The sequence below is a fragment of the Lactuca saligna genome, chromosome 5, assembly GCF_052625555.1.
Source record: "Lactuca saligna cultivar CGN05327 chromosome 5, ASM5262555v1, whole genome shotgun sequence".
NCBI lineage: Eukaryota > Viridiplantae > Streptophyta > Magnoliopsida > Asterales > Asteraceae > Lactuca > Lactuca saligna.
In genome coordinates, this window is record NC_136421.1 from 73,264,266 (window position 1) to 73,336,354 (window position 72,089).

At 38.5% G+C, this 72,089-nt stretch overlaps 1 protein-coding gene and 1 pseudogene across 1 annotated transcript; both read right to left on the reverse strand.

Annotated features, from left to right (window-relative positions):
• Window positions 1–16,741: 16,741 nt before the first annotated feature.
• LOC145045428 (uncharacterized) lies at window positions 16,742–35,091 on the reverse strand (annotated as a pseudogene).
• Window positions 35,092–42,006: 6,915 nt separating this feature from the next.
• Window positions 42,007–45,490, reverse strand: LOC145047226 (actin-7). The gene is made up of 5 exons (XM_078995465.1): window positions 45,332–45,490; window positions 44,656–44,717; window positions 43,839–44,232; window positions 42,348–42,961; window positions 42,007–42,268 (listed from the first exon to the last, which is right to left on the reverse strand). Exons 2-5 carry the CDS (start codon window positions 44,713–44,715, stop codon window positions 42,203–42,205), a joined length of 1,134 nt encoding a protein of 377 aa, XP_078851591.1. The 5' UTR covers window positions 44,716–44,717; window positions 45,332–45,490; the 3' UTR covers window positions 42,007–42,202.
• Window positions 45,491–72,089: the final 26,599 nt, after the last annotated feature.

Consider the following 72,089-nt stretch of genomic DNA (forward strand, 5'->3'; position numbering starts at 1 on the left):
TTTTGGTGTTTTGAAATCATGTTTTCCTATATTGAAGAGGATGGCACCATTCCTGTTCGTGACACAAAGAAACATTGACATGGCATGTTTCCCGCTCATAATTTTATAAGGAGAGAAGGAATGAGTGATGAGTATTTTGCACGATACGATGAACCCAATGTCTCATTTCGAACTAACAATGTGGGCGTTGATGATGATGAAGACGAGATTCCAACACATGGTACTACAGCAGACCATGAATATATGACTCAGTTACGAGATGAAATTGCTGATCAGTTGATGCACAATATAGATTGAATTGTTTTAAATGAAATTGTTATTGTAAAACTAATTTTTTTTATTGTATGACTAATTTAGATGCATGAATTTTATTTTCAATGTTATAAGACTATTATTATTAAAATTTTGGAGTTGGAAAATCATTTTATGTTTGTAAAATCATTTTATTTAAAATTTCAATTTATTTCAGCAGCCTGCAGACGTTAAAAAACAAACAGTCTTCTTATTGCAGACTGCAGACATTTGGTCCACCTCTTCTGCTGCAGAGGCTTACAGATGTGGTCCGCAGACTGCAGACATTTTGGCTTCAGAAAAACAAACAGCACCTAAGACTCAAAGTCCGAGTACCGAATCCGAGATAGCTTAGATGAGTCGAGTACCTTACGCTTCCGCAGTTGGCTCGATCATGTATGCTATGACTTGTACTCACCCTGATGTGGCCTTTGCTTTGAGCATGGTCAGTAGATATCAAGGGAAACCTGGTAGAGCTCATTGAATTGTGGTCAAGAATATCCTTAAGTACCTTCGGAGGACCAAGGAATGGTTTTTAGTCCTTGGAGGGAGTGATGACTTAAAGGTGCGAGGGTATAGTGACGCCAGCTTCCAAACCGACAGAGACAACTACCGTTCGCAGTCGGGCTGGATCTTTACCCTTAATGGAGGAGCAGTAACCTGGAAAAGTTCCAAGCATGAAACTGTAGCTGATTCAACGTGCGAATCACAGTACATTGCAGCGAGTGAAGCGTCAAAGGAGGCGATATGGTTAAAGAACTTCATTGGTGACCTTGGAGTTGTGCCTACCATAAAGGAGCCTATGGAAATTTTCTGTGATAATGAAGGAGTGGTTGCCTTGACCAAGGAACCGAGGGATCATGGTAGATCCTGGCATATCGACAGGAAGTGTCACTTTATTAGAGATCAAGTAGAAGAAGGACACCTCGTGGTTAAGAGGATATCATCAGAAGATAACCCAGCAGATCCGCTTACAAAGGGACTGAGTAGGGTTAGGCACTTGCAGCACGCTAGGAGCATTGGGCTGAAGGATGATATTAGTTTAGATTAGATAGTTTGGAAACTCGTAATAGATAAATGTAGTTGACATTTGATGATTAAATAAAGTAGTATTATTTAAAAGTTTTGTCTTATGTTAATTGTTTAACTATTGTTTCACTTTGCATGTTTTGACTTCCAGAATAATTGAGTTTATTAAGAATAATCGAATTATTCAAACGATCCATAATTGTTCATATGTTGGAAGTAGGTATGAATGAAGATTGTCATGAATTGGTGTGTAGATTGTCTAAATGGTATTAGACATAGCAAAAGGATTTCTACGACGTTCATGAGTGCTTACGAACAAGTTTTGAGCATTCGAATAAACCTGCGCTTGCTAGAATCACTTCATGGAATGTACCGCAAGTGATCGCAAGACGATAATATCATATGGTCTTGAAACCAAGATATATGGTTTATTGTTTACTAATTGGCTATGCATTGATAATTCGAAACCGCATCAGTAAATTGATGTCATAAAATGCATTATTGTGTATAGTTGATTAGTGAATAAGTAAATGCGATATCACGGTCGCTCGATGATTTGATTTGACTTATGTGTTGGGCCCGGTCAAGACTGAATTGATGTGTTCAATTAAGTTCTATGTCAAGTAAATATGAGATCGAGAAACTAATTGCTAGACAATAAGTATGACAATGTTTCATGAGATTGTCTGCACGATATCAAAACAGAGGATTGTACGATCCCTTATCTAAAGGACAGGATACTAATAAGATCAGAGTTGACAGCATCTTTGAGAGCTACGATCGCTAATTGGATTGTATTTACATTTTATAGTTACTAGACTTATCCAAGTGGGAGACTGTTGGATTAGTGTCTAAGGCTGTAACTATATTTGGTAAGTACTTGACCCGGTTGTGCATGGTCCTTTTGGGTTGCCTTCACCATAGCAACTTGACAGGGTGATTTATATAGAGAGAAGAGATATTATTATTAAAGTATTATAAGAATAATATGTTAAAGGAATAATAATATTATTTTATTGATATAAGTCATAAATTAATTAGGAATTAATTTGGTGACTTAAAGAGATTAATTGAATAAACGGGCATAAACTGTCAAATGTGTGATAGTTGTGTTTTGGGCTATGAATCCTTATAGATAATAAGGGGGGGGGGATTTGTAAGATAAGGATATCTTAAAATCTTCCAAGGTTATCATCTAGAAGGATCTTTTGATTGTGTTGAGGCTAAGTTATCCAATTTGGGTTTAGGGTGAAACCCTAGGAGCTCATAGTATAAATAGATCCCTTGGGTGAGGGAAATCAGCCACTCTATGATTGAGGAAACCCTAGGACTGATTTCTCACCTCTCTCCTTCTCTCAAATCATCCTCTTTCTAGTAGGTGTTTGTAAGCCATTAGAGGAGTGACAATTGTGACTCTAAGCTCCAAGAACAAGAAGTTTAAAGCAAGGAACTCAAGGTATTCTTCTGGATCTAATTTCATATGTTATGAATTGTTTGTTTACACTAGATCTATGAATGAAAGTCTTGGATACATTGCATGTTCAATTAGAGAAACCTAGATCCAAGCATTATGGTTTGCATGTGCACATAGGAAAGTTCTTATGGCTCAAACCCATCACTTTCAACGATGCATGATGGTAATATTCCACGACATGGTGGAAACATTTATGGATGATTTTTCTATTTTTTGGCTCTTCTTTTAATGATTGTCATACTAACCTTGACTTGATATTTGCTAGGTGTGAAAAGACCCATTTGGTCTTCAATTGGGAAAAGTGTCATTTTATGGTGAAAGGAGGAATTGTTTTAGGCCATAAAGTATTCAAAGCGGGGATAGAGGTGGATCAGGAAAAATTGATACCATTGCTAAATTACCCCACCAACCAATGTAAAGGGCATTAGGAATTTTTTGGGTCACGCGGGTTTTTACCACCGTTTCATAAAAGATTTTTCCAAAATAACTAGACATTTAACTCAATTGCTTTTGAAAGATACACCTTTTAATTTTTCTAAAGAATGTTTAGCTGCTTTTGAAATTTTGAAAGAAAAATTAACTAATGCCCCGATCATTATCACCCCGAATTGGAACTTACCATTTGAAATAATGTGCGAAGCGAGTGACTTTACTTTAGGAGTTGTACTTGGCCAAAGGGTTGATAAGCACTTTCAACCCATTTATTATGCAAGCAAGACATGTGGCCCAAGAAAACTACAACACAACCGAGAATGAATTGTTAGTCGTGGTCTATGCCTTTGACAAATTTCATCCATATCTTATTTTGTCTAAAACTGCTCTTTTACTGACCATTGTGCTATCAAGTATTTGTTTGCCAAGCAGGATGCGAAGCCAAGATTGATCCAATGGGTGCTTTTACTTCAAGAATTTGACATAGAGATCAAGGACAAGAAAGGGATGGAAAATGTAGTTGCTGACCATCTATCTAGACTGAAAAATCCAGAAAAGGACAAGATGGATGACAAGGGTGTTGGTGATGGCTTCCCGGAAGAATACTTGATGGTGATTATGGGGGAAGAACCATGGTATGTAGACATTGCAAATTTCTTGGCTTACGACTTTCATCCAAAAAGACTCACTCACTAGCAGAAAAAGAAGCTCTTTTCAAAAATTAATTTTTTTTATGGGATAAGCCTTATCTTTTTAGCAGCTGTACTGATGGGAATATTAGAAGATGTGTTTTTGGCAATGAAATCTGTGACATTCTAGAGCATTGCCACAATGGGTCGGTAGGAGGACTTCATGGGGTGCAATACATAGCCAAGAAGGTGTTTGATGCGGGGTTTTATAGGCCCACCATCTTCAAAGATGTTGCCACCTGTGTTAGAGAGTGTGATGCTTTCCAGAGGATGGGTAATATTTATACAAAGAATGAAATGCCTCAAAAGAACATCCAAGTGTGTGAAATATTTGATGTGTGGGGTGTGGATTTCACGGGGCAGTAGATTATGTGTCAAAGTGGGCAGAAGCGCAAGCACTACCAACCAATGATGCGAGGGTCATGATGAAGTTTCTTAAAAGACTATTTTCTAGTTTTGGAGTACCCAAGGCATTGATAAGTGATAGGGGAACCCATTTTGCTAATGATCAACTAGCAAAATTATTGCATAAATATGGTGTACACCATAGATTTTCAACCCCATGCCATCCTCAAACAAATGGGAAAATTGAGATTACTAATAGAGCACTCAAGAGAATTTTGGAAAGATTGGTAGGGAGCAATAGGAAAGATTGGGCGGATAAATTGGATGATGCGCTTTGGGCATTCCGGACTGCATTCAAGACACCCATTGGAACCACACCCAATAGATTAGTATATGGTAAAAATTGTCATCTACCGGTGCAGCTTGAGCATAATGCTTATTGGGCTTTGAAAAGATGCAATTTTGAGCCAAGTGAGTTGCGTGCCAATCAACTTTTGCAAATGAACACTTTGGAAGAATTGAGGAACGATTCTTACACTAACTCATTGATTTATAAAGATAAGACAAAAAGGTGGCATGATGCAAGGTTAAAGGGTAATAAGGAATTTGAATCTAATCAAAAAGTTCTCTTTTATAATTCAAAAGTACAGCTATTTTCGGGAAAAAGTGCACTCGTTGGTCCAAGCCTTTTACAATCAAGCATGTTTATCCGTACGGGGTGATCGATTTATGGAGCAAGGATGGGTCGAGATTTAAAGTAAATGGGCATAGAGTTAAGAGATATGAAGATGGCATTCCAACCGAAGAAAGACGAGAAGAAGGGTTGGACTTGGAGAAAGCTGTTGCAACGGAGAGCGAGAAGGAGTCCAGCTAAAGACTCCTAAAAAGAAGCGCTTACGGGAAGCAACCCATTGTTTGAGTTTGCTTTCTTTTACCCTTTCATTTTTGTTTTTACTTTTAGTCTTTTATTTTTGTTTGTGTGTTTTATTGGGATTTTTCAATCTAAATTTTCTTATTAGCTTAAAATGATTGCTTGAGGACAAGCAAAGTTTAAGTGTGGGGTGTGGTGGAATTAAGTTAAAGAAAAGCAAAAAAATTCAAAATTTTTTGAACAGAGTCAGCAACTCGCCGACTCCGTACCCTCAAACTGATGGACAAAGTGAGAAGACGATCCAGACATTAGAAGACATGCTGCAAGCATGCGTGCTAGATTTTGGAGGAAGTTGGGATACATATCTCCCACTGGCAGAGTTCTCATACAATAAAAGTTATCATGCCAGTATCGATTGAGCTCCATTCAAGATGTTATATGGTCGGAGGTGTAGGACCCCCGTATGCTGGGATAAGGTCGGTCATCGGATCATGGGGAGCACGCAGGTGGTGCTCAAGACCACCGGGTTGATCCAACAGGTACACGACCGGCTGCGGGTCGTGCAGAGTCGACATAAGAGTTATGTCGACCGACGACGATCGGATCTTGAGTTTCAAGTGGGGGATTTTGTCTTATTGAAGGTGTCACCTTAGAAGGGGATTATCAGGTTCCGTAAGAAAGGCAAGTTGGGTCCTCGATTTATAGGTCCGTTCAGGATCCTAGCCAGAGTAGGCAAGGTGGCCTATCGATTAGAGCTACCCGAGGAGCTTAGTCAGATTCACAACACCTTCCACGTATCTCAGCTTCGGAAGTGTATTGCTGACGAGTCCACGGTTATATCTTTGGATGATATTCAAGTAGATGGGGGATTGAATTATGTCGAAAGGCCAATTTCCATACTAGACAGGATGATGAAGACGCTTCAGAATAAGTAACTAAAGATGGTAAAGGTGCAATGGCAACATCGAAAGGGCTCCGAGTGGACTTTGGAGCCCGAGGAGGAGATGCTGGAGCATTACCCTGATCTGTTTTCATCCACAGACTTCGAGGGCGAAGTCTAGTTCAAGTGGGGGAAAGTTGTAACATCCATAAATAAAAAGTATGTCATGAAACCCCCTTTAAATTAGAGTTGTTACATTATTATTCCCTTAGTACGCTGGGCGTACCTAGGAGTACGCTTAGTGTACTAGGACCTTTTATAGTCGTAGGTGTTTGGAGGTAAGTTCGGCGTACCAGGGTTTATGTGGGGCGTACGCGCCAGGGACTAGAAAACCCTAATTGCGGACTTGAGGCTTATATAAACGACTTTAAGCCCTGGGAACTAAACCCTGGAGAGCCTCCACTACTTTTGAACGTCATTTCACTGCTAGAAGCCTTGAGGAATCATTTGTGAGCTCTTAAAGTGTGCTTTTGTGATCTTTAGTGTTCATTTCAAAGAGAAGGGTTGGTCAAGCAAGCTTGGAACAGGAGGGAGCTTCAAAATCTTGCATCATAATCATATTTCAGAGCTTTTAGAGGTAAAAAGCTTGCACCTTTCCTCTTTCCTCTTTAGATCTAGCTAGGGTTTTTGTAGTTGGTCCTTTTGATGGATTTTGGGCCTCATTTGTTGGCTAGATCATCCCCATTCGATAATAAGGTCAGATCTAAGGTCCTTAATCCATTTAAGAGCATAAAAATAAGAGCTTGGTGGAGGTCTTAACCTTGTGCATGAATTATAGACTTGGGATAGGTCTTAATGATGACTTTGGTGGTTTAATGGACATGCAAAGGCATAAAGTTAGCAACTTTATGCCCTAGAAGGTGTTAATGGACTCAGATCTAGATTCTGGACGTAAAAGAATGTCATAATAAGCACTTAATAGATAAAGTGCTTAACTGAGACTTATGTCGGGTGTACTCCGACTACGCTATGTGTAACCTTTGAAAACCCGGTACGCTGCGCGTACCTGAAGCGTACGCGGGACAGTTTGGGCCGATCTTGTTTTGGGTTGTCGAACTTTTGGGCCTCTTTTGGGTTATTGGGTCTAATTGGATTCTAAGAGTAAAGGCCTTTTATCAGTTGGATCATGTACATATTAGGTGGGCCTTTTTTGGCCAAGGGGGGCCATTAATGATATTGGACTTAGAACTTGGGCCCATTTGCAATGCAAGGGTGATTGGCCTTTGGGGGTAGGGTTTAAAGGTTGGGCCCTCCCATGGGATAATTTATGGACCAATCATTGATGATATTATTATTGTTATTATCCAGTTTGGGAGGTTGCGGGTCATTAAGAGTGCAGTATACGTATTCATCGGGCGAAGGTGAGTCTTCTCACCATACCCATGGTTCTACGGCACCAAGGCCGACCCATTATGTGTTTATGATATATGGGCAATCGTTTTGTGTTTGATATGTAATGTGATCGTATGTTTTGCATGAAGACCCCAGGGGGAGCCCGTGTCATTGGATGTAAGACCATGTGGGGTAGCCCATAGCAGTCCTAGGTAAAGACCATGTGGGGTAGCCCATGGTGTAACACCGTAATTTTTCAAACAAATTTTTGAAAATTAAAATAGTTTATCTCTTTAACACTTTTCATAAAAATCCCATTTGTTTAGGTTGAAATACATAACTCTTTTGTTCAATCAATTAATAAACCAGGATCTTTAAAACAAACGATTCCCCTGGTGTGTCCAATCGAGTCGGTGCCGCCCGTGAACCTTAGAAACCTGAAACACATAACACAAAACACTGTAAGCACAAAGCTTAGTGAGTTCCTCAAAATACCACTCTAACACATATTAGCCACTCAAGGCTATAACTCTGCGGGCCCTTGGGCCATAACTCTGTGTGTCTCAGTGGGACCCTCCAGTCCCAACTCTCTGTGAACCCTCTGGTCCTAACTCTATGGACCCAAAGGTCCTAACTCTGATAACTCAGAATAGTGCATATCACATATCACAATAAATCTCAGAAAATAAATAGTTAACAATTACACTAGCACATAACTCTAGACCTAACTCTGTGGACCCTCTGGTCCTACCTCTGTGGACCTTCCGGTCCTAACTCTGATATACACACAGCATAAATCACATAGAAATAATGCAGTGCCACACATCCCATAGATAGCATACAATAACTCTGTCACGTAACTCTATTACCATTGTAGGTAAAGTATAGTGAGAAGACTCACCTGCTACTGCCGACTGAAGAACAATATCACGCTGCTCCGACCACCGATACGAACTCCACCAGTGAATCACCGAAACCAATAAGTACCAATAACAACCAAAATACCCCAAGAAGTCAACTGGTCAACTCTTGGTCAAAGCCAACCCTCCTGGCTGACTCTACTCGCCGAGTCAACCCGCTGACTCGTCGAGTCCCCATGCTCTAAAACTCCCATAACACAACTCAACTCGCCGAGTCGCCCCAAGACTCACCGAGCCCCACAACTCTGAGTCAAATCGTACTCAAATCACTGAGTCATCCCTTAACTCACCGATTCACAGCTTAACCAGAAAAGGTTAGGACCTCAAGACTAGACTCGCTGAGTCCAAGAACATACCCGTCGAGTCCAAGGCTATCTTCAACCAACTCGTCGAGTTGTTCTTCCAACTCGCCGAGTTTCTGCCTATCTTCATGCAACTCGCCGAGTGCACCCATGTGACTCGTCGAGTACCAGTAGCTCTTAACCCATATATAGGCTTTCCAAGCTATGCAGGGTCTCCAATCCATAGATCTACTCTTATAAAAGCCATCTATCACGTAAAGTGGCAAACTTTACGTGAATTCAAAGAGATCTAAGCATAATACACTCTTGGGCTAAGGCTTTGGGCTAAAAGACTTCATCAACAGCTCTTGAACAGGGACTTTATGCTCTTTTGGATCATCAATACTCTAGATCTGAGGTAGCAACCTCAGATCTAACGTCCAAACTCAAGATAGCACTAGATATACACCCAAAAATCCCACAAATGATAGATCTAGATGGATAACAGCTCAAGAAACGAATCATTACCTCAAAAGAAGGATCCAATAGAAGAATAAGTCAACACCTTGAAAAGCGCCTTGCTCCAAGCCTCTTAATCTTCAAAGATCTCTCCAACAAACACCCCTTCAAGATCCAAATGTTCTCTAATTCTCTCACAACGAATATTAGGGTTTCCGGACTTCAAGGGAGAGCAAAGAGGCTGGTCAGAGGGTATTATGATCTTTATATAGGCCCAAATCCTTGGGATTAGGATTTTCTCCACACAGCACCAACTCACCGAGTCCAGCCACCGACTCGTCGAGTTGGCCACTAGACACGCGACCAGAATCGCGACCCTACTCGCCTAGTCTCCCCATGGACTCTCCAAGTTGACCATCCACATTTTCACTTTGAACCCTGAACTTTTCACCCCTAAACTCGGGATGTTACACATGGCATTAGATGTAAGACCATGTGGGGTACCCCATTGCAGTCCTAGGTAAAGTCCATGTAGGGTAGCCCATGGCATTCTTGCTGGTTCTATGTATGCATGGCCTGTGTGATATGTTACTTGGATATGTGTATGTGTGGTGTGTGGTATGCTCTGGGGAACTCACTAAGCATTTTGCTTACAGGTTGTTGAATTGTTTTAGGTACATCGGAACCAAAAGGCAAGGGCAGGGCGTGATGGCGCGGCGTGCACTCTACCTATCTCTTTTTCATTAATATGTTTATGGACACACTCTGATAATCTATATAATGTAATGGATGGTGTTTTAAAACTAAATATGAGATTCAGGGTTTTATGTCAATGTGTTATTTAAATTAAATACAAATTTTCGTGGTAAAATTTGGGCTGTTACAAGTTGGTATCAGAGCCTTGGTTTGAGGAATTCAGGCACACTCTCTAGTGTTTCGAGACTCAAACTAAGGAATTGTAGAAATGTTTTCAAAATAATAACATAAAAATGAAAAGATGAGAGTGCAACGCACGTGATCAGCCGAGCCAAGTAAGTAGTTCCCCTATATGCTTTCTATGTTATACTAATTTTGAACCATGGTTGCTTATGTGGAATTTACTACATGTGTGCTTTTAAAATTGTATATGGTTAGGAGCTTATAGCCTCAGAATGATTGATTTGGCCTTATTTCCTATTCCTTGTTTGGTTGTGGTCTTAGGGTAGAATCTTTTATTCAAAAGCCTATTTGATCCCTTATCTGTGTATAATTTGCATGTATAAGAGCAACCTATTATGATGATGTAATTGCTATGAGTAGAGGAACCTTTAGGATGGTCAGAGATGGTAATTTGTGGTAAATGCGGGGTATGGTTCAGTCATCAGAAAAATTTGGAGTTTTCGGATTGAGCAGTGGAGAAAGGTACACGTAAGTGTGGAAGGTAGTATTGGGCCCGTACTACTGGAAGCACAGGATCTATGCCCAAAGCACTGATGGATCCAACAACCCCAAGGACGAAAGGTGTGGGATTATCCCTTACACGCAAACCCTAATCTTTGTTATTTATGAAATTTCGGTTATCATGGTGGTGACACGATTTGGAGCAGGAGGGTCAGGATCGGAATCGGGATCGGGATCCGGGGTAGGATCGGGAGACACTACTGATGTCATTGATGAGAGGCTGCGAGAACTCATTGCAGTTGAGGTTACCTGGGGCATCCTTGATGCAACCCCAGTCATTTTTGGGATGGTCAAGGAGGTATTATGGAGATTATGGAGGAGAGACTCAGATCTTTCAGGACGGAGTTGGCAGCAGGACAGATTGGGACCCGAACTCACTCCTTCCAGGAGTTCAAGGCGTGTGGAGTGCCGGAATTCTTCGGGGTCAGGGACCCCATTGTCATTTGTCGCTGGGTGGCAGATATTGAGAACACCCAGCACACGAGTTCCTGCCTGAAAGTGGCAAAGGTTAGGTTTGCTTCGTGTATGTTGAGAGACAGGGCTCGCGACTGGTGGGGCGAGGTTACCAGCCAGGTGGGGCCAGCTGGAGTGGCTGAGATGTCATGGGCCGAGTTCGGTCGATGGTTTGATTTGGAGTTTACACCACCGATTGAGGTGCAACGGTTAGTAAGGGATTTTCATGATTTGCAACAGACCACCGAGACTGTGGTGGAAATCATCGCCAAGTTTCGGGAGCGAGCCTTATTGATTCCGCAGTATGCTACCAATGAAGAAATGAGGCGGACCCGATATCATTCCATGTTGAGGGATGATATTCAAGAGTTTGTGAGATTTACAGGGTGCAAGACCCTAAACGAGATGGTGGAAAAGGCTCACGAGAGGGGAATAGAGTTGGATACTCGCACGAAGCGGAAGAATGATCAGGCACAGACGGAGGGGGGTCAGGCTAAGAATCCTAAGACCTCTGATTCTTCGGGTAAGGGCCAGGAAGGTCGCGGCTGGTGTGCCAAGTGTGGGAGATTCCATAGCGGGGCGTGTAGGACGACTGAGACGACAGGATGTTACTCTTGTGGCCAACAGGGCCACATGAGTAAGGATTGCCCCAAGAAGGGCTTGATATGTTTCAACTGCAATCAGACAGGCCATAAAAAGGCCAAATGCCCTAGGTTGCAAGGAAGAGGAGGTGCGGTGGCGGCGCCCACACCCGCCACCCTGAGGATCAGTGATGGCCGCCCTGTCAAGGCGGATATTCCGGCGGTGAAGAGGCGCACGTTCCAGCTGACTACTGAGGAGGCTCGGGTTGCACCAAACGTCGTGACTAGTATGTATCTATTACCTTACTGCTTATTGTAATTTTCTAGCTTATGTTTATATCATGGATGTTCAGGAACCTTTTTAGTCTATGGTATGACTGCTCTTGTTTTGTTTGACTCGGGTGCTACCCGATCATTTGTGTCTCTTGCGCTTAGCAAGAAATTTTGGGATACGGCGGGGATCTTGGACTCCCCACTCGAGGTTGAGATTGCGGCTGATCGCATCATTAGTGCTGCGAGGGTGTATCGGGATTGTGTCCTGAATGTACTTGGGGAGAGATTCCGAGTCGACCTAGTTCCGATACCGTTGCGAGGGCTGAAGGTGATTGTCGGGATGGACTGGCTGGGGGCCAATGGGACCATGATCGATTGCAAGCGACAGTTGGTTCGGGTTTGAACCTCTGGTGGGGGAGAGATGGTTATTCATGGTGAGGGGACCTCGCAGGGACCGACCCTCTGTTCGGCTGCGAGGGCATGGAGGTTTCTTCAGCAGGGTTGCATGGGTTTCTGGCTTATATCGCGAATACAAAGGTAGGGGCCGCGACGGATGTGGGCATTATGCTAGTTGTTCAGGACTTTCGGGACGTTTTCCCTAAAGAACTGTCGGGGTCCCTCCGGAGAGGTAGTGGAGTTTCGTATTGACTTGATGTCGGGTGCCGCCCCAATAGAAAAGGCACCATATCGGTTGGCACCACCCGAGATGCAAGAGATATCTACGCAGCTTCATGAACTGTTAGACCGTGGGTTTATTCGTCCAAGTAGTTCACCGTGGGGCGCATCGATCCTTTTCGTGAAAACGAAATACGGGACGCACCGGATGTGCATTGATTATAGGGTGCTGAACATGCTGACAGTGCAGAACCGCTATCCTTTGCCAAGGATCGATGATTTGTTTGACCAACTTCGAGGTGCATCTTGGTTCTCCAAGATTGATCTCAAGTTCGGGTATCATCAGATGAGGATTAGGGAAGAGGATATACTGAAGACATCTTTCAGAACTCGGTATGGGCATTATGAGTTTGTGGTGATGCCGTTCAGACTCACCAATGCTCCAGCAGCATTCATGGACCTCATGAATAGGGTATGCAGACCGATGCTGGATCGTTCAGTGATCGTTTTTATCGATGATATCCTGGTTTACTCCAAAACCAGAGAGCAGCACGAACAGCATTTGAGGGAGGTACTGGAGATTTTGAGGGCGGAGAAACTTTATGCAAAGTTCTCTGAATGTGATTTCTGGCTACGGGAAGTGCATTTTTATGGGGCATTTCATCAATCAAAAAGGCATTTCGGTTGATCCAGCAAAGGTGGAGGCGGTGATACGATGGGGGTACCGAGAAACGCCTTAGAAATTCGTAGCTTTTGGGTTTAGCGGGTTACTATCACAGATTCATCCAAGATTTCTCCAAGATTGCTATGCCATTGACGCATTTGACCAAGAAGAATGTGACTTTTCGGTGGGATGAGGGTCAACAGAAGGCTTTTGAGACTCTAAGGCAGATATTATGCGAGGCTCCAGTCCTCGTACTGCCTGAAGGATTGGACGATTTGGTGGTATATTGTGATGCATTGATTTCAGGATTGGGTGAAGTATTGATGCAGCGAGGGCATGTGATTGCTTATGCCTCGAGGCAGTTAAATCCTCATGAGGCAAATTACCCCACACATGACCTGGAACTGGGGGCAGTGGTGTTCGACCTCAATATTTGGAGGCACTATCTATATGGGGTGTGGTTTACCATCTATACCGATCACAAGAGTCTAAAGTATTTGATGGATCAGCAGAACCTTAATATGCAACGGAGGAGATGGTTGGATGTACTTAAAGATTATGATTATGAAATCCTGTATCACCCAGGGAAGGCCAATGTGGTGGCTAATGCCTTGAGTCGCAAAGCGGCAGGGTCCCCGGTTAGGGACATTTGTATGAGGATGGAGGTGATGTCACCTTTATTGGATATAATCAGAGGGGCTCAGGCTTATGGGGTAAAGAAGGAAAACTTGAAATCAGAGAAAATACGGGGTCAGTATCCATTGTTTGTTAAGGATAGCCGCGACCTTTTGACTCAATGTGGACAAGTGTGGGTAACTTTGGCATGGGGAGTGAGGCAAAGGCTGTTGGAGGAGGCTCATAAGTCTAAGTTCTCTATACACCCGCGGGCACCAAAAATGTATAGAGACTTGAGGCTTAGTTACTGGTGGCCCTGCATGAAGCGAGAAATCGCTTGGTTTGTGGAGCGATGCTTGACATGTAGGAAGGTCAAAGCCGAGCACCAACGGCCTCATGGAAAGGTTCAGCCGTTTCCCATTCCCAAGTGGAAGTGGGAAGAGATCACTATGGACTTCATTACGAAGCTATCGAGGACGGCGAGGGGATTCGATGCCATATGGGTCATTGTAGATAGACTGACAAAGAGTGCCCACTTCATTCCAATCACCGAGATTGTCACACCCCCAAACCAGAACGGCGGAAACGTTCGGGGGCGGAGGACGTCATATTCAGTATCATAACAGTTCATAGAAAGGAAAGTACACACCACCATACATATTAAAGTTTCCAAGATGTTTACATAATTGTATTCATTACATGTTCAAAAGATAAATACATAAACATCATCCAAAAGAAGTAATTAACGCCCGCGCGTTAATCCCAAAAGTTGATTCCCAAACCTGCTTAGCGGTTCCCTGAGAATACAAGTTATTTCAAAGAAAAAGTGTCAACAATTAAGTTGGTGAGTTCATAAGTAGTTTAGAAAAATTGGATGCCATTCCAAAATGGGTGTATATTTTCCAGAAAACGCAGCATTTCAAATGTAAAGGGTTGTGATTTGTTGTGTTGAAAGTGAATGTATTAGATCCAGAAAATCCCATATTTTCCCTAATGGTTGAGATACGAGTTGTGTTTTCCAAGAAAAACCCTTATTTTCTTATAAAAGTATGAAATGCATATAAATGTTCGTGTTATAAGTTGTAAATAATTGCACCAGGAAAATCCCTTATTTTCCTATTAGTTGTTTGGTTTGTATGCAGGAGAAACCCTTATTTTCCTAACATAAATGGCAGTCTCTAAGACCGAAAATCGCAAGAAACCGACGTTCTCAAAAGCTGTGTCATAGTTTTATATAGTAAAACTATACGAAGATCGCATTTATTAGATGAAGAATAGTTTTAATAGCTACTCGTTCATAAAAGCATAATACCATAATAATTGTATATCCGATGAGTTTTATAACCATACTAAACATAATATGCCTGTAACGACGTTCTTCAGGCGTCGCAGCATTATGACAACTGTCACCCCAAAAGACGGACTGTAGCTAACAGTCAGGGCGCGGGATCATGACTTCCCGTATAGATCTATACACATTTGACACGTTCTCCGAACGGGAGACTCTGGTTATAGACAGGACTGGCAGCATTACTTTCTAATAAAGAAAAGTAATGTTTGAAGATATACACGTCTCATGGATTCTCAACTAAGTCTGTATTAAAGTGATAGTTTTGTATGCAAAGTTTATCCTTTTTCACAATGTTTGACAAAGCAAAATCATAAGTTTTTAGAATGTATAAAACGACTTAACAATGAAAGGTACTTTGAAATCATTATATACTTTGTATAAGTCTATTGCACACAAAGTATGACAAGAGTTTTCCATAATAGAAATAAGTTCCAAGTGATTTATTCGATAAAACAAGTGAAGTGAAACTTTATAAAATACACGATAATAACCGTATGTTTACTTGTATTCCCCCCCTAAAAGAGTATAAAAGCATTTAAATGTATTTAAAGTGTGTTTGAAAGGGGTATGAACTCACTTGAAAGTTTGAAGATAGCAAGATGGAAAACCGGGCAGAGTTTCGTCTCGGGAAATGGATTTTCCTCGGAAATCTCGGGATTCCTCGGGAGAAAAATCAACCTTCGGGACTTGCACAAAATGACCAGGGCTTCGGGGTAGTGCGAGCACGGAAAACGAGGTAAAACGCAAGAAAAAGGAGAGAGAATTGGCCATTTTCCCGGGAACCCTCGCATGCTATTTATAGGGGGCCTGAGAGGCCTCGTACGCGGGGCGTACGCTCGTACGCAGCGCGTACGCGTACGTCATGCGTGACCGAAGCCTCGACTGCCTCGGCCTCGGATGGGACGGCTCAGGCAGTCGGGTCGGATGGGACAGCGGGTCGGATGCCTCGCATAGGGCGACGTGGACGGTTTGAGGCCAAGTTCCTCGGGTACGCGGGGCGTACAGGAGTACGCAGCGCGTACCTCGGATGAGGACGCTGACTCCCCTTCGGATAATACCGAAGTTTTAATAAAAAAATATATATAAATTATTTATCAAACTTCGAAAATTCATATCTCCTTCATACGAACTCCGTTTTTGACGTTCTTTATATCCCCGCGAAGGTGAGACTACGATCTACAACTTTCATTTAGATTCCGTTGGCAAATTCCGGAATTATTTTTATTATTTATTTATTAAAATGACGTGATTAAGGAATTTCTTTAAAAATTCATAACTTATTCATACGATGTCCGATTTGAGCGTTATTTTTATGAATGTTTGTAGTTTAACGATATCTACGACTTTCATTTAGACACCTAAGGTCGGAAAGTGTTTTATTGAAACTTTGCGTTTTTACGCAAATTCGTATTGCCGGTTTTTGTCGTAAAACTTAGAATGATCATAATTTCTTCGTTATAACTCGGATTTTTGTGTTATTTATATGTTTGGAAACCTTAAGACGATAACTACCACATAGTGTACTCCAAATAGAGTTTTTGAATACTTCATCTTTTGATGATATTCTAATTCCTTTCTCAAAGAGGTTACAGGACTCGATTTTTACTAACTTGAAATCGCGGGTTGTTACATCATCCCCCCGTTAGAGGGAATTTTGTCCCGAAATTTTAATACAAAAGAAGAGTCTTAGGGGCTGGGGAAGAGATGTGGATACTTCTGTTGCATTTGATCTTCTCGTTCCCACGTGAACTCAGGTCCCCTCTTATAATTCCATCGGACCTTTACTATTGGAATGTGACTCTGTTTAGTTCGTTTAACTTCCCTATCCATGATCTCGACGGGTTCTTCAACAAAGTTAAGATTTTCATTTAGTTCGATCTCATCGAGTGGAATTACAAGTGTTTCGTCGGACAAACACTTCTTCAGGTTTGATACCTGGAATACTGGATGCACTTTGTTAAGCTCTATTGGAAGTCGGAGTTTGTAGGCTACTGGACCAACCCTTGAAATGATTTCGAAGGGTCCAATGTACCTAGGATTTAGCTTCCCACGCTTTCCAAAGTGTATCATGCCCTTCCAGGGTGAGACCCTCAGTAGTACCCGATCGCCAATCTGAAATTCCAAGGGTTTACGTCTTTTGTCGGCATAGCTCTTTTGCCTATCCCTCGAGGATTTCAGTCGTTCTCGTATTTGCACGATCTTTTCAGTAGTTTCTCTGATGATCTCTGGACCAGTGAGGGTGCTCTCAGGGACTAGACCTTTTGCTAGTTGTGTGTCGCCCACTTCCGTCCAGCACAGAGGTGATCTGCACTTACGGCCGTAAAGGGCTTCAAATGGAGCAGTATTGATACTAGTATGATAACTATTATTATAAGAGAACTCAACCAAAGGTAAGTGAACATCCCATGCTTTACCAAAGTCGATTACACATGCTCGCAACATGTCTTCCAATGTTTGGATCGTTCTTTCGCTATGTCCGTCAGTTTGGGGGTGATAGGCTGTACTCATGTTCAATCTTGTTCCCATGAATTTTTGCAATGATTGCCAGAATCTAGACGTGAATTTGCTGTCTCTATCCGAGATGATAGACATTGGCACTCCATGGAGTCGTACGATCTCTCGGATGTAGATTCTCGATAGCTTTTCCATTTTATCAGTTTCCTTGATCGATAGGAAATGAGCGGACTTGGTTAATCTATCGACGATTACCCAAATAGTATCTTGGCCACCCTGAGTTTTGGGCAGTTTCGTTATGAAGTCCATGGAAATCTGCTCCCATTTCCACTCAGGAATTTCAGGTTGTTGGAGTAGTCCTGAGGGTTTCTGGTGTTCTATTTTGATCTTGGCGCAAGTCAAACACTTGCTCACATATGTAGTGATCTCTGCTTTCATGTTTGGCCACCAGTAGAGTTGTTTGAGATCTTGATACATCTTGTCTGACCCGGGGTGTACGGAGTATGGAGTCTTCTGTGCCTCGCTCATAACTACCTCTCTAAGTCCACCAAACTTGGGCGTCCAAATTCGGTTCATGAGGTAGCGTGCTCCGTCACTCTTGATTTCTAAATTCTTGTCCATTCCCCTAAGGGTCTCACCTGTCACGTTTTTGGGTTTCAGGGCCTCTATTTGAGCTTCCTTGACTTGTGTCGACAGGTGCGAATGGATTGACATGGCTAATGACTTCACTCTTCGGCCAGAGTACTCCTTACGACTAAGGGCATCTGCCACAACGTTAGCCTTTCCTGGATGATAGCGAATCTCACATTCGTAGTCGTTGAGCAATTCGACCCAACGTCGCTGTCTCATGTTCAACTCCTTCTGGTCGAAGATGTGTTGTAGGCTCTTGTGGTCTGTAAAGATAGTGCATTTGGTACCATATAGGTAGTGTCTCCAGATTTTAAGAGCGAAGACCACCGCCCCAAGTTCTAAATCATGAGTGGTGTAATTGACCTCATGCGTTTTCAGTTGTCGTGAGGCATATGCAATAACCTTTCCCCTCTGCATTAGTACACAGCCCAGCCCTTGCTTCGAAGCGTCGCAATACACCATAAAATCTTCGGTCCCTTCTGGGAGAGAAAGGATGGGCGCACTGCAAAGGGCCTGTTTCAAAGTCTGAAATGCAGCATCTTGCTTTTCTCCCCAATCGTAGGTCACACCTTTCTGGGTTAAGGCGGTAAGAGGCTTTGCGATGCTGGAGAAATTCTGGATGAACCTTCGGTAATAACCAGCAAGACCTAGAAATTGGCGAATTTCTGTTGGTGTAGTTGGCGCAGACCAGTTCTTGATAGCCTTGATTTTTTATGGATCCACGTGGATTCCTTCCTTGCTGACCACGTGACCGAGGAAGTCCAACTTTCTAATCCAAAATTCACATTTTGAGAATTTTGCATATAGTCTCTCAGTCCGTAACGTCTCTAAAACTTGCCTCAGATGTTGACCATGCTCTTCTTTATTCTTTGAATAAATGAGTATGTCGTCTATGAATACTATCACGAATTTATCCAAGAATGGACGACATGCCCGATTCATTAGATCCATGAACACGGCCGGGGCATTGGTTAGTCCGAACGGCATCACTACGAACTCGTAATGTCCGTATCATGTTCAGAAGGCCGTCTTGGGAATATCACTCTCCAGGACTCGCAGCTGGTGATATCCCGACCTCAGATCGATCTTGGAGAAGTAGCTGGCTCCTTAGAGTTGGTCGAATAAGTCATCGATTCGGGGTAGGGGGTATCGGTTCTTGATGGTAAGTTTGTTGAGTTCTCGGTAGTCGATGCACATTCTGAATGATCCATCCTTCTTTTTCACGAACAGTACGGGTGCTCCCCATGGCGAGAAGCTCGGCCTGATGAATCCTTTTCCAAGTAGTTCATTCAGTTGGCTGGATAGCTCTTGCATCTCTGCCGGGGATAATCGATAAGGTGCTTTGGCGACTGGGGTAGCTCTGGGAACTAGATCGATTCGGAACTCAACTTGTCTCGCGGGTGGTATTCCCGGAAGATCCTCAGGAAAAACATCGGGAAAATCGCGTACGTCGGGCACACTCTTGATGTCTTGGACTTCGCGTTTCACATCTACAACATGTGCCAAGAACGCGTGACACTCCTTGCGTAGGCATTTCCGAGCTTGGATACTTGAGATGATACGAAGAGTGGTATTTGGTTTGTCGCCCAAGACAATGAAAGTTTCGCCGGTTGGCAGATTAAGGCGAACGGCCTTATCGTAACATAGAATGTCCGCATGATGAGAACTCAGCCAATCCATGCCAATGATGACATCGAAACTCTTAATCGAGACTGGCATGAGGTTGATTGAAAAGGGATTATCGTTTAAAGTTAGGGTGCAGTTTAAGTATATCTCCTTAGTGCCTTCGGTTTTCCCGTTGGCCATTTCTACTATGAATGGTTCACTTAATGATTGTGGTATTGATTTTAGCAGGCCTTTAAAGTCGTGACTCACAAAACTCCTTTCCGCTCCACTATCAAACAAAATGCATGCATACGAGTTATCGAGAAGAAACGTACCCGTAACAACAGTAGGGTCCGCAATGGCTTCATCTTGTCCCATTGCGAAAACTCGTCCCCTTCCGCCGGTATTCCGGTTGTTTGCCTTTGGGCAGTCCCTGCGGTAGTGCCCCGTGTCTCCGCACTCAAAGCAGGCGCGGCTTACCCCGGTATTAGTAGTGGGGATGGATGGTTGGGTTTGCCCTTTGCAATAGCGGGCTGTATGTCCCTTCTTATTACACTTGGTGCATTGAAGATCAGGGAAAGGACCGTGGTGGTGGAAGCTGCATCGGTTGCATTTAGGAAGTTTCCCATTATATGAGCTTGTGGGGGTAGGGTTCACAGGTACAGTCATAGCGTGGGTCGCTATTACTTGTTGTTTCTTGGGGTTTTCCTGGAGAGTTTGTCCCCTCCTTTTGTTCCAAGGCCTACTCTGGCCCTGAGCCTCCTTAGGTGGATTTGCGGTTGTTGAAATGATACTGGGTTTTACTCCGTGGTCGATGAGTCGCTGAGCCAGGCGTTTAGCGTTGTTGTAAGTAACAGGGCCAGAACCTAGGACATGCCCTTGAATCTGGGGTGACAACCCCCAAATGTACCTTTCAACCTTCTTTGATTCTGGGTTGACCATGGTAGGGCACAGTGCAGCGAGGTCGTTGAACCTAGCTGTGTAGGTGACTAGGTCAGACCCAGTCATTTTCAGATTCCAGAGCTCCTGCTCCAGCTTTTGCACTTCGCCCCTTGGGCAGTATTCTTCCAGTAGTAGAACCTTTAGATCGTCCCAACTCATGGCGTTGGCGACAGTGAGTGTCACTGAATTCACATGGCTTTTCCACCAAGTGAGGGCTCGATCCACAAAACTGCAAGCAGCGAACTTGACTTTGTTTGCTTCTAGGCATGAGCAGATCTCGAAGACCGTTTCGGTCTTCTCGAACCATCGCATTAGTGCAATGACTCCCCCAGTTCCATTAAAAGTTTTTGGCTTAGCGTTAGAGAACTCCTTGTAAGTACATTCTCTTCCTTGACCATGACCAGTGCCATGATTTGGATGATTCGTGCTGCTTCCCGCCCCTCCATTTCCGTGAGAGTTTATTTGCGAGAGGGCTGCAGTTACTGCTACTGTGATAGCAGCCTGGACCATGGCTGGATCATAAGCCAGTGGTGGAGGTGGTGGTGGTACCGTGCCCGGCCTGGGCCTTAGGTTTGGACGAGGAGGCATCGTGCTGCCAAAAGAAAAAAAAATATGGAAAAATTTATAAGTTTTGGCAGTTCAGAGTTGAATGATATTGAGTTAACTTCTAATAGTTCTAAGAAGTTGGGTTTGACTAACACAATGTCTTGAGCTTGAAAGTAAAGTTTGAATAGATGTACCAATGAATCGAACGAATTGTGCATGATTAACAACAACAAGAAAAGGGGTATACCCTTATATATATTAAACATATAGTTGTGTTACAGCGGGGTCTAGACAAAATTTCTTGGCCTTTCTAAAGGCCTCCGATTACAGAACAATTTAAAGAAGATAATACTTTTATCCGAAGTCCAAATTTATAACAAAATTTGAGAGTTGGGCAAGTACTACTTGCGGTGCGCTTTGCGTTTGGAGCTCGACTCCATGTCGGACTGCTTCGACTCCATGAGGCGTCTATCAAACGCAGCTTGTTGTTCTCTTAATTCTGCGAAGGCCACATTTGCTTGTGCTTGAAACGCTTCGGCGCGAATGTGGATGTCGTTCTGCAACAACTCTAGGCGGTTGATATCGGCCGTGTGGATTTGTACTTCCACATTGACCTCTCGGATTCGGTTGGCTTGCATTCCGGATTGATAGCACTGGTTGGCGAGTTTGCCAACCATGATCGGAAGTGCTTGGTCGGCTGATCCCCCGCCTCTCACATCATAGAAGTCTTGGCACATGCCGTAAGGAGGGCGTAAGCTTTGTTGTTGGCTCCAATGATGGAGGTGACTTCCCCACACTGGAGTGGGTCCTTGGAAATTCCTCACGTGGACGGGAGATTGTGGGATTGGTGGATTTATAATTTCTGGCTCCGAATCCGTGCCAGAGTCATCCCCTCCCTCCAACTCTATAGGCTCTTCGTCTTCTTCAGGATCTTCTTCAATCCACCCTCCATTACCTTGGTTGGGGTAGTAGGGGTCATTGGGGTGATGGAATCCCGCCGTTTAGACTGTACGAGAATAGAGTTAAAAGTTTACTATAAGCTAGAGCACATGAAACTTACCCTTAAGTTTAATGGTTGACAGCACTCGAATACTCCCTCAATATTCTTTAGCGATATGCTTTTGGTAAGTTTTAAATTTGTTGTCCATTACAGACACTCCTTGGCATACGTTAGTCGGCTCTTGGACAAATATAATTGATCAGGCTATATTCTTCCCAGTTCCGATTACATGTCCCAAGGCGTACCTGTGCTGCACAACTTATTTATAATACTTCTAAAGTTATTTACTATGAAACTGTTATTAGTATAAAAATGAGTGCATGCTTACCTTAAAACTAATTAGGTTTACTTTCAAAAGTATGAATTTTTCTCAGAGTGTTTTTGCCCAGTTGAGTTTATAGTTGTATATCAAAAAGGAATGGTTTTGATATACTTAATTCCCTATAAATAAAGCTCTGATACCAATCTGTCACACCCCCAAACCAGAACGGCGGAAACGTTCGGGGGCGGAGGACGTCATATTCAGTATCATAACAGTTCATAGAAAGGAAAGTACACACCACCATATATATTAAAGTTTCCAAGATGTTTACATAATTGTATTCATTACATGTTCAAAAGATAAATACATAAACATCATCCAAAAGAAGTAATTAACGTCCGCGCGTTAATCCCAAAAGTTGATTCCCAAACCTGCTTAGCGGTTCCCTGAGAATACAAGTTATTTCAAAGAAAAAGTGTCAACAATTAAGTTGGTGAGTTCATAAGTAGTTTAGAAAAATTGGATGCCATTCCAAAATGGGTGTATATTTTCCAGAAAACGCAGCATTTCAAATGTAAAGAGTTGTGATTTGTTGTGTTGAAAGTGAATGTATTAGATCCAGAAAATCCCATATTTTCCCTAATGGTTGAGATACGAGTTGTTGTGTTTTCCAAGAAAAACCCTTATTTTCTTATAAAAGTATGAAATGCATATAAATGTTCGTGTTATAAGTTGTAAATAATTGCACCAGGAAAATCCCTTATTTTCCTATTAGTTGTTTGGTTTGTATGCAGGAGAAACCCTTATTTTCCTAACATAAATGGCAGTCTCTAAGATCGAAAATCGCAAGAAACCGACGTTCTCAAAAGTTGTGTCATAGTTTTATATAGTAAAACTATACGAAGATCGCATTTATTAGATGAAGAATAGTTTTAATAGCTACTCGTTCATAAAAGCATAATACCATAATAATTGTATATCCGATGAGTTTTATAACCATACTAAACATAATATGCCTGTAACGACGTTCTTCACGCGTCGCAGCGTTATGACAACTGTCACCCCAAAAGACGGACTGTAGCTAACAGTCAGGGCGCGGGATCATGACTTCCCGTATAGATCTATACACATTTGACACGTTCTCCGAACGGGAGACTCTGGTTATAGACAGGACTGGCAGCATTACTTTCTAATAAAGAAAAGTAATGTTTGAAGATATACACGTCTCATGGATTCTCAACTAAGCCTGTATTAAAGTGATAGTTTTGTATGCAAAGTTTATCCTTTTTCACAATGTTTGACAAAGCAAAATCATAAGTTTTTAGAATGTATAAAACGACTTAACAATGAAAGGTACTTTGAAATCATTATATACTTTGTATAAGTCTATTGCACACAAAGTATGACAAGAGTTTTCCATAATAGAAATAAGTTCCAAGTGATTTATTCGATAAAACAAGTGAAGTGAAACTTTATAAAATACACGATAATAACCGTATGTTTACTTGTATTCCCCCCTAAAAGAGTATAAAAGCATTTAAATGTATTTAAAGTGTGTTTGAAAGGGGTATGAACTCACTTGAAAGTTTGAAGATAGCAAGATGGAAAACCGGGCAGAGTTTCCTCTCGGGAAATGGATTTTCCTCGGAAATCTTGGGATTCCTCGGGAGAAAAATCGACCTTCGGGACTTGCACAAAATGACCAGGGCTTCGGGGTAGTGCGAGCACGGAAAACGAGGTAAAACGCAAGAAAAAGGAGAGAGAATTGGCCATTTTCCCGGGAACCCTCGCATGCTATTTATAGGGGGGGCTGAGAGGCCTCGTACGCGGGGCGTACGCTCGTACGCAGCGCGTACGCGTACGTCATGCGTGACCGAAGCCTCGACTGTCTCGGCCTCGGATGGGACGGCTCAGGCAGTCGTGTCGGATGGGACAGCGGGTCGGATGCCTCGCATAGGGCGACGTGGACGGTTTGAGGCCAAGTTCCTCGGGTACGCGGGGCGTACAGGAGTACGCAGCGCGTACCTCGGATGAGGACGCTGACTCCCCTTCGGATAATACCGAAGTTTTAATAAAAAATATATATATAAATTATTTATCAAACTTCGAAAATTCATATCTCCTTCATACAAACTCCGTTTTTGACGTTCTTTATATCCCCGCGAAGGTGAGACTAAAATGACGTGATTAAGGAATTTATTTAAAAATTCATAACTTATTCATACGATGTCCGATTTGAGCGTTCTTTTTATGCATGTTTGTACTTTAACGATATCTACGACTTTCATTTAGACACCTAAGGTCGGAAAGTGTTTTATTGAAACTTTGCGTTTTTACGCAACTTCGTATTGCCGGTTTTTGTCGTAAAACTTAGAATGATCATAACTTCTTCGTTATAACTCGGATTTTTGTGTTATTTATATGTTTGGAAACCTTAAGACGATAACTACCACATAGTGTACTCTAAATAGAGTTTTTGAATACTTCATTTTTCGATGATATTCTAATTCCTTTCTCAAAGAGGTTACAGGTCTCGATTTTTACTGACTTGAAATCGCGGGTTGTTACAGAGATCATATCCGCAGAAAAGTTAGCAGACATCTATGTTCGAGAAGTGGTGGCTAGGCACGGGGTGCCGTTGTCAGTGGTTTCGGATAGGGATGTTCGGTTTACATCCAGATTTTGGAAAAAGTTTCACAAAGAACTGGGTACTCAGCTACATTTCAATACAGCATATCACCCTCAAAATGCTAGACAGAGTGAGAGGACGATCCAGACATTAGAAGACATGTTGCAAGCATGTGTGCTAGATTTTGGAGGAAGTTGGGATACATATCTCCCACTGGCAAAGTTCTCATACAATAACAGTTATCATGCCAGTATCGATCGAGCTCCATTCGAGATGTTATATCGTCGAAGGTGCAAGACCCCCATATGCTGGGACGAGGTCGGTCATCGGGTCATGGGGAGCATGGATGTGGTGCTCAAGACCACCAAGTTGATCCAGCAGCTACGCGACCGGCTGCGAGTCGCGCAGATTCAACAGAAGAGTTATGTCTATCGACGGCGATCGGATCTTGAGTTTCAAGTGGGGGATTTTGTCTTATTGAAGGTGTCACCCGGGAAGGGGATTATCAGGTTCCGTAAGAAAGGCAAGTTGGTGTTGGGTTTTGAGCAATCTAACACTTCCTAAGTGTGCATGCAACCCTAATAAACCTTGGATCTATGTTTGTCTAAATACATGCAAAATAATAATTTTTCCAAGGTTTATAACCTATCTAACATGGCATGGGGAACATTTCAACATAAAAGAGTTAGAAGAGATTACATACCTTTTGGTGTGTTGGGTTCTTAGGAGTTTGAGGGCCAAGCACCAATAGTGTGAATGCCTCAAATGGAATCACAAACACCACAAACTCTTGGAAAACTTTGAGAGAGTATATACACCTTGTATAAATCGGCCACACACATGCACACACACACTAGATCACTAGCTTTCTCTTAGGCTTCATTTCATACTCCATAAGCATGCTTATATAGTATGCATGGTTAGGGTGAAACCCTAATAACCCATGTCTTTTCCTTTTCCAAGGATCCATGGGTTAAAAGCTCCATGGACTTCCACATAAGCCTAGCCCATTAACAAATGAGTATTAGCCCACACTATATAAAACAAATAGCCCATAATTTAATTAGTATTCCTTTTAATCTCTAAATTAATCCATGATTAATTTAAGACTAAAACTAATTAAATAACGTAACTTCATATTAATATATTATAACTCATAATATATTAATAAACATATGTGTATAACTCTCATAAAATTATCCATAATAGTTTGGATGAGATGCAACCCAAATGGACCATGCCGGTCGGGTCAAGTATATACCAAATAAGTTATGGACTTAGACACCTTATCCAACAGACTCCCACTTGGATAAGTCTAATAACTATATTTGCCTATAACTTCAGGAACCAACCAACAATCGTAGCTCTCGAAAAACTCCTCGAACAATGAAGACTCTATCGAACTATGAAGCGCCATTTTAGATAAGTGATCACATAATCCTCTGTTCTCATGATATCAGCCGGACAAATACATGGAACAACGTCGTACTTATTGTCCAGCAGTTTGTTTCCCGATTTTCGATTTGTTTGACAAAGAAGTTAATCGAACACATCAATTCAGTTCTGACCGGCCGGTACATGGGTCACAACAAAATCATCGAGGGGCCCGGATATCGCTTCTATTTCTAGAAGGAACAGATAAACTTCGACTGATATGCTTGTTCTACTACTTATTGAATTGTACACAAAGGCACATTTTATAACATCAAGTTACTGATGCGTTTACGTGCAATCAATGCACAACCAACTCATAGGTAACAACTCATATCTCTAGGTTTAAAGATTTATATGATGTTATCGTCTCACGATCACTCGAGATAAATTCCATGAAGTGATACAAGTGAGCGTGGGTTTATACCAATACTCATAACTTATGAGTACTCATGAATGTTGCAGCAACCATTGCCATGTCTAAACTCATTTAGCCATCTACAAACCCGATTCATGACAGTCTTGATTCATACCTACTTCCAACATATGAACGACTGTGGAGTGTTTAAATAACTTAGTCATTCGAAAAGAATAACCTAGCTATTTTGGAAGTCAAAACATGCAAAGTGAAACACAATAATAATCGAATCTAATATCGTCTCAGAACCCTTTTGAATATAAATAAAACCACCTTTTATTTATCACCATATTGATTACACATTATTCAATGTTTCAAATAATCAACGTAAGACTTGAATAAAAACAACAGTCGTCCCATGCTCCTAGCATGTATACTTTGTTTTTTAAACAATAGTTATGCCATACCCCAAGTATGCACACTATGTTTGTCTATGATCCTTACATTGTGATGTAGATCAATTGAACATGATTCCAATGATGCTCATTTCACAATCCCAAATCCTTATTGTAAACGCAAGAATTCCAAATTTATGTCATTTACTGAAATCTGTTAGATTCTAAACTTATATGCATTGATCCTCTTGTAATGATTATGCACGAAGTCAGAAAGACTTGACATCAACCATTATAGAGCATTCCAAAGGAGATCAGCTCCTTGGGAACATCCTTCTTGCATTAAGTTTCCTAATCTTACATAGATTGAATAACTTCCACCTATGGAGACATTTCCATAGTCCCATTTGACTATCACTTCCGAACAAGAGTTACCTCTTTTCAGAAAATGTCAATATGGTCCTACCAAAATTATCACTATACTTCCAATTGTCCTTGATCAACCAATCTTTGGCGAACCTCAGATTGTCCTCGATAATTGCTTAATCACTTTAGTCATATCCAGTTCTAGACTTTTCCCTTCTAAATGCCTTAAGCATTTGGAAAATTTAGAAAGGATGAATATTATAGCACATGAAATCGATCCTATATCCGAAGTATATGGGACACGATTCATGATGTTTGACATAAAGACATGATACTAAACCATTCTTTTGCTACAATATTTTTTGTTTGCCATGTTTTCAAAATTTAACTATGAAGAGGGATGCCGTAATCATAATCGAATTTTGAAAACACAATATATATAGAATTTTCTTAAGTCGAACCATTCAGACATAAAATTCTTGTATATATTCTTGACTAAAGATGATTAAAATCTCAATCTAAGCTTTAGAATTGAAATGAAGTATAATTTCCTCTCCCTTAATTATAGCAAAACAACTTTTCAACCCCTGCAACTTCACGGATTGAAACTTTGTTTTCTATAATTAACATTGCTAGCTTGCAATACCAATCATAATAATAATCATGCTCCCACTAACATGATGATTATCAGCATAACACTTATGCTCCCACTAGCCCTGACATATTTTCAGAAATCTACTGGACTTCTGAAATTTAGATTCATACATCCTTTCTTAGATAAATCACATGTGTGTCTAAACAATTTTCAGAACTATGAAAAGGGATGTCGTAATCATAGTCTCAATTGCTTAGGCATTTTCCATTTCTCACAAGTCCATGTTAGTGTGCCGGTTAACCACACGCGCTCCACTAATGACTTTTGAAAATGCAAATGACACAATTGATATCTACTTAAAATCTATTTAGTGAAAGCGTTTCCTCACCATCATTTTCATGAATCGGAGAGAAACCTTATGACACTTAGATTTTATAGTGTATGAGTTCCTATCCATGCGAATTTGTCAAAACCATAATCACAAGATAAGGTTAGTGACAAATTCAACCTTACATGGATTAAACTTATTCAATCTTAGTTTCTTGTCACCTTGGTAACACAAGGCCCACCAATGCTTCCAAGTTGAACTCTGATAACTCACATGCAAATTCAACTTATTTGAAGTAGGTACAGAAATAAGAATTATGTCAACACGATAGGTTGCAAACCTTAAGTCGTGTGCTAGTGATAAATTACAGGTTTCACTCTTGATTAAATCTTAAAACTCTTTCAGGATCTTTAAGGCTCCCACTGTCCTCTTGACATATAAGTTTTTCTAGTCAAGAACCATTCCTTGACAAAACAAATATTCAAGGGATAGTGCGGATTCTTATCAAGACTAACACTTCACACAATTGGTCTTAGTTGGTCTTTGTCTCATCCAAGACATCACATCTTACCAATCTCAAATGTACAAGAGTAGAAAACATTTTACTCTTACATTTGATAAGTGTTTTATACCTTACTTTATGTCACTCAATGTTACATTCTTGGAGTGTGACTCTAAGAATTGTTTTGGAACGAAGTATGACTCATCTTCTTGATTTTAACCAATCCAACAATTCACGACCTCTCTTCTTAGCCATAACAATGCACTAAGACGTCCTTAGAGTATGAATTTGTAATATGGTTTCTAAATCATTAAGATGATCATAAAACTGATACTAAAGTACTCTCCCATCTTTTCAGATTTGAGATACTTTTATCCTTCTGCCTAATTTGATTCTTCTCATTTGTTTTGTCATACATTGTAACCTTTCCAATGTTACAGAATTATACTTAATCTTATAAGTATAATCATATTTACTAATCTTTAGTAAATCATGACAAATCAATCTTTGTGGTGGACCTTGACCAGCGCACACCCAGTGTACCTAATTCCTTAGTCCTTCAATTGACTCACATATACATGTGATCAAAGAATTAGTCTTAATTTTTTTTCAAAGATGAAAATTCTCATTCATCATAAAATACAACTTGTATGATTCCAAGTTTCTGTCCAATTGAAACTTGGGTGATGAAAACTTTCTTCATTTGGTAAATTCAGACACTACCACAAATGAAAAATCAAATCCACTTTCCAATATTGCTATTACTGGAAACATATAAGCAACAATTTTCCACCGATGCCATTGTAAGGATATTTTTAAAATAAATAAAATTAAAACCTTTTTTTTTCTCTTTTATTTTAAAACTTTGCGGAAAAACTTATCCTTACAATCCACATGAAAACCTTGTTGTTATCTATTCACAAGCAATATATTATAACTCTTAAGCAACAGCTCAAAATTCTGATTACCGAACCATGCGATCGAAACCCATCTTCGCAATCAAAATCAGCATATACTTCTTTAAGCTTCCTATCTCTTCTTTTGATTCTTAAAACATCACCATGTGACCCAGTCACATCATGTATCAAGAATCTCATAATAGAAACTTAATAGAGTTATACAGTGTATTTTACCCGAAGTAGAGTCAAACCTCTTGACTTGATCAACCTTATGACCTTTCAGGTAAATAGGGCAGCTTCGCAACCAATGCCCCTTTCTTTGGCAATATAAACATATGGAGACCCTTTGATAATGGCACATGAGACTATCTCAGACTTAGCCTTTCTCTTTACCATTTGGTCAACCGAGTTGACTATGGCCGATCCCTTTCCATTGGGAAGAGAAATGCTTTTCTAGATATCCAATGCTACCATTGCCAATGTCCATTTAAGGTTTGGGAAGTTGATCTTCTAACAAAATTTGCTTTACTAGTGTTCCAAATCATTGCTGATTCCACAGCACAAAGCAAATAGATAAGATCATTAAGGCTCGTGTCATAGTCTGTCTCATAGTAGTCCCAAAGTGACCCACTATGTTACTAAGAAAGTGATTGAACATCCAACTTTCACGAGACTTTGACACCCAACTCTCCCGTCTTGTCAATATGTGACTACATCTCCAAGATGTGACCACACCAAGACCTTTACTTGCCAATAGGGCTCGAGTGACTTTAAACTTTTCAAGAACTTGTGGGTGAGGGAGAATAATTGGAGGAGATAAAGGAAGTGAAGCATGATGTTGAGGAACATCATCTTCAAGAGATTTGGGAAGATCATAAATGTCTAAACCAGACATGTTTTGGGAGATATTCAAGATAGTTGATTTAAAGTCCTTAATATGACACCCAATATGAAATACTAAGGCTAGGACCCAACAAACTATTTTATAACTTAGAAGAGGGATGCCGTAATCCAAGCTATAAAATATTTGAAGGTAGGTGAATGACAATTCACCAATTTCCACCATGAAAAACGAAATAATTTATTAGGTTTTAATTGGATTTGAAATTCCTAGATCTTTTGAGATTCATTGAACTTTTCAATGGCATGTTTCAATCTCGAGTGTGCCCTCTCAAATTTTGTGACTGGGATGCCGAGGATCACAAAACAAGGTGTGAATAACCATGCTAACTCACTTGGTACTCCTAATATTATCACCTAATCAATGTGCCGGTTAACCACACACGCTCCATTGATCTATAACAACATTAAGTCACCCTTCGTGGTCCTTACTAGTCCAAGTTAGTGTGCCGGTTAACCACACACGCTCCACCAACGACTTGGTAAGGTACAAAGTGTGAATTCCATGCGTTAGCACCAAATTCACATTTTTCCTAAAGTAACTAAGATTGGGAATTATTAAGATTTTAGTTACTTTAGTATTTATCATTAATACTTTTAATGAAGGGAGAATTTAAAGTCATTGTCCTACCCGTTCGGCTAACGACCCTCCACCAGTCAAGCAAGCGGTGGGTGAGAGTAGACACCCATTAAGTCGCCATTTTATAGGCAACAACCTTATACCCACCTTATAGACCGGTTTCGTGAATGAGGCCTACTAACGGTAAAACGACTTGTTCTTATACATATATATAATAATTAACCATTAATGTTATAAATAGTATAAGGGTTGAATTTTAACTATTAAAACTCTAAGGTTTGGAATTAAAGTTTATTAAAGTGTGTGAAACTTTACAAATTCCAAAACTTGAGGGCAAGTTTTGTAACTTTGCAAAACTCTTCATTTCATAACTTATGAATTAAAGGTTCATAAAAATGAAGACTCTTCATTTTCATGTAACTTATGTGTTTTAAGTGTGTGTTAAATGAAAGTGACCTTTGGTAATCCATAACTTGAGGACAAATTATGGACTCCATTAAAACACATAAATGATAAAGAATTAATCCTAAACAATTCAGCAAATAATTCCTATCATTTTCTAAATTCATAAGAACATGAACATGATCATCAAAATTCAAGAAATATATGAACACATAAAATCATGGAATTTTGATATATGCTATTGTAAATGGATTAGAACAACCATTACACCAACTAAATAAGTTTTACAACACCAAAACAATTTAGGGTAACGTTTCTAGTCCATTTCCAGCAGCAAAAGTCGAGATTCTGCATTCTTTCGATCCTACTCGCCGAGTGCACGAACGGACTCGTCGAGTAGGTTGAAGTTTGCCTTGGACTCGGCGAGTCCCCCCAATGGACTCGGCGAGTCTAGCATGCAGACAGCAACGATTTCGACTTTTTTCACTATTTTGCATCAAGTATCAAACAAGCAAGCCTAGGCTCTGATACCACTGTTGGGTTTTGAGCAATCTAACACTTCCTAAGTGTGCATGCAACCCTAATAAACCTTGGATCTATGTTTGTCTAAATACATGCAAAATAATAATTTTTCCAAGGTTTATAACCTATCTAACATGGCATGGGGAACATTTCAACATAAAAGAGTTAGAAGAGATTACATACCTTTGGGTGTGTTGGGTTCTTAGGAGTTTGAGGGCCAAGCACCAATAGTGTGAATGCCTCAAATGGAATCACAAACACCACAAACTCTTGGAAAACTTTGAGAGAGTATATACACCTTGTATAAATCGGCCACACACATGCACACACACACTAGATCACTAGCTTTCTCTTAGGCTTCATTTCATACTCCATAAGCATGCTTATATAGTATGCATGGTTAGGGTGAAACCCTAATAACCCATGTCTTTTCCTTTTCCAAGGATCCATGGGTTAAAAGCTCCATGGATCATCCATGGACTTCCACATAAGTCTAGCCCATTAACAAATGAGTATTAGCCTACACTATATAAAACAAATAGCCCATAATTTAATTAGTATTCCTTTTAATCTCTAAATTAATCCATGATTAATTTAAGACTAAAACTAATTAAATAACGTAACTTCATATTAATATATTATAACTCATAATATATTAATAAACATATGTGTATAACTCTCATAAAATTATCCATAATAGTTTGGATGAGATGCAACCCAAATGGACCATGCCGGTCGGGTCAAGTATATACCAAATAAGTTATGGACTTAGACACCTTATCCAACAGTTGGGTCCTCGATTTATAAGTCCGTTCAGGATCCTAGCCCGAGTAGGCAAGGTGGCCTCTCGGTTAGAGCTCCACGAGGAGCTTAGTCGAATTCACAACACCTTCCACGTATCTCAGCTTCAGAAGTGTATTGCTGACGAGTCCACGGTTATACATTTGGATGACATTCAGGTGGATGGGGGATTGAATTATGTCGAAAGGCCAATTTTCATACTAGACAGGATGACGAAGACGCTTCGGAATAAGGAAGTAAAGATGGTAAAGGTGCAATAGCAACATCGAAAGGGCTCCGAGTGGACTTTGGAGCCCGAGGAGGAGATGCGGGAGCATTACCCTGATATGTTTTCATCCACGGACTTAGTTCAAGTGGGGGAGAGTTGTAACATCCATAAATAAAAAGTATGTCATGAAACCCCCTTTAAATTAGAGTTGTTACATTATTATTCCCTTAGTACGCTGGGCGTACTTAGGAGTACGCTTAGCGTACTAGGACGTTTTATAGTCGCGGGTGTTTGGAGGTACGTTGGGCGTACCAGGGTTTACGCGGGGCGTACACGCCAGGGACTAGAAAACCCTAATTGCGGACTTGAGGCCTATATAAACGACTTTAAGCCCTTGGAACTAAACCCTGGAGAGCCTCCGCTACCCTTGAACGTCATTTCACTGCTGGAAGCCTTGAGGAACCATTTGTGAGCTCTTAAAGTGTGCTTTTGTGATCATTAGTGTTCATTTCAAAGAGCAGGGTTGGTCAAGCAAGCTTGGATCAGGAGGGAGCTTCAAAATCTTGCATCATAATCATATTTCAGAGCTTTTAGAGGTAAAAAGCTTGCACCTTTCCTCTTTCCTCTTTAGATCTAGCTAGGGTTTTTGTAGTTGGTCCTTTTGATGGATTTTGGTCCTCATTTATATGCTAGATGGTCCCCATTCGATAATAAGGTCAGATCTAAGGTCCTTAAGCTATTTAAGAGCATAAAAATGAGAGCTTGGTGGAGGTCTTAACCTTGTGCATGAATTATAGACTTGGTAAAGGTCTTAATGATGACTTTGGAGGTTTAATGGACATGCAAAGGCATAAAGTTAACAACTTTATGCCTTAGGAGGTGTTAATGGACTCAGATCTAGATTATGGACATAAAATAATGACATAATAAGCACTTAATAAGGAAAGTGCTTAACTGGGACTTACGTCGGACGTACTCTAAGTACGCTACACTTAACCTTTGAAAACTTGGTACACTGCATGTACCTGAAGCGTACGTTGGGCGTACGCAGGACAGTTTGGGCTGATCTTGTTTTGGGTTGTCGAACTTTTGGGCCTCTTTTGGGTTATTGGGCCTGATTGGATTATGAGAGTAAAGGCCTTTTATCAGTTAGATTATGGACATATTGGGTGGGCCTTTTTGGGCCAAGGGGGCCCATTAAGGATATTGGACTTAGATCTTGGGCCCATTTGCAATGCAAGGGTGATTAGGCCTTTAGGAGTAGGGTTTAAAGGTTGGGCCCTCCCTTGGGATAATTTATGGACCAATCATTAATGATATTATTATTATTATTATTATTATCCAGTTCGGGAGGTTGGGGGTCATTAAGAGTGCAATATTCGTATTCTTCGGCCGAAGGTGAGTCTTCTCACCATACCCATGGGTCTACGGCACCAAGGCCGACCCATTATGTGTTTATGATATATGTGCAATCGTTTTGTGTTTGATATGTAATGTGATCGTATGTTTTGCATGAAGACCCCGGGGGGAGCCCGTGGCATTGGATGTAAGACCATGTGGGGTAGCCCATGGCAGTCCTAGGTAAAGACCATGTGGGGTAGCCCATGGCATTGGATGTAAGACCATGTGGGGTAGCCCATGGCAGACCTAGGTAAAGTCCATGTGGGGTAGCCCATGGCATTCTTGCTGGTTCTATGTATGCATGGCATGTGTGATATGTTACTTGGATATGTGTATGTGTGGTGTGTGGTATGCTCTGGGGAACTCACTAAGCATTTCGCTTACAGGTTGTTGAATTGTTTTAGGTACATCGGAACCAAAAGGCAAGGTCAGGGCGTGATGGCGCAGCGTGCACTCTATCTATATCTTTTTCATTAATATGTTTATGGACACACTCTGATAATCTATATAATGTAATGGATGGTGTTTTAAAACTAAATATGAGATTCAGGGTTTTATGTCAATGTGTTATTTAAATTAAATAAAAAATTTCGTGCTAAAATTCGGGCTGTTACAAGTTTGTATCAAAGCCTTTGTTTGAGGGATTTAGGCATACTCTCGAGTGTGTCGGGACTCAAACTAAGGAATTGTAGAAATGTTTTCAAAATAATAACATGAAAATGAAAAGATGAGAGTGCAACGCACGTGATCAGCCGAGCCAAGTAAGTAGTTCCCCTATATGCTTTCCATGTTATACTAATTTTGAACCATGGTTGCTTATGTGGAATTTGCTACGTGTGTGCTTTTAAAATTGTATATGGTTAGGAGCTTATAGCCTCAGAATGATTGATTTGGCCTTATTTCCTGTTCCTTGTTTGGTTGTGGTCTTAGGGTAGAATCTTTTATTCGAAAGCCTATTTGATCCCTTATCTGTGTATAATTTGCATGTATAAGAGCAACCTGTTATGATGATGTAATTGCTATGAGTAGAGGAACCTTTAGGATGGTCAGAGATGGTAATGTGTGGTAAATGCGGGGTATGGTTCAGTCATCAGAAAAATTTGGAGTTTTCGGATTGAGCAGTGGAGAAAGGTACAGGTAAATGTGGAAGGTAGTATTGGGCCCGTACTACTAGAAGCACATGATCTATGCCCAAAGCACTGATGGATCCAACAACCCCAAGGACGACAGGTGTGGGATTATCCCTTACACGCAAACCCTAATCTTTGTTATTTATGAAATTTCAGTTATCATGGTGGTGACACAATTTGGGGCAAAAGGGTCAGTATCGGGATTAGGATCCGGGGCAGGATCGGGAGAAACTACTGATGTCATTAATGAGAGGCTGCGAGAACTCATTGCAGTTGAGGTTACCTGGGGCATCCTTGATGCAACCCCAGTCATTTTTGGGACGGTCAAGGAGGGTATTATGGAGATTATGGAGGAGAGACTCAGATCTTTCAGGACGGAGTTGGCAGCGGGACAGATTGGGACCCGAACTCCCTCCTTACGGAAGTTCAAGGCGTGTGGAGCGTCGGAATTCTTCGGGGTCAGGGACCCCATTGTCAGTGGTCGCTGGGTGGCAGATATTGAGAACACCCAGCATACGAGTTCCTGCCCGAAAGTGGAAAAGGTTGGGTTTGCTTCGTGTATGTTGAGAGACAGGGCTCACGACCGGTGGGGTGAGGTTACCAGCCAGGTGGGGCTAGCTGGAGTGGCTGAGATGTCATGGGCCGAGTTCAATCGATGGTTTGATTTGGAGTTTACACCACCTATTGAGGTGCAACGGTTAGTAAAGGAGTTTCATGATTTGCAGCAGACCACCGAGACTGTGACGGAAATCACCGCCAAGTTTTGGGAGCGAGCCTTATTGATTCCGCAGTATGCTACCGATGAAGAAATGAGGCGGACCCGATATCATTCCATGCTGAGGGACGATATTCAGGAGTTTGTGAGCTTACAGGGTGCAAGACCCTAAACGAGATGGTGGAGAAGGCCCACGAGAGGGAAATAGAGTTGGATACCCGCACGAAGCGGAAGAATGATCAGGCACAGACTGCGGGGGGTTAGGCTAAGAATCCTAAGACCTTTGATTCTTCGGGTAAGGGCCAGCAACGTCGGGGTCGGTGTGCTAAGTGTGGGAGATTCCATAGCGTGGCCAATAGGGCCACATGAGTAAGGATTGCCCCAAGAAGGGCTTGATATGTTTCAACTGCAATCAAACAGGCCATAAAAAAGCCAAATGCCCTAGGTTGCAGGGAGGAGGAGGAGCGGTGGCGGCACCCGCACCCGCCACCCTGAGGATTAGTGATGGCCGCCTTGTCAAGGCGGATATTCCGGCGGTGAAGAGGCGCGCGTTCCAGCTGACTACTGAGGAGGCTTGGGTTGCACCAGACGTCGTGACTAGTATGTATCTATTACTTTACTGCTTATTGTAATTTTATGGCTTATGTTTATATCATGGATGTTTAGGAACCTTTTTAGTCAATGGTATGACTGCTCTTGTTTTGTTCGACTCGGGTGCTACCCGATCATTTGTGTCTCTTGCGCTTAGCAAGAAATTTCGGGATACGCCGGGGATCTTGGACTCCCCACTCGAGGTTGAGATTGCGGCTGATCGCATTGTTAGTGCTGCGAGGGTGTATCGGGATTGTGTCCTGAATGTACTTGGGGAGAGATTTCGAGTCGACCTAGTTCCGATACCGTTGCGAGGGCTGAAGGTGATTGTCGGGATGGACTGGTTAGGGGCCAATGGGGCCATGATCGATTGCGAGCGATAGTTGGTTCGGGTTTGCACCTCTGGTGGGGGAGAGCTAGTTATTTATGGTGAGGGGACCTAGCAGGGACTGACCCTCTGTTCGGCTGCGAGGGCATGGAGGTTTCTTCGGCAGGTTTGCATGGGTTTCTGGCTTATATCGCGAATACAAAGGTAAAGGCCGCGACGGATGTGGGCAGTGTGCCAGTTGTTCAGGACTTTCGGGATGTTTTCCCCGAAGAACTGTCAAGGGTCCCTCCGGAGAGGTAGTGGAGTTTCGTATTGACTTGGTGCCAGGTGCCGCCCCAATAGCAAAGGCACCATATCGGTTGGCACCACCCGAGATGCAAGAGTTATCTGCACAGGTTCAAGAACTGTTAGACCGTGGGTTTATTCGTCCAAGTAGTTTACCGTGGGGCGCATCGATCCTTTTCGTGAAAAAGAAAGACGGGACACACCGAATGTGCATTGATTATAGGGTGTTGAACATGCTGACAGTGAAGAACCGCTATCCTTTGCCAAGGATCGATGATTTGTTTGATCAACTTCATGGTGCATCTTAGTTCTCCAAGATTGATCTCAGGTTCAGGTATCATCAGATGAGGATTAGGGAAGAGGATATACTGAAGACAGCTTTCAGAACTCGGTATGGGCATTGTAAGTTTGTGGTGATGTCGTTAGGACTCACCAATGCTCCGGCAGTATTCATGGACCTCATGAATAGGGTATGCAGATTGATGCTGTATCGGTCAATGATCGTTTTTATCGACGATGTCCTGGTTCACTCCAAAACCATAGAGCAGCACGAACAGCATTTTAGGGAGGTACCGGAGATTTTGAGGGTGGAGAAACTTTATGCAAAGTTCTCCAAATGTGATTTCTGGCTACAAGAAGTGCAGTTTTTGGGGCATGTCATCAATTAAAAAGGTATTTCGATTGATCCAGCAAAGGTGGAGGTGGTGATGCGATGGGGGGTACCGAGAAACGCCTCGGAAATTCGTAGCTTTTTGGGTTTAGCGCGTTACTATCGAAGATTCATCCAAGATTTCTATTCCATTGATGCGTTTGACCAAGAAGAATGTGACTTTTCAGTGGGATGATGGTCAGCATAAGGCTTTTGAGACTCTGAGGAAGAGGTTACGCGAGGCTCCAGTCCTCGTACTGCCTGAAGGATTGGACGATTTGGTGGTATATTGTGATAGTTGCTAATTGAGAAATGCCATGTTTGATAGTTGCTAACTGAGAAATGTCTGTCTGAGTAAGAAATTTTGATTAAATAAGAAATCATGTTGTTTGATTGTACATCTAACTGAACATGCTGACTGATTTAAAATGACCATTTTATCCTAATACTGATACGCTATTCGTTTTTATGGAATATAATAATAATAATAATAATAATAATAATAACCACTACACATTATATAAACTATTTGAGCAAATATAACAAAAATAACCTTCTAGCATAGTGGAAAAAGATGTGGCTTTGTGAATGTAAGGTCGTTAGTTCGACTCTCACTGCCCATATATTCATTTGTTGTGCATTGAACTATTAGGGGTAGAAGTGTCTTATTTCCCGTCAGCAAAGTGTATTAATCTGACCGGGTAAGCAATTTGAGTCAGCCTATCTTACCAAGAAAGCCACAAATCAAACAAAGATTGTCTGATCGAGTCAACCCAATTCGCTGACTCGACCTTCAGACGCATTTCAAACACACCCTAAGATTCATGCAACAAACAAATCATATACATACAAAAAAAACATATATACATAGTCAAGCTCATCCTATATTTGGTTTTTATAAGCCAACATACATGTTGATTATCTGAGGAAAAAAAACAATTCGCTTGGATCTTCATAAGCTTCCAACCAGGGGCGGAACACGAATAATAAAACTGGGGGGCCAAAACCAAAATTTTGTTAAATGTTTTTCGAATGATCACAAATTGTAAGTTTATTAGCCATAGTTATAATATACACTACATCTAGTAACATATAAAACAACAGCACCAGTAATTTACTTGTAAAATGCCTAACCACTAAAATAAAATCATGTAAGTATGAAAAAATACATCAAGCAATAATTTCATAGTAAAAATGAGGTTATAGTTGTACCTTGTATGCATCTCCTTCCGTTCATGTTTATATGTATATACATATACATTTTTTTTGAACAAGTATATAGATATACATATACATACATATACACACAACTATACATGTGTATGATGTGTACATATATGGTTGTATAAAAATACTAAACTTACATAAGAAGAATTGTAGCTCAAATTATGGATAAGCCTATAAAATATTATGATATTTTGTTATTCTCTTACTAGATTTCTTATCAGTTCCAAAACCCTGACTGAGCATTTTTAACAAACACTTAACATGTAAAATTTCAAGACCACATTTTGTATTTAGACCCATAATATAAACCATAAACATAAAAGACGACTAGATCAATTCCAAATGAAAAAAGTAATGAAGAGCTTAAAAATAAAAATTTGAAACTTGATATGTTCATAAAAACTCATTTTCACAAAATAAACCTCATTGAGGACTTTTCACAAACACTTCATGTGCAACTCCATATGTTCAATTCCAACAAGAAAAAATTGCGGTACAAAAGATTGAATGAACACTTTTCTCAAGTAATAAACAGATCTAATCAACAAATTTAAAAAAAAAAAAAAAAAAAAAAAAAAAAAAAAAAAAAAAAAAACCAACTAATGCATAACCAGAAATGTAAGAACCTAGTGTTTGCAAGGGAAAGAGATATAGAGAGTACAATATAGAGTCGGTGGTGGTTGAAGGGAAGAAGTGATCCTCTTTCAGTCTTCTCTCTATTCCATTATTTGGATCTTTACAACTTGATTATTCGGTAAAAATGATTCCCGAACAAATATAACTTGCCAACCTTTTTTTCGTTGGGTAGTTGCCTTGATGATAACCATTCCGAGATCGTTCCTCTGCAACATCTATGGTAAAAAAAAAAAAAAAAAAAAAAAAAAAAAAAAAAAAAAAAAAAATTTAAAGACAAATATCATACCAATATACATTTGAAAAAAAAAAAAAAAACTAAACTAAAATAAGAATTTAAATTACATTAACACCAAATAGACGTGCACAAAAAGACGGTCTCGGACCGGACCCAAAACAATACCGAGACCGAACTGGTCTAAAACAAGACCGGACCGGGAAAAAACTGGTTTTTAAGACCGGATTGAAAAATGACTGGCTCGAGACCAATCCGAAAAAGACCGGCCCGTTCCAAGACCAGTCCTAAAAAAGACCAAAGGTCCGAGATTGAACGAGACCGGTTTGGAAAAAAGACCGGTAACGAAACTTTATAAATATATCAGTTTTTTGTTAATTATACAATTTTTAATCACAAATTATCTAACTTATTTTATTGTTTCTTTTATTAAACTTAAATTATCATATTTAATAAATATTAATTTATCATTTTGGTGTTAATCACATATTTGTTAATGGAAAAAATTCGAAACCAAAACAAAAGAATCGAAATATACCAAAACCGAACAAAAAAAAACTCGTATATCGAACCGAAAAAGGCGTATGGAAAGACCGTGAAACCTGACCGAAAAAAGACAGGTTTGAATAAAGACCGGTCTGAGAAAGGACCAGACCAAAAGACCGACGGGGACTGATCCGAAAAAAAACCAAACCGTTCGGAAACCTTAAAAAGACAGGACCGTTTCAAAACCAACCCAAAAGTGTTCTTTGACCACTAACGTGCAGCTCTACCACCAAACACAGGCATATGTCCAAGGAATAAAAAAGGCTATACACAAACAACAGTCTATTTTTTTCTCAACTTTCATCTTAGATTAATGGACTACGAGGATGGAGTTTTGGATAAGGACATATGTCCCAGAGGAATATATGTTAGATTAAGTCCAAGGTACTCATATTTGTAGGAATAAACTATAAAACATTTTCTCCCCATATGCTTTTGGCGTCCTTTACATTGCACAAAATCACAATCTATTCCAAAATTCCATACTCCCTCAGATGTTGAAAAGTTACATATTTTAGATATGAATTTTGTTCTCTGGGAATATTAAAGTTGCAAATGCACTCTGATCGGGAAATGATGCTTCTATTTTGATGATAACTATTTTGATGAAAACTATCAGAACTTAAGTATTTATTATTAATGATTTCAGTGAAAACTCAATTGTTCCCTGTAGATTACTTTTAAGCAAAAATGATCTAGAGACAAATACACCTGCAATATATATATTCTGAACAAACTGATAATTAAAGCAGTAAACAAACATATATATTTATCAACAAATGGTAGTTTAAAAGCTCCCTAACCAAGCAATAAATATTATCAGTTTCAATAAAATGACCACAAACAGACACCTAAATAAGAAAATGTAGGATAAAACATAACAATCAATCTTCGGCTACAAACATCCCCATAGCAGAAATGGACTGTTTGTTAACAACTCCACATACGATCCATTTCCGCCTTTCTTACTTCACATGAAACATAACACGAAAAATAGATAAAGAATATAATAACAAAAACAAACTCGATCATCAAAAGCAACAAAATAATACTTAGAAGCATTTCCTGTGAACAATAGATGGACCCGACTCATCATATTCTCCCTTGGAGATCCACATCTGATTCACACAAAATAAAAAGTTAATTAAAAAAAAAAATAAGGTAAATTGCTGTTATTGGTAACCAAAGTAAATTTACCTGTTGAAAGGTACTGAGAGACGCAAGGATTGATCCTCCAATCCAGACACTGTATTTCCTCTCCGGGGGTGCAACCACCTTAATCTTCATGCTACTAGGGGCAAGGGCAGTAATTTCCTTGCTCATCCGGTCAGCAATACCCGGGAACATGGTGGACCCACCACTAAGCACAATATTTCCATAAAGATCCTTCCTGATATCAACATCACACTTCATGATCGAGTTATATGTAGTCTCATGAATTCCAGCAGCTTCCATTCCGATCAAAGATGGCTGGAAGAGAACCTCCGGGCAGCGGAATCTCTCTGCCCCAATCGTGATAACCTGCCCGTCGGGCAGCTCATAGTTCTTTTCAACAGAGGAGCTACTTTTAGCGGTTTCGAGTTCTTGCTCGTAGTCAAGAGCCACGTATGCGAGCTTTTCCTTCATGTCACGGACAATTTCACGTTCTGCGGTGGTGGTGAACATGTAACCTCTTTCAGTCAGGATCTTCATTAGGGAATCTGTGAGGTCACGGCCTGCAAGATCAAGACGGAGGATCGCGTGGGGAAGCGCGTAACCTTCGTAAATTGGGACGGTGTGGGACACACCGTCTCCGGAATCCAACACGATACCTGGAAGAAAATAGTATTGTTGAGATCCATGTTCATGCAAATAAAAGAAGTCCAAGGCTTTGGTTTCAAAGTACCACAATCAAATACAGTTCAAGTAAAGTATTCAACTGCTTTAGGAAAGTGTGACTTTAATTAGCGAGTACATGACAATTTATGTTTTATACAGTTTTATTGTAAGTATTTGTACAGCTAAAAAGTATTGAATAATGAATACAAATCACTCCCCTCAATTATTCATTACATTCCGTTTATTGATGATTTGTTTTTGGTTAGCATTTACATGAGTTTTTATATTATAAGTAAGTACAATATATAACTTTAGCTTTACTACATTATTTAATTATTATTATTGTTAATATTTGTAGTTGAAAAAATATATTTTAAACATAATAAATGTTCTCTTAAACCCAAACAAGGTAATACTATATCTATATTTTCTAGTCAATTTAAGAAAATTAAATTATAATTTACTTCAAGTCAAGAAATTTATTCATTAAAGATTACACAAAGAAAAATGAGCGATATTGTTATTTTTAGTTCCATTCCATGATGAGATAAAAACCTTTAAAAAAAGAAACTTCACAAAGTAACTAAAACTAACAAAAATGGAAGGAATCACATTCATTTAGAAAATGGTATATTCCATTCCATCAAAAAATACAAAGAGCTTCTTTCATTTGGTAGTGTAAAATCCTAATTCTTACATCCGGTGGATTTTTAATTTTTCTCTTTGGAAGCCAATAGTTTTTTCTCTGATTTTCAGGCTGTTAGGAATCTTTAAAGCCATTTTCCAAAAATCAAAATGCAACTTATAATAGAAATCCAGAAGAGCAATGTAAGTTACAGTTGAATACCAAAAGAGTAATGGGAGACTAACCAGTTGTACGACCACTTGCATACAAAGAAAGCACAGCCTGGATAGCAACATACATGGCTGGAACATTGAAGGTCTCAAACATGATTTGAGTCATCTTTTCTCTGTTTGCCTTAGGATTAAGTGGTGCCTCAGTAAGAAGCACAGGGTGCTCTTCAGGAGCAACACGAAGCTCATTATAGAAAGTGTGATGCCAGATCTTTTCCATGTCATCCCAGTTGCTGACAATACCATGCTCAATTGGGTATTTCAAAGTCAAGATACCTCTTTTTGATTGGGCTTCATCTCCCACATAGGCATCCTTTTGGCCCATTCCCACCATAACACCAGTGTGTCGTGGCCTACCCACAATACTAGGAAAGACTGCCCTAGGAGCATCATCACCAGCAAACCCAGCCTGTAAATTTAATCAAAGAACAAAAAACAACTCCAACTTGAGTAACATGTTGCATACTTTATCTAAAAATTTATTTTAAAATGTTTCACGTTTTTACCAATTTATGGAACAATGTTTCACTCTTTAACCTATTGATGCAATGATGTCTCACATTGTTACCAATTGATGAAACATCGTACAAACTTTGCAACCACGTTAAACCGTTTTTCATTAAAAAAAAAAAAGTATGTATATTAGTTAGAAGAAAAATGGTTGGCATATTTCTTCAAAATACGAAATTGTTGCATAATGGAGAAAAATATGATAAGTCATTGCATAAACAGCCATCTAACTTTTTTTGAGATTCAAAAATACAAGATAATTTAATCAATAAAGTTCAAAACTTTAAATAAGTAAGACAGGGCAAAGAAGAGTTATGCTAACCTTCACCATTCCAGTTCCATTGTCACAAACAAGGGGCTGAATATCCTCAGAGTCTGCCATTTCTGTAAACATGCAACGAAAATATCAAAAATACAATAAGCTTCCACAACAAAATCTCTGATATGTCCATTATTCTCAATCGTTTTCAACTTGTTTAGCAAGAAATATGCACAAAAATCTCAGAAATATCATTTCATACGACTCTTATATAATCAAAAGAACTTTAAACTATACCAACCAAAAACATCAAAGTTACCAACTACTACCATATAGATCTCGATGTCCATCATCAATGGATCTTTACATATTCAACAAATACAGTGAAAAGCATGCAGTTCAAACAGATTGCAGATCCCTCAGTAGTTAGAAAAAACACACTAATCGAGGTATACGGATTCAATCTAACAAGAGGTAATACTTCACAGATCTAAGCTCTTCGCTATATCTCACATAATTCAGAATCAGATCAGTCAATCATAGCAACTAACTGACCAGATCATACCAATAAAAAGCAGATATCGTCAACTATGAGAAATCAAAACAGATTAACGGAACGATTTCGATTGTACTTGAAGAGAAAATTCGATACGGATCCGTAATTAATGAATGTCAAGAGACTCAGATCGGAAATTGAAAACGGTAAAAGCATTTGAATTAGAAGATAATCGAAGCAAACCTTTAGTTTTTCAGATCGAAGAGGAAGCAGCAGAAAGCAACCTCCACTAAGGCTCCGGTGTGGTTTGGTACGTTCGGAGCAGAAGGATATGGGGGAAGGAAGTAGAAGGTTAGTGGGGAGGATGGTGTATATATTTGAAAATGAGGTGTAAATGGGGAGAGGGAGGAATCATTCGGACCACGAGGAAAGATAAGATGACCTGGCGTGGACAGGCTTTCGGCATGCCATGGTTACGACTCTTGTCCGTCCGATTTGACTTTTGTGCTCTGCACATCGGTTTAATTTTATTATTAAGTTTGTGATTTGTGATTAATTACAATTTAAGAGGTTATTTAGCAAAACAATTTATTAGCGGTTTTTATAATGGTGTCGTAAGTTAGTCTTTTTTAACTTATTAGCCTACTAGTTTATAACCCGTGTAAATCACAGATATAAAATTAATTAAATTTTTATAGTAAACCTTAAAATTATTAATTAATTATTTTAAATAAATTATTAATTACGATATATTTTTATTAGTTATGTGAAATTATAATCGTTGATTCAAATAAATATATAAAATTAATTTTTAATATATATTAGATATTTTTTATTTGTGAATTAATGAAAACAATAATATAAAATTTAAAATTAAAATGGAGAATAAATACATTGACACATAACATCATATTAATTAAGAGGTCTAATAAATTTAAAAGGGATAACTAATACATTGACAAGTGGCATCATATTAATTAAGATGTTTAATATAGTGACACATGGCAAAATGACTACTCTTTTATTAGGACAAAACTGCAAATTTGGTCCTTGTGGTTTGCAAAAATCTTTGGATAGGGTCCAAAAAGTTTTCGACTTGCATAGAAGGTCCAAAATCAAAGTTTTTCTGAGTTTTTGGTCCAAAAAAACATGAAAAGACGATTTTGCCCTTTTATTTTCCTTTTTGTATTTTTATAATTATTAAAATACTATTTTAATTTAAAAATAAAAAGAAAAGAAAATAATTAACACCCACCCACTTACCTCCACCTCTTTCTCTCTTTCTTTCTCTCTCTCTCTCTCTCTCTCACACACACACACACACGAAGAACTTTTTATCCCAATCCCGTCTTCAATTGGCAACCTTGAAAACCTCAAAGACTTGATTTTAATCTCCATCAAACTCATCAGAAAAATCCCAGGTGAGCTTTGGAGCTGCCGGAGTCTCAAGACTCTTTACTTGTTCGACAACTGATTCCCCGGGGTAAACAAAGACCTCACCGGAGGAAACAACGGCCTCGCCGGAGTCTGGTTCAACATCCTAATTTCACCACCACCACTATCATCCCCTCTTTATACCCACCGTCGGTAGAACCCTCTATCCCTCACACACTCACGCACATGATGAAAGAAGTACATCGACTCGCTCCTTGTTCATCCTTAGTTCCCAATTAAATCATCAACAAATCATCTTTCTCCTGCACATCTTACATTCCCAATTTCAAGATCAATTACATATCCCTAGGCTAGACTACAAAGAACAAAACTGATTTCCCAAACCCTAGATGATAATACGATCGAATCCAGCATCAGAACACTTGTAACTCGCTTTAATCTGATTATCTTAGGGTTGAAGTTTGAAAGTAAATATGTTCAAGAGTTCTTCGCCTACATGTTCATCATTTTCTTCTTTTAAGTAATCAGAATGATGCTTATGACAATACTTTTCAGAAATCTTGAAACTCTGACATGTTTTTAGGGATGTAGTTTTGGATTCTGGGATTTTTATGGTTTGTTCCAATTTTTAAGATTTTCTCCATTGAAGTGTTCTTGGGTATTTTTCCAGATTTCAGTTGATTCCGTGTTAGGATGATATTTGTTTTGGATTATTGTGGGTTGAATATGTTAAACGATTTTTTTATTGAATTAGTATGTTGAATAATTTTGTTTCTGATTTGAGATGAAGTTTTGATGGAGCATCGATATTAATTTTGAAAGACTGGAGCTATTTTTTATAGTAATCAATGTTTACACTTCATTTTTATTATAGATTTTGTGATAAGTTTGATGTTGGTATGTGTTCGAGTTCCTTGTGTGTGTGTGTGTATTTGGAGTTGCAGGTGTGTTTATGTTTAGAGAGAAATAGATAGAGAGGAGGGGGAGGAGGAAGATGAGGAGAAGAAGGATGAGGAGGAAGAGAGAGAAGGGGGAGGGCTCCGGTGGGGTGGGTAGAGAGAGAGAGAGAAAGAGAGAGAGAAAGAGAGAGAGAGAGAGAGAGATGGGTGAGCCAACTTAATTCCTTTTTTTGCATTAATATTTATAAAAGAAAAATATAAAAAATACAAAAAAGAAATTTAAAGGGCAAAACAGTCAATTCAAGTGCTCTATGGACCAAAAGTACAGAAATTTCCTAAGTTTAGGACTAAAAACCCAGAAAAACTTTGATTTTGGACATTCTATGCAAGTCGGAAACTTTTTGGACCCTATCCAAAGATTTTTGCAAACCACAGGGACCAAATTTATAGTTTTGTCCTTTTATTAGTATAGGGATAGAGATAAGTTAATAAGCTAATAAGTTAACAAGATATAAATTAATAATTTATTAAACATCTTCGCAATGTATTATTAAGATATGTTCACATAAATATCAAATATAAAAGGGATAATTACTAATCTAGCCAAATTAAGGGGTAATTAGCAATTTTTAGCCAAAAATTAGTAAATGGCCAAAAATAGCCCACGAAACCGTAGGTTTCGAGATTCGTCTGTTTCGCCATTTCGTCTACTGTTTCGTGTTTTTTATAAAAAAAAATTATTTTTGTCATACAAAACCGTAGGTATTATAAAACCTACGGTTTCCTCTCAAAAGCCTACGGTTTTTGGGAAAAAGTTACGGTTTTTTTTTAATCTACTATTTTGGGGCTTTTATCTACTGTTTTGTCCAAAAATCTACAGTTTTTTTTTTTAATACAAAGTATAAAAAAGAGTTTTATAATATGTACAGTAACTTTAACAATTGTTTTGTTTAAATTTTAACAATTATTTGGTTTGAATTTGACTACTTTTTGGTTAATTTAACTATTTTTTTGTTAAATTTGACTACTTTTTTGTTAAACTTAACTACTTTTTCGTCAGACTTAACTATTGTTGTCAACCTACCTTATATATATTAAGTATTTTATATTTTTGGAAATATTTCATGTTTTGTAAAGTTTCTTCACTCTAGCTTTTTTCTTCTCCAAATTAAAATAATGAGTTGTAACGAGTATTTTGTATTGCTCATTACGGATGGAAGATGGGAGTTTGTTAATTCTCAATTATCATATGTTTGGCCACCGGGATACAATCCGAGAATGTTTTATTTCGGTGTTGAATTTTACGAAACACGTACACCAAATTTGTTCATTTGGTGAAGTGCAAGATGGGTCTTTCCGAATAATCAAAAGTCAGTCTGACTTATCATCATCCAGAACAACTCTATTATTGTGGTATTGTTGATGATCGTGATATTAGAAAGTTGATTGATAGTTTCGTTTTTATTACTTCTTTTCATAGTTTATTTTAGTCCAAACCATCTTATTTTAGTCAATCTTCATGCATATTTTCTCTTTTTGTTATTTTTCTCCTTCATCGGGTGCTTTCTAGTCTTTTGAGCTTAATTTCAGGATTTTCCGAAGACTATTTGTTATTGGAGGCTTAGAAGGATGCGGGACTCATGGAGGCATGTGATTTGCTTGCGGATTTGAAGTGGTGCGATTGGGCTAGGTGCTTGCGTAAAAGAAGAAATCAATTTAGATCTAATTCATGGGCAAAGATGATGATGAGGCGGTGCGGAATCGAGCTACAAGAAAATTTGAGGAGCATTGGGTTAATCATTAGAAGGCTTTGGAATGGCAAATGGGTCTTAAAGAGTTATGATTATGGGCTGAAGTTAAAGAAATGAAGATTGGGCTTAAATGCATGTTAAATGACCCAAGTTTCACATTCAGCGTGACCCACGCGGTCCGCGTGGGTCCATACGTGGTCCGCGTGAATTGTGCTGAGTTGTTTCCGGGTTTTGACTTGTTGAATCTATTTGTGGAAGTTTGGTGGGTTGCTTTTGGTCTCTTTTTGAATCCGGAAATTGGCTCTCTTTAGCTGGAGATTGGAGGCTCATTTGGGGGGACTTGAAGAACATACTCCACTTTTTTCTCTCTAAGAAGCTTTGGGAAGATTTGAAGAATATTTGGAAGATTAGTGTAATTTCCTTTTATCTTACATCTAAGACAATGCTTGGTATCTCTAATCCCTCTTGTTTTTGTTTAATCTTAGCCATGCTTGGCTAGATTTTCATTTGGTTGACTTGGATGTAATTGCTTGAATGTTTTGGTTATTTTAAAGAACTCCAGGAACTTGTTTTGAACATCTATGATTATATTTTCTATGAAAACTTCCTTCATGTTTATATATCTCTAGTCATAAATATTGATATATGAATGTTTTCTTTGTTGGTTAAATTCTTGGCTAAGTAATGGGTCTTCAATTTAACAAGCAACAATTAGTTTAAATGTTTGTTTTCATTTCATTTAGACTAAGAAAATATTTTCTCCATAGTGGTAATGAAAGCAATAGATTACTCTTTGGATTTGGTGACTCTTAAAACCCAATGTTAATTGATTTTCACAAAATTACATGCTTCATTAGTTTTATGACTTTGATTTAGGAAATGTGTTATGAGCTTCTCTAGTCATTTTAATACAAAAGAAGAGTTGAGGCAAGTTATGCTTATGAATTGCAATAGCCAAATTAGATTATAAACACAAGTATTGCACCTTGGTATTCTCATGATTATTTAACCAAATGTTCAAGTAATGAAAGTCTAAAGTCAACCATCTTTCTCCTATTGATTTTACATCAAACTTTTCTTTTGTTGAATTGTGTTTGTAAAGGTTAATGTAATTCTAGTTTTATTTTAAACATCTTGAAAGATCAAAATCCCCCAATTTTATTTTATTTTAGTTTTACAAGTGTTTGTACACCAAGATTATCATAGAAGTAACAAATTGAACCAATCTCCGTGGATACGATCCATTTCCTACTATACACTATTTTAGTGTGTAATATTTAGGGTATTTATTTTGTTGGCCTCGACAACCAGCAAATTTTGGCGTCGTTGTCGGAGATTGGTTTATTTTTAATCAATTTGTTTCTCTATACCCAGATCTCAGCGTACAGGTGACTTGATTTACAACCCAGAAATTGAAAAAGAAGCAAGGCGTTTGGCGAAGGAAAAACGAGTTGAACGTAGTCAAACTTCTAACCCCCACGGGGACCCGGAGGTTGAAACCGCTTCATTAAGTGATATAGAACCCGATTCTAGTCCCGACCCTCACCAAGAAATTCCCGAAACACCACCTCTACAACAAAACCCACCCATTATTGAACCAATTGCAATGGCGGATGGAGGAGAAGTTCCTGAAAGAACTTTGAGGCAAATGATGGAGACCGATGTTACACAAACTCCAACCGGTATCAATTACCCGGTTTTGGAAGGAGGCTCGGAGTTGAAGTCAAGTTTAGTCCATCACCTACCAACTTTTCATGGATTGGAGAATGAAGACCCTCATAAGCATTTGAAGATGTTCCACATTATTTGCACTAGCGTGAAGCCACAAGGGTCAATCGATGACCAAATCAAGCTAAGGGCATTCCCCTTTTCATTGGCCGATAGAGCAAAAGATTGGTTATTCTATCTTCCACCAGGGTCGATCAACTCATGGACCGACATGACGAGAGCTTTCCTTGATAAGTTGTATCCCGCTTCAAGAGTCTCAAGTCTTAGAAATGAGATTTGTGGAATCCGCCAAGGTCAAAATGAAACTTTTCATGATTATTAGGAGAGGTTCAACAACTTGTGCTATAGTTGCACACAACACCAAATTCCGGAACAACTCCTCATTCAAAACTTTTATGAGGGATTGTTGCCAATGGAGAGAAGACTAGTTGATGCCTCAAGTGGTGGAGATGTCTTTAGTGAAACCCCACAACAAACAAGACAACTTTTCAACACCATAGCTGCGAATACACAACATTTTGGTCCTCGCCAAGATATGAAAAGAGACACACAACACAAAGTCAATGAAGTGGGAACATCAAATCTCAAGTCTCAAATCAAAGATCTAATCTTCGTTGTAACACTCGTAGATCCGGGCTAGTCAATTTAGAGATGATAGGCATCAAAAATGAATTTTTGATGAAAGATTATTTAGAATGAATAATCTTAACTAAGTTATAGTATATGTTACAAGGTTTCCGTGCATATAAAGAACGCCGAAATCCGAGTTATAACGAAGAAGTTATGACCTGTCGAAGTTTCGCGACAGAACCGACACGACGCTAAATGACGTAAAAAGTGAATTTACGTTAGAGTGATATTTAGCCTTAGAAATCTAAACGAAAGTCGTACAATTCGTTAAACCATGAGCGTGCATAAAAAGAACGTCCAAATCTGACTTCGTATGAGGAAGTTATGATTTTTCTAAGTTTCGACTTAGCGGTATACAGCCCGAATACTCGATTTGAGACCGAGCGGTTTTTAGCCGAAACAATCTAAATGAGAATCGAAGGTCTCGTTAATAGGAGTAAAACGATAAAAATATAGGCGAAAACAGACGTCGGATAAACAAGTTATGATTTTATAACGGAGTTTTCCTGTCCCAGCCTACTAAAAATAAATAATAAAAATAAAGTCAAAATTAGCCGACGGAGTCTAAACGAAAGTTGTAGAGCATAGTCTCACCTACGCGGGGATATAAAGAATGTCTAAAACGGAGTTCGTATGAGGAAGATATGAATTTTTGAAGTTTATTAAATATTTTCGATATTTAATTCAATTATAAATTAACCGATATTATCCATGGGGGGAGTCAGCAATCTGATCCACGTTACGCCCAGTGTAATTTAGAATTACGCCCAGCGTAATTTGGGTTTCTAGTCCCCAATAAAAGGGTGTCGAGGGCAACCGACTTCCTTGCTCATTTCTTCCCGTTTTCTCGCGTTTTTGTATCGTTTTTCGTGCAAGAAACATCCCGAAGCCCCGGTATCCTTCCCGAGCCCCGAAGCAAGTCCCGAGGCCACGAAGATCCCGAGAAGTGCGATTCCCGAGCCGAAGCTCTGCCCGCGAGGAGCCCGGTTTTTGTGAAGATCTACCGAAGAATACTACTTCTACAAGTCGTAGTGCTGTCCGATCATCTTCTAATCAAGTGAGCGTGTGGTTACTTTCTTCTAACGCATAATTATGAAGTATTTTATACAAAATACGTGTTATGTGTATAATTTTGTTGTTATGTGTGTGAATGTATATTCACTTTCTTCTATCTCATAGATCTGATTTATTCTCTATGAAATACGTCTTATGCGGGTGTGCCTCATCTGTTATGTGGAATAGGTATTGAATGAGAATGCTATACAGGTTTTAAACTATGTATAAAAATATATATATATATATTTATCTACTAATATGTTGGGTAGAACATGGGTAGATAGTTGATGTGTGATAAACAGATGAGAGGTCCCGATGTTGTTGTTGTTGATCTAGTTATTCAGCGAGTATGGATTAGACCAAGATGTTAGTTTTAGATCCGGGAGTATGGATCAGGTAAAGAGATAAAACTTGTTATTAGTCCGGGAGTATGGATTAAGACTAAGTTAATTGTCCCTAGTCCGGGAGTATGGATTGGGCACAGTTATCGATCCGGGAGTATGGATCAGATCAGGATTAGGGTATAGTTAATTGTCCTTATTCCGGGAGTATGGATTGGGTACAATTATTGATCTGGGAGTATGGATCATATCAGGATGTTAGTTTTAGATCCGTGAGTATGGATCAGGGGAAAAGGTTAGTTTTAGATCCGTGAGTATGGATCAGGTGAAAAGGTTAGTTTTAGATCCGTGAGTATGGATCGGGTGAAGATAATAATTTTAGATCTGTGAGTAAGGATCAGGTAAAGAGGAAAATTTTAGATACGAGAGTTTAGATCGTGTCGTTGTGAGGATCGATGGGGTGGGATAAGAGTTTCTTTATATGGTGAAATTGTACAAGTTTGAATGTTCTATATTTATAAATATATGATATAACATTGTGGGATGAAAACCCTATATGCTCACCAGGCTCCCAAGCCTGACCCACTCAGTTTTCTTTGTATGACAGGTATTAATACGAAGACATATTTCATAGAGAGATTTAAAGGAGATATAAATCAATTGTGTAATTAAATTTAAGTTTTGTTTATGCTTATATGTCTGTATCGGAACATGACATCCCGAGGTTTTATTATTAAATGAAAATACATTCTCTTCGAGAAATGTTTTGATAAGTTATTATCATATCTTGTTTTGGGAACAAATTCCGCAACTGTTTTCTTTAAAAGAGTACTCTGATTTTATAAAACAAAGCATAAACAAATTGGTCTTTTCTGGCCGTGAAATTGGGGATGTCTCAGTTGGTATCAGAGCATTAGTTTAAGCGAATTAGGAATTTGTAGGAAATTTCTAGACTTAAACTTAGAATGCTAAGTAATGATTGTGAGCAGTGTGTCTAAAATATGTTATGTAGTACACCTAAATTGACACAAGCACTAGTTTATTTTACGAATGATGCCTAAAATGCTTTTATGTGCTAAATGTTTTGTATGATAGCTATATTGGTGCTATTATTTGTTTGGATCTATGGTCTGTTGTCGACCGGATCTGGAAACCTTATGTGTTTAGGATTCTAAGCGTATGTCTACGATATTAGAACTAGTATGTAAACGTTTCGGAGTGATAATGATGATTTGAATATCTATCGTGAATAATCACATTATTCGGTGTATAGATCAAAAATGGTGAGAACAAGAAGTGGAGTTGGAAATGCTGATGAAAACAGGAATCAACCACCAGTGATTGAGCAAATACATGTCATAGCAGCAACACCTGAGCCGATAACAATGGCCGGTGTACAATTGATGATTCAGACGATGTTGGATCGTCAGATGGATGAGACGAGACGTCTGCTTCAACAGAATCGTGAAGAACTGTTAATTCAAGTGGAGGAGCCTGAAGTGAATGAAGGGCACTCGGAAGGTGGAAACTTTAGTGGATCTGTTGGTCAAGCCAACCCACCGATAGTTAGGCAAAACAACCAGAATGGGAGGAATGATGGAATGGGATGCAAGTATAAGGATTTTCTAACTTTCAAACCATCGACCTTCACTGGAAAGGAAGATCCGATCGGAGTTATGGATTGGATATCGGAAATGGAGCTAGCCTTCATGACTTGTGGCTGCAGAGGCAGGTTGCAGACTATCTATGCAGTGCGTCAGTTGCGAGGTGGAGCCGTTCGATGGTGGAACACTCTAGGGAAGATCCTAAGACCTAACGAGCCACTGCAATTGTCTTGGGCAGAGTTCTTGGTGCAATTCAAGCGCAAGTTCTGCTCGGCCCAAAACCTGCAAGAGTTGGAGAACAAATTTCTGATATTGAAGAAAGGTAGCATGACAGTGGATGAATACACTAATGCCTTCACAGACAAGATGGAGTTTGCTTTACGCATCGTCCCAGACGAACTGATAAAAGTCAACCGGTACGCAAAGGGACTCCCTTGGGAGTATGCGGTGCCAGTGCGTCAGGCACCTACACTAATTACATTACAAAAATAGCCAAATAATATCGAAATTACAAAAATAGCCAATGAATTCGCAGATGGAAATGCCCCATCTGCGAAATCAGCATGCTATCTGCGAAAGTACAAGCACCTATAGCACAGCTGTGCTTTAGGTGCTTGTACATTCACAGGTGGTTTTTTGTTTTTTTTAAAAAAAAATTTTGTGTATATATAGGGGTAATTTCGCAGATGGAGAAGGTCCATCTGCGAAATACTCTCACTCCTATCTACGAAATACTGATTTTTTTTAGTTTGACTATGAAATGAATTGGTTTGACTACAAAATCATGTTGCTATATAAAAAGTTTTGTAGAAAAATATCATTTTGGTTGTTATTTGTTTAGGAACTTTCTCTACAATTTGCTCAAAAAATGATTGAATATTTGGTTTGTCTTGTAACTGGTGGGAGATGGCAAGTTAATGGAACTAATCTGGAATACATATGTCCATAGGGAGGTATTTCTGAACTTGCTTTGATATTTTTTGAGTATATTAGTTATAGTGATTTTGTATCTTTGGTAAGAAGCAAAATTGGTTTGCTAGACAAATATAGAATTAGTCTTCGTTTCCACCATCCCGAATTAAGTTATTATATAGCTATAGTTGAAGACATGGATGTTAGCATGTTGATAAACGTAATCAAATGTAGTGGAGGAAGGGCTGTGAAAGTGTTTGTGGTGGTTGATGAAGTTGAGGAGGTTAATGGGGCTGGTGAAATTGGAAACCAGCTTGTTGGTAGTTTATGCAGTTATAAAGGGAGCAACGATCCGATCGGTACTTTCAATACTCCTAGTGTACCTCAGTTTCACAGTGTTGCTGAAAATGTTAATGTTAGTTATTCACGTATTCACTATGTGGATCCTGAGAATTACAAGCATGTTGGTGATGATGATGTTGGTACTTATCTTGATGATGTGGGTGGTCGTTGTGATGATGTTGCCGAACAAGAAGTTAAAGTTATAAGTAGGCGTGTGGTAGATAAAACTAAAAAGAAAAAAAAAATTCAAGTCAAAAAAATGAAAAAAATCATGTTTACGGGCATTATGTTGATGTTGGTGATATATGTTTAGATATAACCGAGCTACAAATCAATTCCGATAGAGATGAGTTGGGTGATGAAGTTAAAGCTAAGTTTCCCGATAACCTTTTTCACGGTATGCCCCCTGTACCAGCATGGCCAGTTGATATTAATGAAGATATCCCAACACAGATGGTAGACATGAATCTTCAAAAGATTCAATGTGAGAGTATATTTAAGAACAAAGAACTTTTAAAGCGATGTATTGGTAAAAAATGTCTTCGAGAAGGTTTCCAGACGAGGACAAGTAGATCCACCAAATCAAGGTATGAAGCTGTGTGTTTTTCGGAAAATTGTTCTTGGTTACTAAGAGCAAAAGCAATAAAAAATTCTGATGGACTTTTCCAAGTGAATAAATTTGTTGATGTACACACATGTTCTTCAACATTGTTGCAACCTAATCATCGACAAGCAAACAAATATGTTTTGGGTGAATATGTTGCTGATGTTTTGGCTGAAAACTATAGAAGAGTTTATCGGGGAAAAGAAATTGTTAATGATATGAATTCTCAATTGAATATCAATATCTCATACCATCAGGCATGGCGTGCGAAGCAATATGCATTGTTGTCGTTAAGGGGTACGAAAGAGGATTCTTTTACCAAACTTCCGACGTATTGTCACAACTTGGCCAAACATAATCCGGGTACTGTCACACATATTAAAACAGATGCTGATGATCGCTTTGAGTTTTGTACGTCGCACTCGGTTGCTCGGTTAGTATTATCATATTATATTAATTTTTTAATATTTGTTTTGTGTATTTGAATAGATATACAATGTATTGTAGGTACGCGCTTTTGTCAATTTTTGTAAGCCGACCCTAGTAGTAGATGGAGCTCACCTAAAGGGCGAGTTTAAAGGTACCATGTTACTTGCAGTTACTAAGGACGGACAAAACCAAATATTACCGGTTGCATATGGTATATGCAAAAATGAGTGTATCGATTCTTGGACATGGTTTTTTCAAAAACTACTTGAGTGCATAGGAAATATGCAAGAGCTTACAATTATATCTGATAGGTCTCCATCTATAGCAACATCCGTTGCCAACATTTTTCCTCACGCTCATCATGGAATATGTGGTGTCAATTTGTATTTCAACATAGTATCTATATTCGGCAAGAGTAAGACGGTTAAAGGAATTTTTTGGGAGGCATGTAGGGTGTACACAGTTGATGATTTTGATGCTGCCATGGATGTTATGAAAAAGACAAAAGAACCAGTATGGGAGAACTTAAAAAGTATAAATCCAGAAACTTGGTCAAGAGCACATTTTAAAGGGAACCGATACAATCTTATGTCGTCCAACAATGCAGAGTCTATAAATGCATTATCTAGACACGCACGTAAGGTGCCAATACTTATGTTGATCGATTTTTTTCGTGCTACAATGCAACAATGATGGTTTCAAAGACGTAACTTTGCATGTATTAAGTAAATTTTTAATATTAATGTTTTATTAATTTTGATGTTATTGATCTTAACTTCTTCATTTTGGCTATTTTTTTAGCGGAAGCAACAACAACACTTACCCCTTGGGCGGATGAAATTGTAAAAGAAAATAAGAAAACTTTTACCAAATGGAATGTTCGCATGATCTCAAATACGAAATGCGAGGTCAAAAAGGGGGCACAAAATGTGATTGTTGATTTCAAACATATGACATGTACATGTAGGCATTGACAACTTGATGGGATCCCTTGTGATCATGTTATAAGATGTTTAACAGTGAACAATTACCAAGACTGCTCGAGGTATGCATTAAATGCTTACTTTACCGAAACACTGAGGAAAACATATGAGAAATCAATAAACCCTCTGCCAAAGCCATCCGAATGGGAGATCCCCGATGATTTGATGATTGTTAAGCCACCAATAATGGATAAACGTCAGCCAGGCAGGCCAAGAAACACAGACCGCACTCCATCCCAAAGCGAGGGTCCAATTATAAAAGAGTGTTCTACATGTGGTCAAATAGGACACACGAGAAATAATTGTACTGGAAGGGCGTCCGGTAGCGGAGCACATCACATAATTTCTACTGCAGAAATGACATTTAATACTGGTGGTTCAGCGAGTTGCTCACAAACCTTTAACGCTGATTTTGATATAAAACAACCTTGAAATGAAGACTAATGACGAGTTGTAAACTTATTATGTATTGTAATATTTTTATTAAATCTTACAAGACATTGCTATGCTTTCATATTTTTGTTTAGTTTGTTGATTATAACAATTAATGAAGCCTTTATTTTATAAAATATAGTTTGCAGAATTTTTTTAACAATTACAACTTGTTATTTAAAAAAAAAACAACAAACGATCCTTTTGCAACCTAATCTGTATCATGATAATATTATAACAACAATTTTGTAACTAATTTTTAATAAACTTGATCTATAAGCGGTATTTATACATACTAGACAGTAACGACAAGTCCAACTTTGAAATGACTAGACAGTAATGCCAAGTTACTGTAGTAACCTGCAAATCGTAGTGGAACCCTTAAGTGACATGACATAAATGACAGTTTGACATGATAAATCACTGCATAAAGCTGAAAATCGTAGTCCAAATGTAACCATTTCATAGTCAAAGTTTTAATTCGTAGTCTATTCAAATGTTTAAATCTATATCTTTCAGATAATTCACATAAATATAAAATCATGAGTTTATAAATAAAACGAATACCTCGGTGTAAGGAGTGCACAAATATTGTGATGGTTTTCGAGTCCTCATTTTATCGTGTGGAACTTCTTTGCCATCATACACATCAAAATAATCTACAACTTCCGTAATTCTTATTTCATCTTCGTCCGACACCTAATTTAATAACCAATAATCTCTAATTATAAATAAGTTTCAATATACTAAAAACAAAATATAATTTAATGTAAGTATAAGAACCTCTTTAGCTTCATTATAATCATTTACGTCAAACACCTCATCATCAAATTTGTTCCACGTATTGTCAATCCTCTCCTCCGACTCCTACATTAAAAATAAAACTTTATACTTAATAACGAAATACACATAATTTAATAAGCAATAATATCTAATTAAATAAATGATTTAATCTACTAAAAACAAAATATAAATTAATGTAACTATAAGAACCTCTTTAAATTAAGTATAATCATTTACATCAAACACGTCATCATCAAATTTGTTCCCCGCATAGTCATTCCTCTCCTCCAACACCTACATTAAAAATATAACTTTTTACTTAATAACAAAAGACACATTATTAAAAAGTAATTATTATAATCGTAAAGGTAATATCTATAACAACCTTGTCGTCTTGAATATCACCAAATACATTTTCAGTTGTATTGTTTTTATTAATCACTTCATCTTACACAACCTATATTTTCAAATATAAAATATGAACACAGGTATTCCTATTTGTTAATAAAATTTAAAAAATAATGTAGCGTGTAACTAACCTGTTCATCATAATTTTTTTGTGACACTATCGGATCATCAAAAGCAATGTCGTTCCAAAATTGTTCAGTATTCACTTCTTCACCAAAAAACTCTGTAGGTTGTCGGTTCATAAACACATGCTGCTCCAGTGCATGTAGCCGTTTCAACACCTCGTCTAACTTGTGTTTTCCACTGCCCCTACCTCTACCATGAGAGCGACCACTGGACGACATACTAGACGAAGATTCGTCTTGTCTCCTAAAATGGTCTCGTACTGGGGATGGAACTGCTTTCCCTTCACCATATACATACTCTTGAAATGACATATAATAACAAGATGTCATCTCACCATCACCCGGTAACATGTTTTGTCTTGGTGGTAGACCCTCCTAAAAAATTAAACATATTAAAAATGCATATAAAAGTATAATAATCAAGTTTATTAATAATAAACGAAAAATTTATAAACCTGCATCTTTGACCAAATCTTGTTCACGTCAACCCATTTTAATTTTTTTGTTCCACTCCATCATTTCATCCGAGACAAGTCTTTATTTTTTTTCAATACAAATCCACATGCGCGGACAGCCGGAATCATCTCATATATCCATATCTACAATTTTTTACAATTACAGTAATAAAAGTTTAAATTAAAATAAAAAGCTTAACAATAAAACAATTTAAATATTAGAATATATTTATACCCTAATTGGAGCCATAAATCCTGATACGGAGTACTTTAAAGTTTGACCACACTCAGAAAGTGATAAATAATGATGTATTTTGTTTCATGTATCCTCAAGGTCAACATAAGTAAAATCCCAAAGATAGCTACCTCAAGCGAAACTAACAAAACAAAAAAACAATATTAGTTTTTATATAAATTATAACTTTAATAAAATATAACTTTTAACGTAAACAAAATATACCTGTTCCAGAGATCCAAATTCTCAGCAAAAAAAAAACCAATCTTGTGGCACCCGATCATTAACTTCTTTACCCAAAAAACCTTCACACAGAATGTATATCAAACATACTCTAACTGCATCAACGTCGTCAAGTGCTAGGAATGTTCGATTTAAAATTAAACGTTTAAGGTCGCCGATTTTCACCGAACTATTGGTATGGTCCGGAAATAGCCTTCACGCAATAAACATCTTTTTTTACTGCTTAATAATTTTTCCGACCCTTTTTTCCCAATGTTTTTTGGATACTCCCCAAAATTGAAGCCGGTTATCAAACAAAACTCTTCCGGACCATAAATCATTTTCGTATTGCTTACTCGAAAATATAATCGTTTTATTCCATCTGGAGATAAAACACGGTCCGACCGGATCTGATGAAGGAACATTTTATGGAACAACAATGCGTCCCCTTGTAAACGAGGGACATCAATAAAATAACCAAATACGGTATTTCTGAAAATGGCACGTTTGGCATCATCTAAAACTTCAAATATGTCCCATATGTTACCGCCAGAACCTTTTAAGTTCGCAAACGCTTTCACATTGATAAAACTAAAATTATGTTGCAAAAAAAAACACAAAAACAAATTAGATAACTAAAAAATATTTTGTTTTTAAAATATATGATTACGAACTGCAATACATAAACAATTAGTAATGCAAATACTATTTCTTAATTAATAATTATTTTTATATTTCCGATAAAAAACAATAACATACACATATATAAACAATTTTCCAAGTTATACAACAAATATATTTACGATAAAAAAACAATATCATACATAATTATATAAACATTTTATTAAACATATTTTCAACTTAAGCGAAAAATATATAAACGACAATTTTTCAACTTAAACGATAAATACATAAACATTTTTTATATTTCTAATTATATAAACTAACATTTTATAATCATATAAACAAACAATTTTTCAAATAAAACGACAACCAAATTAACAATTTTGCAAGTTATACGACAACAATTGTTCAACTTATACGACAAACACAAACAATTTCTAACAATATATACGACAAATTTTCAACTTATTCAAATGCTATACTTATAAAACAAATATATATACAAACGACTATTTTGCACATACTATAATTTAACTATTTTTCAATTTATATAAACAATTATACGATAACAATATACAAGTTTTCAGATTATACAACAACTAAACAAACAACAAAAATAACAAATTGTAAACATTATCTACGCAGTCTCTACTTGTACATTCAAACAAACATTAACAAAATACCATTTAAGCTTCAAGTATACTAAAGAAATATTAAAACTATCAAAATACAACAAAATTACCCTTTTTTAACACTAAATAATACAATAAATGATAATAAAAAAAAAGCTTAAACATTTAAAGAGTTAAAATCTAACCATATTCGCCGGATTGTTGACATAATCCTTCATTTTCTTCAAAAACTAGCCAAAATCGCGAAAAAAGCCCAAAGATAAAGAGAGTTCGAGAGAGTTTTTGTATAGAGAAGGGTGAAAAATGGAGAAAAAAAACGTTTATATAGTGAAAGATGGGGGATTTCGCAGATAGGGTGTTAATTTCGCAGATAGAGTAAGCCATCTGCGAAAGTACAAGCAGCTAAAGCACAACTATGCTTTAGCTGCTTGTACTTTCGCAGATAGCATGCTGATTTCATAGATGGGGCATTTCCATCTGCGAAATCGTTGGCTATTTTTGTAATTTCGATATTTTTTGGCTATTTTTGTAATGTAATTAATGTAAATGACTATTTTTGTCATTTTCTCTTTTTATAATGGTGTCATAAGTTAGTCTTTTTTAACTTATTAGCCTATAAGTTAATAAGCTAATAAGTTAACAAGATATAAATTAATAATTTATTAAACATCTTCGTAATGTATTATTAAGATATGTTCACATAAATATCAAATATAAAAGGGATAATTACTAATCTAGCCAAATTAAGGGGTAATTAGCAATTTTTAGCCAAAAATTAGTAAATGGCCAAAATTAGCCCACGAAACCGTAGATTTCGAGATTCGTCTGTTTCGCCATTTCGTCTACTGTTTTGCGTTTTTTATAAAAAAAAAATATTTTTGTCATACAAAACCGTAGGTATTATAAAACCTACGGTTTCCTCTTGAAAGCCTACGGTTTTTGGGAAAAAGTTACGGTTTTTTTTAATCTACTATTTTGTCCAAAAATCTAGAGTTTTTTTTTTTTTTTTTTTTTTTTTTTTTTTTTTTTTTTTTAATACAGAGTATAAAAAAGAGTTTTATAATATGTACAATAACTTTAACAATTGGTTTGTTTAAATTTTAACAATTATTTGGTTTGAATTTGATTACTTTTTGGGTAAATTTAACTATTTTTTTGTTAAATTTGACTACTTTTTTGTTAAACTTAACTACTTTTTCGTCAGAGTTAACTACTGTTTTCAACCTACCTTATATATATTAAGTATTTTATATTTTTGGAAATATTTCATGTTTTGTAAAGTTTCTTCACTCTAGCTTTTTTCTTCTCAAAATTAAGATAATGAGTTGTAACGAGTATTTTGTATTGCTCATTACAGATGGAAGATGGGAGTTTGTTAATTCTCAATTATCATATGTTTGGCCACCGGGATACAATCCGAGAATGTTTTATTTCGGTGTTGAATTTTACGAAACACGTACACCAAATTTGTTCATTTGGTGAAGTGCAAGATGGGTCTTTCCGAATAATCAAAAGTCAGTCTGACTTATCATCATCCAGAACAACTCTATTATTGTGGTATTATTGATGATCGTGATATTAGAAAGTTGATTGATAGTTTCGTTTTTATTACTCCTTTTCATAGTTTATTTTAGTCCAAACCATCTTATTTTAGTCAATCTTCATGCATATTTTCTCTTTTTGTTATTTTTCTCCTTCATCGGGTGCTTTCTAGTCTTTTGAGCTTAATTTCAGGATTTTCCGAAGACTATTTGTTATTGGAGGCTTAGAAGGATGCGGGACTCATGGAGGCATGTGATTTGCTTGCGGATTTGAAGTGGTGCGATTGGGCTAGGTGCTTGCGTAAAAGAAGAAATCAATTTAGATCTAATTCATGGGCAAAGATGATGATGAGGCGGTGCGGAATCGAGCTACAAGAAAATTTGAGGAGCATTGGGTTAATCATTAGAAGGCTTTGGAATGGCAAATGGGTCTTAAAGAGTTATGATTATGGGCTGAAGTTATAGAAATGAAGATTGGGCTTAAATGCATGTTAAATGACCCAAGTTTCACATTCAGCGTGACCCACGCGGTCCGCGTGGGTCCATACGTGGTCCGCGTGAATTGTGCTGAGTTGTTTCCGGGTTTTGACTTGTTGAATCTATTTGTGGAAGTTTGGTGGGTTGCTTTTGGTCTCTTTTTGAATCCGGAAATTGGCTCTCTTTAGCTGGAGATTGGAGGCTCATTTGGGGGGACTTGAAGAACATACTCCACTTTTTTCTCTCTAAGAAGCTTTGGGAAGATTTGAAGAATATTTGGAAGATTAGTGTAATTTCCTTTTATCTTACATCTAAGACAATGCTTGGTATCTCTAATCCCTCTTGTTTTTGTTTAATCTTAGCCATGCTTGGCTAGATTTTCATTTGGTTGACTTGGATGTAATTGCTTGAATGTTTTGGTTATTTTAAAGAACTCCATGAACTTGTTTTGAACATCTATGATTATATTTTCTATGAAAACTTCCTTCATGTTTATATATCTCTAGTCATAAATATTGATATATGAATGTTTTCTTTGTTGGTTAAATTCTTGGCTAAGTAATGGGTCTTCAATTTAACAAGCAACAATTAGTTTAAATGTTTGTTTTCATTTCATTTAGACTAAGAAAATATTTTCTCCATAGTGGTAATGAAAGCAATAGATTACTCTTTGGATTTGGTGACTCTTAAAACCCAATGTTAATTGATTTTCACAAAATTACATGCTTCATTAGTTTTATGACTTTGATTTAGGAAATGTGTTATGAGCTTCTCTAGTCATTTTAATACAAAAGAAGAGTTGAGGCAAGTTATGCTTATGAATTGCAATAGCCAAATTAGATTATAAACACAAGTATTGCACCTTGGTATTCTCATGATTATTTAACCAAATGTTCAAGTAATGAAAGTCTAAAGTCAACCATCTTTCTCCTATTGATTTTACATCAAACTTTTCTTTTGTTGAATTGTGTTTGTAAAGGTTAATGTAATTCTAGTTTTATTTTAAACATCTTGAAAGATCAAAATCCCCCAATTTTATTTTATTTTAGTTTTACAAGCGTTTGTACACCAAGATTATCATAGAAGTAACAAATTGAACCAATCTCCGTGGATACGATCCATTTCCTACTATACACTATTTTAGTGTGTAATATTTAGGGTATTTATTTTGTTGGCCTCGACAACCAGCAAATTTTGGCGTCGTTGTCGGAGATTGGTTTATTTTTAATCAATTTGTTTCTCTATACCCAGATCTCAGCGTACAGGTGACTTGATTTACAACCCAGAAATTGAAAAAGAAGCAAGGCGTTTGGCGAAGGAAAAACGAGTTGAACGTAGTCAAACTTCTAACTCCCACGGGGACCCGGAGGTTGAAACCGCTTCATTAAGTGATATAGAACCCGATTCTAGTCCCGACCCTCACCAAGAAATTCCCGAAACACCACCTCTACAACAAAACCCACCCATTATTGAACCAATTGCAATGGCGGATGGAGGAGAAGTTCCTGAAAGAACTTTGAGGCAAATGATGGAGACCGATGTTACACAAACTCCAACCGGTATCAATTACCCGGTTTTGGAAGGAGGCTCGGAGTTGAAGTCAAGTTTAGTCCATCACCTACCAACTTTTCATGGATTGGAGAATGAAGACCCTCATAAGCATTTGAAGATGTTCCACATTATTTGCACTAGCATGAAGCCACAAGGGTCAATCGATGACCAAATCAAGCTAAGGGCATTCCCCTTTTCATTGGCCGATAGAGCAAAAGATTGGTTATTCTATCTTCCACCAGGGTCGATCAACTCATGGACCGACATGACGAGAGATTTCCTTGATAAGTTCTATCCCGCTTCAAGAGTCTCAAGTCTTAAAAATGAGATTTGTGGAATCCGCCAAGGTCAAAATGAAACTTTTCATGATTATTAGGAGAGGTTCAACAACTTGTGCTATAGTTGCACACAACACCAAATTCCGGAACAACTCCTCATTCAACACTTTTATGAGGGATTCTTGCCAATGGAGAGAAGACTAGTTGATGCCTCAAGTGGTGGAGATGTCTTTAGTGAAACCCCACAACAAAAAAGACAACGTCCAAATTTGACTTCGTATGAGGAAGTTATGATTTTTCTAAGTTTCGACTTAGCGGTATACAGCCCGAATACTCGATTTGAGACCGAGCGGTTTTTAGCCGAAACAATCTAAATGAGAATCGAAGGTCTCGTTAATAGGAGTAAAACGATAAAAAGATAGGCAAAAACAGACGTCGGATAAACAAGTTATGATTTTATAACGGAGTTTTCCTGTCCCGGCCTACTAAAAATAAATAATAAAAATAAATTCAAAATTAGCCGACGGAGTCTAAACGAAAGTTGTAGAGCATAGTCTCACCTACGCGGGGATATAAAGAACGTCTAAAATGGAGTTCGTATGCGGAAGATATGAATTTTTGAATTTTATTAAATATTTTCGATATTTAATTTAATTATAAATTAACCGATATTATCCATGGGAGAGTCAGCAATCTGATCCACGTTATGCCCAGCGTAATTTGGGTTTCTAGCCCCCTATAAAAGGGTGTCGAGGGCAACCGACTTCCTTGCTCATTTCTTCCCGTTTTCTCGCGTTTTTGCATCGTTTTTCGTGCAAGAAACATCCTGAAGCCCCGGTATCATTCCCGAGCCCCGAAGCAAGTCCCGAGGCCACTAAGATCCCGAGAAGTGCGATTCTCGAGCCGAAGCTCTGCCCGCGAGGAGCCCAGTTTTTGTGAAGATCTACCGAAGAATACTACTTCTAAAAGTCGTAGTGCTGTCCGATCATCTTCTAATCAAGTGAGTGTGTGGTTACTTTCTTCTAACGCATAATTATGAAGTATTTTATACAAAATACGTGTTATATGTATAATTTTGTTTTTATGTGTGTGAATGTATATTCACTTTCTTCTATCTCATAGATCTGATTTATTCTCTATGAAATACGTGTTATGTGGGTGTGCCTCATCTGTTATGTGGAATAGGTATTGAATGAGAATGCTATACAGGTTTTAAACTATGTATAAAAATATATATATTTATCTACTAATATGTTGGGTAGAACATGGGTAGATAGTTGATGTGTGATAAACAGATGAGAGGTCCCGATGTTGTTGTTGTTGATCTAGTTATTCAGCGAGTATGCATTAGACCAAGAGGTTAGTTTTAGATCCGGGAGTATGGATCAGGTAAAGAGATAAAACTTGTTATTAGTAGGGAGTATGGATTAAGACTAAGTTAATTGTCCCTAGTCCGGGAGTATGGATTGGGCACAGTTATCGATCCGGGAGTATGGATCAGATCAGGATTAGGGTATAGTTAATTGTCCTTATTCCGGGAGTATGGATTGGGTACAATTATTGATCCGGGAGTATGGATCATATCAGGATGTTAGTTTTAGATCCGTGAGTATGGATCAGGGGAAAAGGTTAGTTTTAGATCCGTGAGTATGGATCAGGTGAAAAGGTTAGTTTTAGATCCGTGAGTATGGATCGGGTGAAGATAATAGTTTTAGATCTGTGAGTAGGGATCAGGTAAAGAGGAAAATTTTAGATACGAGAGTTTAGATCGTGTCGTTGTGAGGATCGATGGGGTGGGATAAGATTTGCCTTTATATGGTGAAATTGTACAAGTTTGAATGTTCTATATTTATAAATATATGATATAACATTGCGGGATGAAAACCCTATATGCTCACCAGGCTCCCAAGCCTGACCCACTCAGTTTTCTTTGTATGACAGGTATTAATACGAAGACATATTTCATAGAGAGATTTAAAGGAGATATAAATCAATTGTGTAATTAAATTTAAGTTTTGTTTATGCTTATATGTCTGTATCGGAACATGACATCCCGACGTTTTATTATTAAATGAAAATACATTCTCTTCGAGAAATGTTTTGATAAGTTATTATCATATCTTGTTTTAGGAACAAATTTCGCAACTGTTTTATTTAAAAGAGTACTTTGATTTTATAAAACAAAGCGTAAACAAATCGGTCTTTTCTGGCCGTGAAATTGGGGATGTCTCAGTTGGTATCAGAGCATTAGTTTAAGCGAACTAGGAATTTGTAGGAAATTTCTAGACTTAAACTTAGAATGCTAAGTAAAGATTGTGAGCAGTGTGTCTAAAATATGTTAGGTAGTACACCTAAATTGACACAAGCACTAGTTTATTTTATGAATGATGCCTAAAATGCTTTTATGTGCTAAATGTTTTGTATGATAGCTATATTGGTGCTATTATTTGTTTGGATCTATGGTTTGTTGCCGACTGGATCTGGAAACCTTATGTGTTTAGGATTCTAAGCGTATGTCTACGATATTAGAACTAGCATGTAAACGTTTCGGAGTGATAAGGATGATTTGAATATCAATCGTGAATAATCACATTATTCGGTGCATATATCAAAACTAGTCAGAACAACAAGTGGAGTTGGAAATGCTGATGAAAGCAGGAATCAACCACCAGTGATTGAGCAAATACCTGTCATAGCAGCAACACCTGAGCCGATAACAATGGCCGGTGTACAATTGATGATTCAGACGATGTTGGATCGTCAGATGGATGAGACGAGACGTCTTCTTCAACAGAATCGTGAAGAACTGTTAATTCAAGTGGAGGAGCCTGAAGTGAATGAAGGGCACTCGGAAGGTGGAAACTTTAGTGGATCTGTTGGTCAAGCCAACCCACCGATAGTTAGGCAAAACAACCAGAATGGGAGGAATGATGGAATGGGATGCAAGTATAAGGATTTTCTAACTTTCAAACCATCGACCTTCACTGGAAAGGAAGATCCGATCGGAGTTATGGATTGGATATCGGAAATGGAGCTAGCCTTCATGACTTGTGGCTGCAGAGGCAGGTTGCAGACTATCTATGCAGTGCGTCAGTTGCGAGGTGGAGCCATTCGATGGTGGAACACTCTAGGGAAGATCCTAAGCCCTAACGAGCCACTGCAATTGTCTTGGGCAGAGTTCTTGGTGCAATTCAAGCGCAAGTTCTGCTCGGCCCAAAACCTGCAAGAGTTGGAGAACAAATTTCTGATATTGAAGAAAAGGAAGCATGACAGTGGATGAATACACTAATGCCTTCACAGACAAGATGGAGTTTGCTTTACACATCGTCCCAGACGAACTGACAAAAGTCAACCGGTACGCAAAGGGACTCCCTTGGGAGTATGCGGTGCCAGTGCGTCAAGCACCTACTCTAGAGGCAGCTATTTGGGCTGCCAAGTCTGTTGAGAATATGATCAAGGGGAGGACTGACAGTAAGGTTGAAGTTGGTGAGAAGAGAAAGTTAGAAGGAACTTCAGGTTCTAATGAGAAAAGAAAATTTTCGAAGTCTGATTCGAAGAAGCTCGAAGAAGGAGCATAATGGTGTGACAAGTGCAAAAGGAAATACATTGGGGAATGCTCTAAAGAAATGACCTGCTTCAAATGCGGGAAGACTGGTCATTACGCCAAAAAATTCCCAAACAAAAGAGAAGCCTGCTTTAAGTGTGGTGAAGAAGCACACTTCAAGCAAAACTGCCCAAGAAGAGAAGAGGCTATAAAGCCAAATGCACCACGAAAGCCAAGAGCATTCCACATGATCCTTGACGAAGCAGAAAACAATGCGAGGATTCAAGGATGAAGACTTCATGTCAATATATAAAGTCTGTATCAGGAAGTGTAGCCTACTGAAGGCGTAGTATAGGGTGAACTTGAACTTTTGTGTAATCGTTTCAAGGAGTTAATATAAACCCTAGTTTTGCTAACTGATGTGTTGAATGATTGTCTGATTTTCTTGTATGGTGACTTGGTACACTGCGGGACAATACTTGGGACGAGTATGAGTAGGTGTGAAAGGTAGTAGATGCATATACTATCGGAAGCACAGAACTCACACTTGGATCAGGGAAAGACACAAGGTTACCAAGAAGCTAGTAATTGATTCCACTTTATTCTGGTATGTCATTACCATTGTTTCGGTAATGACTAGTAATATGGTTCTTGTTCCGACCCTAGTGGTCATATTTAAATTTGAGTTCGACTACGAGGAGTATGTTACGTGGTCTAGAGGACCAAGTTAGATGTAACATCTGACTTAAGTCAGAAGGTTGAAATTAATGCGATTGATAGTGTCGCGCTCGTTGTTAAAAGAAGTTTGCAGGTAGAAATGCTACATGCTGAAATAGGATTATATCACATTAGAATATGAAGAAAGGTATATTCCAACCTGGAATTTAACTTCATTAAAGACCGAGTCTAAGCATCGCATCGTGCGATGAGAGGTCAATAGAGCACGACCATCGATTTGTTACAATAGACAAATGAAAGTAATTACGTTAAGAAGAAGAAGGAGTCCACAATAAGGACTTATCTGGTAACTTGAAGGTTACGATTGAAAGTACAACATAGTACGATATGCAGATGCAAGATTGGGCATCTTCTGCGATCAAGAAAGCCATAGAGTTAAATACTCTTTCGAGGAAACATAGAAGTTACGGTTATTACCTAGGATGAATAAATAATGTGTGGAATCATTATGCAAGTCCTATTTCGTTGATGATTCCGGGACATAATCATCCTAAGGGGGAGATAGCTATAACACCCGTAGATCCGGGCTAGTCAATTTAGAGATGATAGGCGTCAAAAATGAATTTTTGATGAAAGATTATTTAGAATGAATAATCTTAACTAAGTTATATTATATGTTACAAGGTTTCCGTGTATATAAAGAACGCCGAAATCCGAGTTATAACGAAGAAGTTATGACTTGTCGAAGTTTCGCGGCAGAACCGGCACGACGCTGAATGACGTAAAAAGTGAATTTATGTTAGAGTGATATTTAGCCTTATAAATCTAAACGAAAGTCGTAGAGTTTGTTAAACCATGAGCGTGCATAAAAAGAACATCCAAATCTGACTTCGTATGAGGAAGTTATGATTTTTCTAAGTTTCGACTTAGCGGTATACAACCCGAATTCTCAAATTGAGACCGAGCGGTTTTTATCCAAAACAATCTAAATGAGAATCGAAGGTCTCGTTAATAGGAGTAAAACGATAAAAAGATAGGCGAAAACGGACGTCGGATAAACAAGTTATGATTTTATAACGGAGTTTTCCTGTCCCGGCCTACTAAAAATAAATAATAAAAATAAAGTCAAAATTAGCTGACAGAGTCTAAACGAAAGTTATAGAGCATAGTCTCACCTACGCGGGGATATAAAGAACGTCTAAAACGGAGTTCGTATGAGGAAGATATCAATTTTTGAAGTTTATTAAATATTTTCGATATTTAATTTAATTATAAATTAACCGATATTATCCATGGGGGGAGTCAGCAATCTGATCCACGTTACACCCAGCGTAATTTAGAATTACACCCAGCGTAATTTGGGTTTCCAGCCCCCTATAAAAGGGTGTCGAGGGCAACCGACTTCCTTGCTCATTTCTTCCCGTTTTCTCGCGTTTTTGCATCGTTTTTCGTGCAAGAAACATCCTGAAGCCCCGGTATCATTCCCGAGCCCCGAAGCAAGTCCCGAGGCCACGAAGATCCTAAGAAGTGCGATTCCCGAGCCGAAGCTCTGCCCGCAAGGAGCCCGGTTTTTGTCAAGATCTACCGAAGAATACTACTTCTACAAGTCGTAGTGCTGTCCGATCATCTTCTAATCAAGTGAGTGTGTGGTTACTTTCTTCTAACGCATAATTATGAAGTATTTTATACAAAATACGTGTTATGTGTATAATTTTGTTGTTATGTGTGTGAATGTATATTCACTTTCTTCTATCTCATAGATCTGATTTATTCTCTATGAAATACGTGTTATGTGGGTGTGCCTCATCTGTTATGTGGAATAGGTATTGAATGAGAATGCTATACAGGTTTTAAACTATGTATAAAAATATATATATTTATCTACTAATATGTTGGGTAGAACATGGGTAGATAGTTGATGTGTGATAAACAGATGAGAGGTCCCGATGTTGTTGTTGTTGATCTAGTTATTCAGCGAGTATGCATTAGACCAAGAGGTTAGTTTTAGATCCGAGAGTATGGATCAGGTAAAGTGATAAAACTTGTTATTAGTAGGGAGTATGGATTAAGACTAAGTTAATTGTCCCTAGTCCGGGAGTATGGATTGGGCACAGTTATCGATCCGGGAGTATGGATCAGATCAGGATTAGGGTATAGTTAATTGTCCTTATTCCGGGAGTATGGATTGGGTACAATTATTGATCAGGGAGTATGGATCATATCAGGATGTTAGTTTTAGATACGTGAGTATGGATCAGGGGAAAAGGTTAGTTTTAGATCCGTGAGTATGGATCAGGTGAAAAGGTTAGTTTTAGATCCGTGAGTATGGATCGGGTGAAGAT

Coding starts and splice junctions, on each gene's coding strand:
- LOC145047226 (XM_078995465.1), bottom strand. CDS start 44,715: ATGGCAGACTCTGAGGATATTCAGCCCCTTGTTTGTGACAATGGAACT. Junction 44,233..44,655: donor ATGGAACTGGAATGGTGAAG/GTTAGCATAACT, acceptor TTAAATTTACAG/GCTGGGTTTGCTGGTGATGA. Junction 42,962..43,838: donor TGCAAGTGGTCGTACAACTG/GTTAGTCTCCCA, acceptor ATTTTCTTCCAG/GTATCGTGTTGGATTCCGGA.